Source organism: Anas platyrhynchos, chromosome 2 (genome assembly GCF_047663525.1).
Source record: "Anas platyrhynchos isolate ZD024472 breed Pekin duck chromosome 2, IASCAAS_PekinDuck_T2T, whole genome shotgun sequence".
Taxonomy (NCBI): Eukaryota; Metazoa; Chordata; class Aves; order Anseriformes; family Anatidae; genus Anas; species Anas platyrhynchos.
This window is the reverse complement of record NC_092588.1, coordinates 83,373,688-83,445,776: the sequence shown is the minus strand read 5'-3', so window position 1 is coordinate 83,445,776 and position 72,089 is coordinate 83,373,688. Positions and strand designations below refer to the sequence as shown.

Sequence of the window (72,089 nt, the reverse complement as noted above, 5' to 3'; positions counted from 1 at the left end):
CTCGGTGCTGGGGCCGGTCCTCTTTAATATCTTCACTGATGATCTGGATGAGGGGATCAAGTGCACCCTCAGTAAGTTTGCAGATGACACTAAGTTAGGTGCGTAATAAACCCAAGCAGAGCTACAGGCTGGGAGAGGATTGGTTGGGAAGCTGCCTGGCAGAGAAGGACCTGGGAGTGATGGTGGATAGTCAGCTGAAAAGGAGCCAGCAGTGTGCTCAGGTGGCCAAGAAGGCCAACAGCATCCTGGCTTGTATAAGAAGCAGTGTGGCTGGCAGGTCCAGGGAAATGATTGTCCCCCTGTACTCAGCTCTGGTGAGGCCGCACCTCGAGTGCTGTGTTCAGTTTTGGGCCCCTCGCTACAAGAAGGACATCGAGGTGCTTGAGCGGGTCCAGAGAAGGGCAACAAAGCTGGTGAGGGGTCTGGAGAACAAGTCCTACAAGGAGTGGCTGAGGGAGCTGGGCTTGTTCAGCCTGGAGAAAAGGAGGCTCAGGGGCGACCTTATTGTTCTTTATAAGTACATTAAAGGAGGCTGTAGGGAGGAGGGGGTTGGTCTATTCTCCCACGTGCCTGGTGACAGGATGAGGAGGAATGGGCTAAAATTGTGCCAGGGGAGGTTTAGGTTAGAACTTCTTTACTGCTAGAGTTGTGAGGCATTGGAATGGGCTGCCCAGGGAAGTGGTGGAGTCACCATCCCTAGAGGTCTTTAAAATACGTTTAGATGTAGAGCTTAGTGATATGGTTTAGTGGAGGACTTGTTAGTGTTAGGTCAGAGGTTGGACTCGATGATCTTGAGGTCTCTTCCAACCTAGACAATTCTGTGATTCTATGACCTTGCAAGTTTTCACTTGTATTTGTGCTGAACTTTGGCACCAATGTCCATATCATGGCAATATTGTGACTTTAATCCTTAATTTTCTGACTTTCTGTCACTTTAGCACTTGTCTTAAGTATCTTCAGAAATATTTCTCTAGATTTCTTTTAGAACAAAGGCAATGCTGTAATAATATGGTCTATCCTCCAAGAATTATTCAATGCATTTATCAGTTTCAGCCAAATTTATGGAAGATTAAAGGTCATGAAGATAATTAAAATCCAGCAAGTTTCATGAGATCAGCAATTATCAGTTTTGTTTGTCCAGCCATTAAGTCTATAAGCACACTGGCTAGCAGGAGCAACATGCACGCTGCAATCAGCCATAGCATATGCTGTCACTTGTCCATCTGGGACAGCTGTGAAGTAAGCTACAGGAGAGGAACTGAAAGATTTACAAGGGTGATGGAGATAAAGACATAAAAAAGTGATTGTAAGGTAACTTAAAAGATGAAGGACATGGTACTAATACGAGAACTGTTGTGCAGCAGAGCATAATTTTATGAAGTTGTTTTATATGAGTGTCTTTTATTTTTAAGTATAGATTTTACTTATATAAAATGGGCATCCTAAGGCAGAAAAGTAACAGATCTATTAAATTAACTAGGATAGGAGTTTTTATTGTTTTATTTTTATTATTATTTTCTCAAAAAGTAGTCTTAAAGGAGATAGCCACAGTAGTTTTGTCTTACCAGACAAAAGATAAAATAAAATCTCTATACCACTCACTGTCTGTGTCAATGAAATCTTTACTATAAAACCACCAGCTTCTGTCCATTAAATGTTTCTTCATAGCTGAAGCTGGAAACTATTTAGCCCTTTTATTCTTGTAAATTGTATGTAAGGAGATTCAGATAGTTATTACTTTGCAGCTGTTACCTGTAGACTAGATACAAACATATGCTAGGCTAGAAGCTGTTTGATGTGTTCACTTTGAAGATGTCTTCAGCTGTCTGAAGCTTATTATTCACAGTCTGTGACAGATCCCCACCACTGGTCTCAACTGCTCTCTGATTGCATGGCTGCAGCTTTATTAAACAACATTTGAAATTTCGATATCATATCAATATATATATGCAAACTCAGGTATTCCCTGTAAATAGATGACACAACAAAACTTTTGTTTTGAACCAATATACTTGCATTAATGTTCATGAATAAAATAATGATCTGGAGGAGGGGATCAAGTGCACCCTCAGTAAGTTTGCAGATGACACCAAGTTAGGTGCGTGTGTCGATCTGCTCGAGGGTAGGAAGGCTCTGCAGGAGGATCTGGATAGGCTGCACCGATGGGCTGAGGTCAGCTGCATGAAGTTCAACAAAGCCAAGTGCCGGCTCCTGCACCTGGGGCGCAATAACCCCAAGCAGAGCTACAGGCTGGGAGAGGATTGGTTGGGAAGCTGCCTGGCAGAGAAGGACCTGGGAGTGATGGTGGATAGTCAGCTGAAAAGGAGCCAGCAGTGTGCTCAGGTGGCCAAGAAGGCCAACAGCATCCTGGCTTGTATAAGAAGCAGTGTGACCAGCAGGGCTAGGGAGGTGATCATCCCCCTGTACTCGGCTCTGGTGAGGCCGCACCTCGAGTACTGTGTTCAGTTTTGGGCCCCTCGCTACAAGAAGGACATCGAGGTGCTTGAGCGGGTCCAGAGAAGGGCGACAAAGCTGGTGAAGGGCCTGGAGAACAAGTCCTACAAGGAGTGGCTGAGGGAGCTGGGCTTGTTCAGCCTGGAGAAAAGGAGGCTCAGGGGCGACCTTATTGTTCTTTATAAGTACATTAAAGGAGGCTGTAGGGAGGAGGGGGTTGGTCTATTCTCCCATGTGCCTGGTGACAGGATGAGGAGGAATGGGCTAAAATTGCGCCAGGGGAGGTTTAGGTTGGATATTAGGAAGAACTTCTTTACTGCTAGAGTTGTGAGGCATTGGAATGGGCTGCCCAGGGAAGTGGTGGAGTCACCATCCCTGGAGGTCTTTAGATGAGGTTTTTAGCTCTACATTTAGATGTAGAGCTTAGTGATATGGTTTAGTGGAGGACTGGTTAGTGTTAGGTCAGAGGTTGCCCTAGGTGATCTTGGAGTTGCACTAGGTGATTCTGTGATATAACACTTCTGCAGATCATTTGTACTATTATAAGTGTAATGAGCTAATGGTATAATAGGAAAAAATAAAATCTTTCATTACAGAGTTAATTAATTACACAGGTAATAAAATTAAGGGGAAAAAAAAAAGCTGAAAAGCCTTGGGAATCATATAATTTTTTATGTTTCTGTAAAACAGAAACAGCAAAAGTAGGCATATAATTGCTTACATCTTAGTTCTAATTTTGAATATGTTATTATTTTGTTATGAGCTTTAACTCATAAAATAAATTAGAACTTATTCTATGGATCTCAGATAGATATATCAGCCTGAAATTTGCATCTCTCCTTCCAAGTTTCATCAGACTTAATTCTTTACCTCCCAAATAAATGTGCTTGAAGCTTTTCCCTCTCTAGTGAAGTTCACAGTGCTTTCCCAGAGCCTTGCTAAGCTGTGTTAAATTCTAGATTTGGTGTTGAAATTTTTCTGTCCACAACAGCAAATTGTGAGAGTGGGTCTATATGAAGGATTGTGTCTGAGATCTCTCCTGGGACTTGACCAGCTTAGTTAAATATAGATGCAGGCCTTAAGCATAATTTAGCTTTATCTTAACCTTTCAGATATACTCATTTGCCTTCAAACCAATGCATTATTTCAAGCAATACAGTTGTGATTACGTCACTCACAGTGGAAAATAAGATTATTTGTGGTCAGAAGGTAGTCATTTAAACTAGAATCACTGAAAATATGATCTAGATTATCCTTAAGGTCCCTTCCAACCTAAGCCATTCTATGATATAAAAGATCTGAGGACAGCTGTTGTCATCCCATGGGAAAATGATTATTAACATGGAGTTTATGATTTGCAACATGTTGAAGTGATTAGTTTTCATTCTTTAAGTTTCCCTATTCTACAAATTGTTACAAGGTTGGCCAGGCAGCTTTTTGGAAGCTGAAAGGTGAGAAGCAGATGTATTTGAAACTTCTGGAAGATCCTTGAATCAAATCAAAATCAAATATTTTGGTAGCTGACCATTTCTGAAGATGTAGACATGGAAAAAGAAGTGTTAAAAATACATGGTTGAAAAGTTCATCATAGTAAATGTATTGAGAATTTGTGTGTCTAAAAGAAGAACGAAAACTTGTATTTGCTGTAGAAAATGTGTGCTATTAGTCTTGCAGTCTTTGAATAAAAAGCTCTTAAGTATATTTCACACCATGGACCAATGATTTCCAATTTATAGAGACAATGGAAATCTTTGCTTTTTATGATGTTGATTTTTGGATGGAGTCCATTTTCAGTACACTGCGAGATAGATAACATTTCTGCAAGTAAATAAGTTTTATATAGAATTACCATAGATATGGATGCATAGATACTAATGGATTGTGTGAAGAATTTACAGTAGCTTGCTTCTAAACACAAAGATACAAAATTAATTTGGTTAAAAATAAAAACAGGAAGTGGATCTTTTAAAAAGCTATCTTTTCAATAACTGTTTATTAACATGTCCAAACCAAAACAAAACCCTGAGTGAGGTTTGTAGCAGCCACAATCTTCTCGATGTGTAATTATGATAACAGTAACCCTTTTGTTTTGTTAATGTTAATGATCCAACACTTTGTCTTGGGATACCTGACTCACCTATTAGTCTTTAATTACAAGCAAAAGTGGCAATGTCTTAGGCATTGCTTTGGCATTAAAAAAAAATATTGTTTTGGTCATACAGTTGTATTTTTGTAATTTTGTGAAATGTATGGCAAAGGCGTGGTGTTTATATGTGATCACAAGAGAATTTTTTAAGTGTAGAGGGTAAAAGACTTACCTGTTTCTTATTAAATTCTCTCTTCATTGTTTAAGAAGGCCAATGCCCTCAACATTCCCATCTTTTGGTTGTGAAAAAAGGAATGTATCATTAATATGCAATGTTCACTTATAACTATTTGGTTAATTTTTATTTTATTTGTGTGTGTGTGCTGTTTTTTTTTTTTTTTTGAGTTTACAAAAATGCAAATAGATGAAAAATAATGGATTGACATACATTCAAGAAACATCCATAAGTCAATATTTAGACTACTTGTTTTTGCTTTAATTTTATACATGATTTTTCAAAGTTTAGCTAAATCTAGCAGAATCAACTGAAAAAATAAATAGGGTTGGCTAGAGACTACCAGTTTGCACAGGTGCAAACGGGTTGGATCACATGGTAATTTATTGAGAGCCAAGGGCACAACTCCAAATTGCAAAACCAGATGCTCAGCTCTTTTCTCTACATGATAGAAAATGAGGGAAGGAAAAAAAAAAAAAAAGAGACAGAGGAAAAAAAAAAAACATGAACCAAAGGAGGATTCTGTGTTTTATGATGTGGAGTTAAAAGCCAGCACAAAATATAAGGATGGTTGCAAATTCATAGCAGCAAGTGTTTCTTTAAAATATATATATATATATATAATCCCTAGTTTATCTGTACCATTTATCTACAACAGAGGCTCCTGAGTGTTATTTTAATATTATTTTTGTTTTCCTCCCTATGCTCTACAATTTCAGTAAGTAAGATCCCCTCCAGCAAAATTCCTTTCTGTTCTCATCCCTCCCTTTTCTTGATCTCTGGTGGCTCTTGAATCCATTATGGCACTCTGCATGAAACAAGCTCATGTCAATTCACACTCTCTTTCATCTTCTTTTTTAATTAAATTCACTTGTTTTGTTAGTGGCAGCATAAAAATATCTGTCACAGTTTATTAAAATCTTGCATTATGAATATGTATTTTAGATATAAACTTTCAATATTTTTCACAGATAAACTGCCTCCCAATAAAGTGTGGAAGTGTGTGGTAGAATGAGAAAAAGTGGAAAAAAAAAAAAAAAGAAAAAGAATTATTGATAATTTATTATTATTATTATTATTAGAGAAGAGATACGTAACTTTTCAACCTGTAATCTTTTATAACTTTAAAGCATAACTTTAAAAGTATTGTAGACTGTAGCTAGACATTCAGGAAAACAAAACAACAACAACAACAACAAAAAAAACACTCATAGTTAGAATTTTAACTGTGTGTAACCATATGTTCCAGAAGTGCTCTCTTTACCTTCACTGGTAGCTCAAGCCAACATATAATTGCAGAATCCAACCAGGTATAAATATAAATTTCTTCATTTCTCCCTTTGAGTCACTTTTGCTAAGGTTATGATCAAGCTGAGAAACCATTCAAGTACCCTCTCCATCATAGTGAATAAATACTAACTTCTATCTTTTTTCCAACTCTCTTTTCCTTATTTCCAAAATGACAATTAAAAACACAAAGTCAATAAACTACTGCCTTTGGACTAGATTGCCTATATTTTTAAATTCTAGATCATTTAAAAAAAAGGGGGGGGGGGGGGAAGGAGGAGGAGGGGATTTCTAAAAGAGGATCATCAGTGTAAAGAGAGCTTTAGTTCCTTAAGGAAATATCATGAAATTATTTTTTGTATGTACTGAAATACCATTGCATACAACTTCATCATGGGGCAATAGAGTGACAGACTGCTGATTATTTACCCCTCATACCCTATTTTTGTCACTAATTCAAACATATTCTATTGCAACTCATATCTGCAATAAAGGAGAGAAGAACACCTTCTTTCAGTAGAAGTTGAGGCAAAGGAAAAATGGATTGAGGTACATGCAGTAAGAAATACCGAATCCTTTACCATAACTGAACTCCAAGTGACATCTACAGAATAAGAAAGGGGAAAAAACAAACAAACAAACAAACAAACAAAAACAACAACAACGAAAACAGAGTCAATCAATGAGTCTGTAGGAAGGAAAAGAAAAAGGAGAAGTGAAGAAAACCTCAACATATTTGTTTTATTCATGTAGCCATGGCCACAGGTTTTAGTCATGATTAATGCATGTCATTGATGCATCAGTTTTAGCATTTGTTTTTATTTAAACCAACTAAGGAGGAAGTATTAAAAGCCTCTCAATTGAGGCTTTAATAATAATAATAATAATAATAATAATAATAATAATAATAATAATAATAATAATAATAATATGAAATAAAGACAGAAAGGGAAGTGAAAGCAAAATGGTCAATGATGGCATAAAAATAAGGCCAGCATTATGATGCCTTACAGAGGAGAGAGAGATTATAGGCAAGAGCTCCAATGCACTCAGGAAAGGGCTGCTAAAACACCTGCAGTATGGAGGTTTTGTAAATACTGTTGAGTAGGGAAAGAGAATATTAGCATTAGTGTTTTCTTCCAGTCTAAAGGAAATTGAGGAAAACAGTCTTGAAGTATGGCATAGACATGTTGCATTAAGGACAGTGCTTTTATTTTATTTTTTTTTCAGTGAAGGAATAATGGAAAAAATCAAAATACCACCAGCTGAAAAAAAAAGGACACAATGATATTCTCTCTCCAGAGGGCTGAAGGACTATAATCAAAACCACGTCACTAGAGAGGAAGAAAATGTAACAATTGTGAAACTCTTCAAAAACATTCAAATGTAAGTGTGTGAAAGATGCTGTTAAATAAATTTCCATACCCCTATCACTTGCCCCATGTCAAGTAATGTTGCATGATTTTTCAAAAGTGTTAAATAACTAAACCCTTGTGTAAGGCAATGTGACATTTTTCTTATGTGTATGTGAAGTGCAGAGTTGGGGAAAACTATTCTGATATTTGGAGCATTTAGGAATTCTAATGTTTGCTTGCAGAGGCAAAAGATCAAGAAGGCAGGTTGCAGATCTCTGTTTATCTGCTATCTTATGCATATGGTAGCTAAGTGCAAAATCTTGATTTAGTAGCACTTGGTATGACATACTATTCATAAGTGTTGAATAACGAGAGAGAAGTTGGGAATTTTAACCACTTTTAGACATTAATGTTATATTGTTACATATTATTAATATTATATTGTAATTATACTTTCCTAACAATACAGTAAGAAAGAGGTTATGACGTAGGACAGAGAAGTATTTCTGCCTCTCTCAGGACCCCATCAGTGATAAGCACTGAATGTCACACAGAATTTTGTATATTCACGTGAGCCTCTTGAAGAGGGAAGAGGGTACTCTTAAAAGGAATAGATGAGAAAATAAAATGGGTTTAAATAAATGATTTTCTCCATCTTCGTCAGTTTTTTTTTCTAAAGAGGTCAGTAATTTCTAGTTTAATTCAGGCAGTCTCACTCACATTAGGGAGGTAATATTTCCCCAGATAGGGGTAAATGTATTATTAAATATTAAATGTTAAAGAAAGAATAAATTGATACAGGCTCCTAAATGAGTTATTTTTAAAAGGTAAAATTATTAGCCCATAATAATTTTAGACCAGAGAATTCCTGCTCTTTCCTACTAAATTCATGTCCAAATATATTAAATATTTTCCAGATACATATGATCTTCAACACTTTGAGATGATCATACGCAAATTTTAAATGTTTTATTTCAACAACTTTTTAAAAAGTCATACAATACATTGGTACAATCTACAATACATTGGTACAATCTAAGCAATTGATAGTCTCCTCTAGCACTAGTAAATTTGTTCTGAAATTTCAATAAACACGTTTGTGTCCTTTGGGCATACTATATCCATGTTAAAAATACTGCATCATATGGGTCCTCTAGATGTAAGCTGTGTTTCATGTTGTTGCCCTGATTGAAATGACTGTCACTTTAAAAATATAGTCCAAGGAACATGACCAGAAGGAGTTAATAATAACGAGGAAATATTTTAAAACTTGCTTGATTATAAATATTTCTTTGAGACCTTCAAGGAATATTTATACTGAAAAGTACTGTCTTATGTTTCTGTAAGGACACATAGAAAATCTTTTGAAGACGCAAACAAGCATATAAAAGAATTCAATGCTTCAAGAAAAAACAGTATTTCAAGTAAAAAATAAAAATAAAATAAAGTAAAATAAAATAAAATAAAATAAAATAAAATAAAATAAAATAAAATAAAATAAAACAAAATAAAGTAAAATAAAATAAGGAAGAAAAAAAAGGGGCGGAGGGGGTAGAGCAGGAGAAATAAATTGCTGAAGAACCCAAGAGGGTTCTTAGAATACCAAGCAGGTTAGCACAAGGAGGGTTCAAATCAGAGAAGCAAATTAACTGAAATGGTTTTCAAAAACTAAAGATGGTTCCTGTCAGGTAAGCTTAACATACAGACAACAGCTTCATGCTTAAAATTAGGAGTACCCAACAGTGCTTAAAACATAAACAGCAGAAAAGGTTCAAAGAAAATTTTGTGTCTTGATTAATATATATTCTAGAGAACTATGTGTTAAAATAAGTTTCAGATGCAGCTTTGGGAAAAAGATGAAGTTTTTGACAGTTTGTGCAGATATGAAGTGGTATGAGGACACTGTTTCAATGGAACTTCATGAAGTAAGGAGATAACTAGAGTAATTTCCACTTTTAAAAGTTACAAACCTTTGAATGAAATGAGAGACTTCTTAAAATACATATAACTAACTCCTTTTGATGGAGATTATTAGGAGGGAGAGAAAGCTTCTTTTATGCACAGGGAATATATCATTAATTAAAAAGAAATTGAATTAAATAATTAAATAGCTGTTTTCTGTGGTTAATGGCACAGGTAAATAATGATAGCTAAATCATCCTAATTCCAAATCTGATTCTTGGAGTAGAGTTTGTATAGTGATGAGAGTAAATATGGTTCATTGTTCCTTGAGCTATTAAAAAAACAAACAAACAAACAAACAAAAAAAAAAAAAACAAGCTAGTGGAAAACTGGATTCTCTACTAAGACAGCAGAAGTGAAGATTTTTGTTAACAGACCAAAGAGAATGGCATATCTGAAAGATAGGTGGTACAACATTCAGTAATTGCTTTGCTATTACTTTATCCTAGATGGTTTGCCTTTTGATTTCTTAAGTGGTCAAGTTATTTTCTTTGCCCTTCCTTTCATTCATTCTTCCCTTATTCCTTGTTTCTCTTGTGCTTTCTTTTTCTATTTTTATTTTTATTTTTATTTTTATTTTTATTTTTATTTTTATTTATTTATTTTACTCCAGATCCCTGCATATTGTTCTTCTTTACACAATCTCTTCAGTTGTTTCCTTCGTCATCTTCTCTTCCCATGACCTACCTAGCTGCAGGCTACTTGACCTCACAGGATGTAGCACTTCATTATTTATTTATTTATTTATTACTAAGCACACAAGTGAAAGACTGATGTATTCATATAGGCCATTGTGCAGAAACAAAGTGTTAACCCTTGTTGTACCTCAAATGAAAAGTCTGCACTAAAGCCTGAAAGCAGTTTTAGCGTGGCATCACACTGGCTACTGCTAATTGAATATTGGCCCTGAGCTTTTCTTGAGAACAAATACTTCTAATTAGATTCTGGCTAACAGCTATTAGGCTTGAAACCAATACAAACCCTCTCTGAAAGCTAGGGAAAAAAATATAAATAAAAAGTCTGCTTTAGTCCTGTTGGTCCCTGCTATCCTGTGTTGTGAAATCCTGTGGCTTTTCTGAAGCTGCATGTGAGATAGTCCCTCCTGTAAAATATTCTTTCAGCACAAAGCAGGAGAAACAGAAAATAACCTATTCTTTGCATTAAGTGATGGAACTACTTTTGCTACTGATGCTCTGTGATTTAAGCAGTATTCCAAACACCCAAAGAAGGAAGAAGGATTTGAGGATTTATACAGCACTCTACCTGGCTTTGCCTTAGCCACTGCCACAGATTTGCTCTTTGCAGAGCAGTCATTCCTTCAAGAGTGAACCTCAACACCACACTAGGGAGTTCATGTCCTCACTGTGTACCTGATAGCTTACCTGCATCTGCTTCCAATGAACTTTATCCTATCACAGAAGCAAGGTTTAGCCCTGGCTCTTTCTTACTCCTCTGAGAACAGAAAATGTATGAGCCTTGTGTCCCTAAGCAAGAATAATTTTCAAATACTCCTCTTCAGCCCACAGACTTTGTAAGTATCTGGAGAGTTATGGGTCTATACCAGTTACTAAAATCAAATGCATAATTGCTATTCTTCGGAGAGAAGATTCAGAGAGTAGTAGTAATTTAAAATGGGCACAGAAACCAATTACATACATTGAGGAGATAAGAACCAGATCAAGTTTAACAGGAAATAGGCATTAAATGGTGGCCTTTTGATGCATAAAATAATTGAAGATTAAGATAAAAGTAAGGGTCACCTAACTGTAATCTGTAATTGGTCGTTTACTGTTTTCTTTTTTTTTTTTTCTTTTTTTTTTTCTTTTTTTAAATGAAGTCATTTCTTCAACTGACAGAATAATGACAAACACAAACTAACACGTTAATGTCACTGCAATGTCCCTGTGAAATTAACCCTTCCTGTTATTATGAATTCCTGATTTTCTGAGAGAAATACCTTCCTCCATCTTTCCAGTAAATTGCTTTAAAGACTTTCAACTGTCTTTATCTGTGTGGAGAGAGAAAATTAAAAATTCACAGTCATATTGCTAACTTTTTTAAGAATTTGGTTACCTTGTATTTTAACTATAATTTAGCATTTTCTCCAGATCTTGGTTTTGAAAAATCCTGAGTATAAAAAGGTTTGGATAAAGAACATAAGTTGCAGATCAATACATTTTCAACCTGAAGTATCCCAATTTGGCTGTTGGAAGTAGGATTTCCATAATGAAGTTTCAAGAGAAGGTTTTCAGAAAAGGCTTCTCATATACATCAGAGACAAAATCTACCAAACACTTTCTCCCTTCTTCCTTACTACACTACCTCCTCTCCTTAGCTTCTTCCTTCCTTTCTTTAATAATATTAACTAAATATATATATGTGTATATATATGTATACGCTACTGCGTAAAAAGAGACCTTGGATAGACCTAAATGAATCTCAAGTCTCATTTTACTTAAATCCGTTTGTTTGTATGTGGGTGTCATCATCTGCTTGTGGAAAGTGGATAACTTAAATTCATTCACATAACAAACTTACCAAGCTAGTTATAAGCAGTCTTATTTTCCACCCCTGAGAGATTTTTTTTGGACAACTGGCTTTTAGATTGTTTCAAGTGGTAGGATGGAACCAAGACAGGAATAAATGTTCATCACACCTTTCTAAAGAATGGGAAATTAGGAATCTCCACTTATATGTGTGGCGGTGGTATGCAACACATAAGAAATCTCTAGCTTTGCATCTCCAGCTGAATAACTTGCTAAAAATTGAGCATTCAGATGGTAAGATATTATATCCCTAATTTACTTGTTGTATTTCTTGTACAATTATGTCATTTGCAAGAATAAGAAGTGAGGTTTTCATATGGGAGTCATATAGGTTAATGCATGTAGTAAGACAGTCAATGTGCTCTATGTGACTTAGATAATACCAGAAGATTGTCAATAAGGTAATTGTTCATGCAGATAATGGATAGTTTTATCTCTCTGGAAGCTTCTGTTAACCATTACAGGTGACTTTAGCAATAAATATCATATAAGAGATTATGGCTGTGCAATATTGCAGGACGCATTTTAATTGAATCTCTGCAGGTTTTATTATGAAGAATGAATCTGAGAATCAAGGATAGATCAGTAAACTACTGTGGTGGAAAAGAGAGAGAGAAAAAAGAAGTACTATATAGAGTCCAGGGGAAGAAATGTTAATGAGGTGTTTTGATGTTTTGAAACTTTAGACTTTTAACCACAGTCATTCAATTTCTCTTTCTTCCTTTCCCTGGTGGTTTCTGGAGTTGCTCAACATAGGGATATCCATCTGGCTCTGCACTCTGTGGTACAACTGATGTTGCTTTTGCATACACACCTTCTTTATCTCAAAATCACCAGGGAGAAAGAAAGCTAGGGGTATTCTTTCTATGTCATTTAATACAACAGTCTTCTTCACAGAATTTATTTTGCAAGCAATTATTTTCACTATACATCATTAGGTTCCAATTAGCTTCAATGCCCACTTTGCAAAATGTTATCTTGCCTTTTGTAGTGGCAAGCCTAGATTTAATCCCAAGAAGTATGCTGTTGTAATAGGTCCTGATACAGAGTGAAGTACTTTAATGGTAAGATTCACAGATATCATTTCATATTGAAGACCTTTTCTTCTCTGTGCATTTGTGCAAGTGATGCAACAGCTCATGAGACAGCTGTAGATGTCATCATTGGAGCAGCACAATAGGCATCTGAGAACCATGAATAGAGGTAGTACTGCAATGTAATACTGGTAAGTGGAATATTTATTTTTGTTCAATCTGCTGCTGGACATACGCATACATTAAAAATCTGGTTGTACACATAATCATAACAGTTTTACATAGTCCTTGGAGAGCAGGAAAAATAGTAAAATTTTCCCTTCTCTCTTTTCAATTTCCTTTGTCATATCCCAGTCACAATAAGACCAAGGCTGAGAATCTGGGGTAGAGGAGGAGAGGAAGGCTGATCTGATCCTCAGATGTGTTCTCAGAGGACCTGTCCCCTTTACAAGTCAGAGTGGGAAATGGCATTGGCACAGCAGGGCACCATATGCTAATCTAGTGCACTAGATGGTGCAGATTACTCACTCCTCTAACATAAACTGAAACTCTTGCAGTTGCCTTCTAGTGTTACTTAGGCAGGGTAATGCTACATTTTTCTTTGTGGTTTAAAAATCCAGACTGCCTCCTATAACTTTGCTGTTTATCAATTAGAAATTCTGTTTCTTTTATCATGGGAATATTGAATCATTATTTTTTCCTCTACTTGTTTGCACATCTGGGTAATCACCATAGCAACTGATGCATGCCAGGTGTCTATTCAAAAGAATGCTATCCTCCCAGTCTCTTTAACTAATTTCACTAAATCAGTTGCCAAGCAGATATTAAGACTGAGTAACAGATGAAAAGGCATGCTTACCAATGTAAGTAATTTCTATATCATATACAATATATATAAAATATATAAATCACATAAGTGTGTTGGCTCCTGTTGACTGCGGCCACTTCATTTATTTATTTATTTAATTATTCTAAGGTAACATTAAGTTTGCAGTTAAGATTTCAGATATCAAGAAAGTACGGTAACAAAGTTTTAAAACCCATATTAACCCTGTACTTTTGTATATTAATTATGTACTTGTTATACACACTGAATATTAACCATATATTGTGTGATATTTAGTCCAAAGTTGGGATGTGCACATTAATTGTTCTTTATAATTCTATATATACAAACTAAATCTATGATGTCTAGGATGTCTAGTCATTCAGACCAGGTGGCTGACTGGAATAGTCTGTGGGCTCACTGGGCCACACATATTTTTGTGTCCTTTCTGAGGATATGGAAGGATGATGCGAATATGGATGATGTCATTTTTTTCATTGAAAATGTCAGCAATTGAGCATACTAAGAAATACATCAATTTTTGCATTTTTAGCTCTGTACTAAGCATCTCTGAAGAACGATTTTACAAAGTAATGAAATTCTGAGGTACTTGAGAAAGCTTTCATCATCAACTAATTACCAATATATTTCAATTCAGGTGAACGTTGCAGAAGAGGTTAAATGTTACAATTTTTTTTGTAGCTAATATTGCCAAACACTATATGTTAACTACAGCTCTCATACAAGCTCCTATGCATAAACAAACACAAGTGTATTTCCCGTTCCAGTTCAAGATATGGGAAAATAAGAAAGCATTTAAAATTTAGGGTTGACGATGATCCAGCATTGTCAGATTAACATAAACATAACATCTTTGTCCCTTTTTAAGACAGTTAATTTTTGTTTTGTTTTGTTTTGTGTTTTTTTTTTGTTTTTTTTTTTATACAACCTAGTATTCAAGAACGTCCCACCTACTACTGATAGTCTTTACTTAACATTTGCAATTATTTTTATAAGCATATATTGCACAAATATCAACTCTTTCTGGCTGTTTTTTGTCACAATATTTTAAAGAACAGCGTGTTTTAAGACTCTTTTAAATATATACCTAGATAATAGTAGACATGCAATTCCTAATCTGTTCCTAATCTGTTCCATGCAATTCCTAATCCATTCTGTTTTTAAAGTGGGTGTTGGCCCATCAACAGAAGATTACTGTATTTGATCCTGAAGTTTTTCTAGTAACATCTTGGGCAGACTTAGATATGAGATTATGTAGTAATCTATAATTACGTCAGGTCTGAATATACTAATTATATTTGTTTTTATTAAATTATCACTCAATTCTCTGTACTCTGTTTAATAAATGAAATTAAATCTCTCGCTCTTCTCCTCTATACTTTGATATCACTTTATCCTTCTACCTCTCTTCCTTTCTCTCTCTCTTCCTTTTTCTTTCCCCTTCATAGCCAGTGAACTAACTTGCACAATTACAATTTGAGTTCACATATAGAAAGGTGACTTTGTAAAAGAGCAGTGCAATTTGATAGAGGGTCATAAACGAATTCGAAATGCTTTTTTCTGATGATCTCCTGCTCCTTAAATAAAAATTAATGTAACATGTTACAGTAGATTTATAGAAGTGCAAACAGCAGCAGCAAACTGCTGCTATTACTCTCAGTATATATTCTAGAAAATTAAAATAGTGCTTTTAAAGTTATATAATATACTTCTGATTATTTTAAGTTTAAATAAATGATGCTTACTTTTTTATTTCCTCTATAGAAAAATTATACACACACACACACACACACACACACACACATATATATATATATATATATTTCTAAGGAATCATTTAATTCTATCATGTGCATCCAGTAATTTATCCTTCTTTCATAGCTTAAGAATACTTAGTATGGCCTGAATGTTCTCTCTGATGATTTGAATATTCCCATTCAAGAGGAAGAGGATTTTTTCCCAAACACAGTTTCTACAGTCTGTGCAACAGTCTCTTGTTTGTCTTGTCTTTGTATAACTGTAAGAAGTTTGTATGACACCATGAGCATGGAGGATCTCTCTACTACTAAAGAAATCATAGCCATTATTTTTTTTCAAAGGCATGGCTAGCAAACTACCTATCATAAATAAGGATATTTTACAGGAATATTAACTAATTTTGAAATCCTATTTCTTAATATAATAATTTACTCATTGGGGAAAAAAAGTTAATCAACACTTATTAGAACATAAAAGCATTCATACGGGTAAAAATCACGCATGTACTGATCTGTATCCTTATTTCCATTTCCATACAGACATACTTTCAACAACTTTAGTGATTATAGGAAAATTATTAACGTATTTTCCTATAATGCTTCTATGAGTTAAGGATATGCTCACAAGAGAAAAACTAAAGCCTGATGATCTTGAATAGTGATTCAAGATCATCAAGTTAATTTTTGGTGTGGCAAAGTGAACACAAGCATATTTTTCATGCTAACTATTATTTTCTTTCTCCTCATTTCTAAGAGTACCTCATGATCTTTGAAGTCACCAAGGTATCCATCTTTGAAAACTGGAATTGTGCACCTGACTATTTTTTGAACTTTTTTTATTGGTGTATCATTAAAAATTGCTTTAATTTAGTCTAAAGTTTAAAAGGCTTGGAAAATTATTTGTACTGCTTAAAGAGGTTATGATATGCTTCCATCCACTGCCCCCTCCTGAAAACCATCCATGTCAGCACCACACATTGGCAGCTTGAAAGCAAATAAAACCCTAGGTATCCCTAGCCTGCCAGGTAAGCTCTTACTGGGGATGAAAGGGGATGAATTCATCACAAGACTGTCATTTCCTTGAGGAGAAACAATCCACTGATATAAAGTGTTCACTATCACTCAGCCTCAGCAAGTCCCAATTCTTTCTCCCTTGACATCACTAGTGTCCCCCACATGGCTTCAACATGTGGAAACATGGCTTCCACAGTGGAAAGCAGAGAAAAACATTGAAGGTTTTAATTCTGGGAATTTTCTAAAATGTAGATTCTCGAAGATTCAGATTGCTCAGATGTACCTTCATTCATAGTATCGCTTCTCTCAATTGCACCATAAACATAGCTTTTACTTGGCCAGGATGCGTAATGAAAGAAGACTGCATTTTCATTCTATATTAATGCTAAAACTGGACAGTATTGTCCCTTTTGCACTACATAGGCCATGCATAAAATGACCTAATGCATTATAAATTTGCTAGATGTAATTTAAAATGTAAGGAAGTGTTCAATAAAATTTTAATGAAATTCTAAATATTAAGCAGACTCAGAATAGACCTTAGCATTCAACACAGTTGTTTTCTTTATATGCAGCAGAGGAAAGAATAAATTCTTTATTTTTAGCTTTCATTCTTTATCTCCTTGTATAAATGAGGAATCCCATACATGATCTGTTATGAGAGTATACAAAACTAATTATTACCTTTCTGAAGCAAAATATGAATATCCACCAAAGCCACTATTTTGTGAAACATATCATGTGGTGTCTAATAGCCTTGAGGGCCTTCGTAATTACTGAGGGATATTAGAACTGACAGACTTCAGATGTATGCTACAGAATAAAAAGGAAATATTGCTTGTTTGGTTAACAATTTCTCATTTATATTTACATGTTTGTCAAATCTGACAACTATTGTGTTAAAAGAAGGATCTGGTTTTGTTACCTTTCAAATGAAGATGGATGGTTCAAACTGGTCTGTTTTCTTTACTAACAGAAGGGTACCTGATACTCCTGTGGAGAGAGACATGTAAGTCTTTAAGCAGCATAGAGTTATTCCCTAAGAGGTTTGCAGTACATTTATTGAGATACATTTCTAACTAATAGTTCCGATAATGTCAAAGTGAAACAACCCAGCATATTAAGATTTTTATGGCAGTGAGCATAAAATAACTTTTCTATCCCATGTAATTTTCTGGATTTTCCTTGGGAAATCATTATGTCTATAATATAAAACATACCGACTTGATTTAATTGATTTCTTATGCAACTATTATAGCACTATTTCCAGTAACTACTTAACTAAAAATGTATATGATTTTTGATATTTAATTTCTGACATTTCTTGTTTCTTTTTTGCCAGATTAGTTTGCTAAATGAACTCAAACTTCATTGCACTCAATATCGCAGTGAAAACTGGAATAGTTCTTATTTATTCCATTTTTAAAAACATTTTATGATTTTGAATTTCAGCACCAATCAGATTTTCCCTTTCTTTCCTGTTTAGACAGATGTCCTAGGGACTGGTAGCCTTGTATTCTAAACCAGTTATTTCCTCAGTATTTCTCAATCTCCTAATATCAGTCAGAATCAGTTTCTAAAACATAACAGAAGTAAAAACAATGTAAAAGCAAATTCACAGCTTGAAGTGAGTTGAGCTATGACAACATACAGCCACTGAGCTTCCGTAGTGCACTTCCCCCAAGGTGGCCTGCAGTCATCTCTCTGACAGGTTGCGGAGACTGCAGTGAAGCAGAGACTACAGGGACACGTGTATGTATAGGGATGGCAAAAGTAATGCTTGTATGAATTAAGAACATAAAAGTCTATTCCACAGGTGCTGGTTAAAGATATATTCTGTGATACCTCCATGTCTGCTTTCTTTGTCCTTTATCAGCATTAGGTATTTCATTCAAAAATAACAAAATTTAACTAGTCATAGTAAAAGTATGACTGATCAATTATATATTTCTGTAGTGTTTTTCTATGAGGCATTTACATGTTTTGTCCAACTTTCAAATTTTTGTTGTCTCACTACATCCCATTTTCATCTTTTCTAACAACTTTTGTCATTTTTTCCTCTTTCTTTTATATATTTTGCTCATTATCATTATTTGAGCAAAAATACCAATCTGTAACATGCATACAAAATAAAATTTGTCAGGATTAACCAACTTTTGAGTGTATTAATTGCTGTCTTATCTCCATGGTCATCAGATGAATAGAAGAAAATATCAGATCAAAGATGCTGATGAGTTAAAGTATCCCATGGATTAGAATTCCCTGCCCCTGATCAATGCAATTAGATCAAATAGTTGGTACAGACTATGTTAATCAGTCTTTCTGAGACCTGAATTTGAGACAAGAGTATAACTAGACCTAAGCAAGCAGAGAAGGGATATATTTTCATGAGTAACTGCTAGAACTTGCATACACTTTTAAAAGATGCTGTGACTCATTACACGTTAAACAAACGATTGTTTCCTTTAATACAGCAACATTAACTGAGTGTCCTGTTGTATAATTTTCATAATGTAGTAGAATAATATTTTGTTGCCTAAAAAAGTGGTTAAAATGGCTTTTAGGACCTGGATAATCAGAGATATAAAACCAGACAGAAACATTTCTGCTACAGTACTGCTAACAATATACATGAACAGTGGCAGTAGATATCAGTCTCGGAAACCGTGGCAAAGGCAATTTTGAAATGAAAGTATAATTTTCCTTTTCAATATGTGAAGAAATGAGCTAAACATGTCCTGTCAAAATGTTGAGAATTATGCTATTTTCTACCTTCTCCTAAATTGCTGTGAGCTCAGATTGTACATTAATAAAACACTGAATTGCATTCTCCAGGCATTTCCCTACTTCTTGGGAAAAAACAAAAACTTTACAGCATGTCAGAGGAGTAAGCAGAGCTCCTTAATATTGTACCATCTCATCCTTCTCTCATAACTTTAGGCCCAAATCCTTCAGGGATTTGTACAGGTTTGGCTTTATGCACAGTGAGTTATTCTTCTGATTTGACAAGACACTGAAATGCCATTACATTATTATTATTTATTTTTTTTCCAGATTGGACTTGCCAATCTGTCGGCTACCTATAGTAATTTTTCTGATGAAGAATTCATGGGTGAAAATAAGTTTTCTTCACAATGGACAAGAATGATTTGGTGGAGGATTTAAAACTTCTGAATCCCCAAACCAGTCTAACTCTGCTATTATTCTTATTTCTTACTTTCTGTTATTAGTCTTATTTCTGTTCCCTCCCCAAGAAAGCTCTTGTTTTTCTTAGTCTTATACATATTCATGGGGATAAGTGGCATAGATTTTACTGTTTTCATGAGTTTTTGCTGCAGCTCACGAGCAAGGAAAGAGCTGCATCTTCACTCAAGCTGGAGAACAAGAATAAAAGATACAGTCATGGTTCCTCTTTGTCTCACTTCATGTTAGCTGTTACAGATGAACCAGAAGCAGACAGGGAGCTGTTAAAAGCTGCTCAGGTCACTAGTTTTTTTTAATTATTATTTATTTATTATTATTTTTTAATACCACTAAAATACAAGGAGCAAAATAATTCTCCTACTGGGGCAGAAGAGAACCTAAGTGAAGGTGTGATGCAGTTCCACTGCATTTGCCTGTATCTGGTTTATTTCTGTATTCTTTCAGGATCTCATCCTTTTGGCTCATGGGCGCACAGCACTTCACATATCACTGCAGGTTTCCATCACTTGGTAACCTCCCGGTACTTCCCCCCTGCCCTGGGCCTAATACAAGAAGACATAGCCCCAGAGAGGAGATTCAAGGTCTGTAAGCAGGGATGACTGCTTGATGGTGTGTGGCAGCACCAGCTCTCTTTTAATTTGAGAACCTCTTTTTATTTTTGTGTAATGCCAGGTGTTTTCACTGTCAAGCTCACTCAAGTATTTATTTATTTATATCTTAAAATCTATTTTATTCTACTGTTTGCTTCTCATTTGACAGGTGAGAACTGTTTAAGCTGAAAGTTTAGTTTGCACCTTTAATAAAGAAAATTCTCTTTTATTTTGTTTGAGACACTTTTCATATTCTTATAATAAAATCATATTTATATAACATTTCCAACCATTTTTTTCTTTGTTTCCTAAAAAACTACCTTACTAAATAATCCTTGCAAAGTCCAGTGCAAACAACATCTCAGCACCTCTGGAATAACAGTGTTGTGAGCATGTTGCTAGCACAGTTTGGCTAATGCATTGATTTATTTTACTCAGGAATCATCATGGAGAAAAGGTGCTTTTCTCAAAGCAAAATTGATGCTGGGACTTTAACCCCTCTAAATTTCCTGGTTCAGCAGAGGTAAAGACTGTTGACAGAGGAAAAATACATAATCACAATGTTTGCTTTTTAGGCTGAGCCACAGCTGCATTTCATTGCAGGGGAGTCATTGATGCTGGTGTGAATTGAAGTAATCCTTATACTATTGCGCTGGATATAATGAATGCTCATGTACACAGCAGGGTATGAAGACAGTACTATGGTAAAATTTTAACCACATCTGCAGAAGAAGCTTGACCTATATTCTGAAGAGTTCAGTTATAGTTAAGTAGGGGTGGTGAAGAATTTTCAAATATTAATATAATAATATAATGAACAGCATAATTGATTTGTTTCATCTCAGTTCCTTTATAGTTCTCTAAAGCAAGGGAGTAGTTTGAGTATAATTAACTTTGGGGCAAATTGATATATTCCTTTGCATCCATCTGGTCTTGCTTAGGTGGAATAGTGTTTATTCAGAAGGTCACAAAATTAGTAGTTGAAGGGTAGAACTGGTAGTTGTGGAGAACAGTCAGCTTAACTGTTAAGCACCAGTTTTGGCAAAGGGGAATTGAGCAGTTTGTTCTTGTTTATTTCTCATACAAACTTTGTGGACACAGGTCCTTAACCTTGATATGAGAGGTTGCTGAAGTAAGGAGTCTTGAGTTGGTGGAACATCCCTGTTTGGTGGCAGAATTTTGAGTGACACAGTGCCCTCAAACAGTCACAGAGTGAAACATTTTGAGAAAATTATGTCTCAGATTGATATTCAAGTTCTTGCCCCAAAATATGATAATGAGCCTAAGAAGTACCTGCTAAAGATATATAATAGTCAACTCTTCTCTCGAATCATGCTAAACATCACCCCAGAGGAAGGAACAGATAAGATTAGGATATAAAAGAGTAAAGAGTGTTAGGAGTTTGTGTAAAACAAATAAATAAATAAATGAGAAGAAAGAAGAAGATGAAATTAGAGTGAGGGAAAAAAAAAAAAAAAAAAAGCTGAGGAGAAAAGAAGAAACTGGAAACCTACGAGGGGCTGTACTCTCTCTCCTCCACCAAGACAGGGATGTCTTCTTGGTAAGCTCTGTGCCTTCTCTCTTTGATAAGGAATACTGGGGATAGCATTTTGCTTGAACTATTATTATATATTAGTGCTATTGAAGTAAGTATATTTATCAATGACAATTCTGACTCTGTTATATCTGTCATCTTATCAAATAAGTTCAACTTTGTGAGACTCTCAATGAAAGTCCTTGGCAAGTCTCTGAAACAGTCAGATGTTGGACTGCAAATACTTTCAGTATTCAACTTTGTGAGGCTGTCTCAGTAAAAGCCCTTAGCAGGGCTCTGAAACAGCCAAATACTGTACTCTGGTAAGTCCCCTGGGATGATGGGAGAGAATCACCTCTCTAAGATGGGGAGAATCACCTCCCTCAACCTGCTGGCCATGCTTCTTTTGATGTAGCCCAGGATACGTTTGTCTTTCTGTGCTGCAAACTCACATTGCTAGCTCATGCTGAGTAAGAGTAAGTGTTCCTCTGCTCAAGAGAGAGGATATAGTTGGTACACACCGTATACCACCCTGTGGTTTTACCTGTGACCACAGAGAGGATGTTAGGAAATAGGACTGGAAATCTACCTCAGCCCTAGAAGCATGGTTTCATGAGTTGTAAGGAAAAACAATGGAAAAATTGGGTTCTTCCAGGACAGTCATTGCTCCACTTTCCATTGGCAGTGTCTCAGAGTAATGAATACTATGACCACGACTACAGGGGCCCTGCCTCTAGTCAGTTGGAGGAAAAGAATAATTAAATTTATTGGACTGTGTGGATTTAATGGCTTGGCACACCAGACGCACAAGAGTAGAAGGCTCTAGTGGACATTGGCGCACAGTGTACTCTAATGCCATCTAACTATAGAGGAACAGAACCCAACTGTATTTGTAGAGTGGCAGGGGGATCCTAACAGCTTACTGTATGGAACACTGAAGTGAGCCAAGCTGGGAATGAGTGGCAAAGGCACTGAGAGTCAAAAGCTGAAGGTCAAAGAACAGCAGGTACCGATTGCTACCACAACAGTGCACCACCAGCAGCAATATCTCAGTATCAGATTCCCTAATTCCCATTCATGGTTCATCAGCTGGAGAGACAAGGAGTGATCAGCATGTCTTCCTGCTTCAGTGGTAACAGGACTCCCCAGAAGGTGACTGGATCCCAGACAAGCCTCCAGTTTGTGAGAAACAATCTGTAGCCAATAACAGACTCAGGCGAGGATCTCAGTGAAATAGCATTTTTATTCATGATTGCAATGGCGTGCGTCCTGCAAGCAGGAGTGCACAGCAAAAGTATATCATAACCTTATATTCCCTATTACCCAAAACTTTATTCCTCTCCTGTTTCCTCATTGTCTGAGTACTACAGGTTCACAAACTACTCAACACTTATTACTACGCCATATATGTACAATTTTATTTGACCAACTGTTAATTTCTCCTTTCCTTTTCTTTTTTTTTTTTTCCTTCTTCTCTCATGACTGGAGGGCCTGATATTTTTTTTTTTGTTTGTTTTTACTCATTTTGCACCACTTGTCTTGTTCTTCTCAGCTATCCTCCTTATTTTGTGACAGTAGGACCTTCCCTTTGTCTGCTTAACATACTCACCACTGCTATGCCCCTGTTATATCTACACAATCAGTTTTCAATATGCACGGTTAGTGGAATTTTCCACTGCAAAAACACAACTTTATTTCTCACACACTCACCCTTTAATAGTCCCACATGGCCAGTGCTAAAGTCTAATGGAGAGTGGAGGTTAACAGAGGACAATGGTGGCCTGAATGAAGTCACGCCACTGCTGAGTTCACACACTCTAGCCAGTGCGAGACATGTGGGAACTTCAATACAAACTGGAGTCACAGGCGGCCTAGTGGTATGCCACAAGTGAGATCAATAAAGCATTTTTTTCAATCCCTTTGGCAGCAGAGTGAGGTCAACAGTTTGCTTTCACTTGGTGGGGCATCCAATACACCTAGAATTAACTGTCCCATAAGGTATAAACACAGCCCTACTATTTGCCATGGATGGATCCAGACTGCATTGGAACAGAAGGAAGCTCCTGAACACCTGTAAGACATTGGTGGCAGCATTGTGTGGGCCAACACAGCAGGAGTTCTTGAGAAACGAAGGAAAACAGTCCAAATCCTTCTGAATGACAGTTTTGAAATAAAACAAAGGTCAAAGGACAGGCATAGAAGATCCAGTATTTAGGAATAAAATGGCAAGATGGTTGTCATCAAATCCCAATGGATATGATAAACAAAATAACAGCTATGTCTGCACCGACTAGCAAAAAGGAAACACAAGATTTTCACAAGTTTTGTGTGTGGTGAAGGCCATCCAGCTGGCTTTAGATTCTGATGAACAAGAAAAATGGCCAGTGCTCTCTATACTGACTCATGGATGGATGGTGGCAAATACCTTGTGGGGTTGCTACAGCAATGAAAGCAGGGCAACCGGCAGTGCACAAACTCTTCTGGGCTGCCACACTGTGGCAAGATATTGTCACCCAAGTAGAAAACCTGGATGTAAAAGCATGTCACAGGGCCTTCAAAGGCTCTCCATGGGGCCAGGGCCTTCAAAGGCTCCTCACTGGGCCAGGGTCTTCCAAGACCCATCAAAGGCTCCTAACAGATTGGCCTCAGCATGCAACAATCCAACACCACACCTCCTGCCTTGAAGAACAGTTATGACAGATGGAGCCTAAAACCATGGACTATACACACTAAGTAGACATTTTTGAGGGATGGCCCATAGACTAAGCGAATGGTATTTTCTCTCCTATTAAACTGTCTTTATCTCAACCCATGAGGTTTCTTTTACCTTTTTTTTCCCCATCCTTTTTCCCAAACCCACCCGGAGGGTAAGTGAGCAAACGGCTGTGTGGTACTTATTTGCCTTCCAGGTTACACCACAACAAAAGTAAAACATCAAAAGTAAGAATAAAATTTGGAAGGGATTTTCTGTAATGTAGAGAGACATTGAGTTAACCTAGACTAAGTCTAAGAGCAAGAAACTGCTTTTCATGGTTGCAGTAGAAAAGATATACATGTATTCACATTTTTCTTAATTCTGTTCTGACCTTGCTATTTTGAACTTTTTTTAAAAAAATAATTGGTTTTAGGTGGAAGCAAAAGCTCCCCCTTTCTGCCTCCACACCCCTTCCTCATCCCCCCACCCCCTACCCCCCCACCCCCCCCCATTTGTTGCTGTTGTTGTTGTTGAGGTGTTTGTGAAAGCTTTGGGGGTTTGAGAACTTATGATAAGGAAAATGTTGAGCCAACTGTAGCTCAATGTTGTGGCTGAGTAAGGGCCTGTTACAAATTATAAAGCCACAATTAAAAATACACAAAAGTAGCAAAATCTCTCTAGAAAGAAAACAAGCCTTTTCACAATTTTCTTTCTCTTAGCTATTCCATTTCCAATTTGTTTATATGAGGCTCAGTTTCCCCTAATAATTCCTCAAGGCATTGAGGGATTTGTAGAAATGTCTGTTTATTTGAACAGTCTCCACAATCATTGTGGTGGTGTGATTTTGTAATCAAGGAGCAACATAGGCAGATGAGTAAACCCCACTAAATTACCATCATATGATCAAATAGATTTTTGCAGAGTCACATATTTGCTTGTTGAAATTTAATCTGAAGTTCTATGTACCCTCTCAACCATGATCACGGTAATCTATCATGACCCCTAAAATGCACTTTTCAGTGGGATAGCAAATGCGTAAACTGAATCTTCAGTCTTCCTGAACAAATAATAATGCAGACCAGAAAATGCAGGAGTTACAAGAAAAAGTGGTATAAATGTGCAATATTTTCTACAGTTTTACTTCTCTTTCAGATCCTCAGTATTAGATCTAGAAGACAGCCACATCTGACAGTGTATGTGCACATAGTGTTTAAAATTGAAAACTTATGGATAACATTATGTGGGAATCACACACAATTTCCTTTGGAACTTGTTGCTTTCTGCATGAACATTTAATAAATAACCATCTTCTATGATTAACGGCTTGCAAAATATCTGACGCTGATTAACTGCGTTTCTAGGCATCCCCAGTAGACCTTACCAAATCCTTCATAAAGGTGTATGCTGCAATGTAATATTATCCAGAAAGAAGATGAGATAATTTGTCTCATTTAACCATTTTAGTTAATCCACATCACAGCAAAGTATATAACATGCATGCAGAATTTAGGGAATCAAGGTAGTAAGCACCACTGCAGTTTTCCTTTGAAGAAATAATGCTTATGAAGAATCTTACCGCTGGGTAATCTGAAACTGCAAGTTATGCGATTTAGGTTTGTGAGTTTTTTTCCTGTATTCTAGTTCAGTATGATGTAATACATTAGCAGTTTATGTTTGCAGCTCCTGAAATCCTACTATCTCAAAGTTTTCCTCCATACTTATGTATTGAGTTTACATGGCAATATTTTGGTAGTGGGGGGCTACAGAGGTGGCCTCTGTGAGAAGAATCCAGAAGCTGCCCCAACATAGATAAGGGTCAGTTTCAGCTGGCTCCAGAGGTGCCTGCTACTGGGCAGAGCCGAGCCAATAAGCAATGTCTGCATCTCTACGAAAGCATATTTAAGAAAAAGAAAAGGAAAAGGAAAGAAAAAAACTGCTGTGCAACAGCAGCTGGCAGAGAAAAGAGGGAGAACCATCCCTGCAGACCCCAAGGGCAGTGCAGAAGGAGGACAGGAGGTGCTCCAGGCAGGCAGCAGCAGTTCCCTGGTAGCCTGTGGAGAGGCCCCTGGTGGAGCAGGCTGTCCCCCTGCAGCCCATGGCTCCCACATAAAGCTGCTCACCATGCTGCAGCCCGTGGAGGAGCCCCCAGTGGAGGAGGTCGATGCGGCCTGGAAGAGGCCTGCAGGCCATGGAGAGCCCCCGCAGAAGAAGGCCCCAGGTCGGAGCAGCAGCACTTTAGATAACGGCTCCCCTGCTGGCCAGAGCCAAGCCAAGAAACGATGTCGCTTGCTCCTCTGGGAGAGCATATTGAAGAAAGGAGGACAAAAATAACAACAAGAAGCTGTTTCCCAGGGAGAAAGAGAGGAGAAGCAGCCCTGCAGCCCCCCAGGTGAGTGCAGCAGGAGGGCAGGGTCGCTGCAGGCAGGCAGCAGCAGTTCCCCTGCGGGCTGTGCAGGGAGAGGCCCCTGGTGGAGCAGGCTGTCCCCCTGCAGCCCATGGAGCAGATCTCCACGCTGCAGCCCCCCCGTGGGTGGAGGAGCCCCCGGTGGAGCAGGTGGATGTGGCCTGGAGGAGGCTGCGGCCCATGGAGAGCCCCCGCAGGGCAGGAGCAGGCCCCGGGCCGCAGCTGCAGCCCCCCCGTGGAGAGGAGCCCCCGCAGGAGCAGGGGGTCTGGGGGGAGCTGCCGCCCAGCCGTGGGGGACCCGTGCTGGAGCAGTTTGCTCGTGACATATGGACCCTGTGGTATGGAACTGTGTTGGTACAGTTCCTGAAGAGCTGCTGCCTGTGGGAAAACCACACAAGATCAGTTTGGGAAGCATAGCTTCCCATGGGAAGGACCCTTCATGGAGCAGGGGTAGAGAGTGATTGTGAAGGAGCTGTGGATATGAAGTGTTAGGGACTGATCGCAGCCCCCATTCCCCTTTGCTGCTCAGTGGGAGGACGTAGGAGAGGGCAGATGGAGGTAAGGTATTTTTATTTAGTTAGATAGTTTGTTTTGTTTCTCACTGCTCTGGCTTTTTAGTAATAGGTAATAAATTACATTAATCTCCCTATGCTGATTTTTTTTTTTGCCTGTGATAATAATTATAAACTAATCTCCCTGTCCTTATCTCAATCCTTGAGCCCTTTTCATCACATTTTCTACCTCTTTCACTTTGAGAAGGGAGAATAAGAGAGTAGTTGTGGTGGAGCTCAGCTGCCCAACTAAGGAAAACCCATGCAATTTAGAAAATAACATTTTCTATAGTAAGTAGCTTTTTCTTGCTGAAGGAATGATTACTTTGTAAGGCATGCAGATGTCCTGCCTTTTCTCAAGCTCACTCATAGCTAATACCATGATTGTAGTTTTCTAGTGTTTCTACCTGCATTTTTGGACATATTTTCTCTAGGATCTATTTTAAGGTGTTTTTTTTTTGTTTTGTTTTGTTTTGTTTTTGGTTTGGTTTGGTTTTTTTTTTGGTTCCTTCTCTGACAAGGAAATTAAAATGTTTGTTAAACATGCTAATAATTACCAAGCATATGCTTTTTCTTTTTTTTTTTCTTGCCTTCAAAGAACTTTCTCCATGTTGTAGAGCAAATAGTCATGTGTAAACAGAACAGTAGCTTAACAAATACAGCTATTTAGAAGTGTTTTGATGAACCCCATACAACTTTCCTTGACTGTATTTCAGATCAAATGTATAAATTAAGAATAGTACTTTAAAGAGTAATCCTCCTATAAGTCTGTGAAACTTAAAACATATTGAAATGCACACCAACTTCATTTCCTTTGCAGTGTCTAACCATCAGTTTACACATAACTTTAGCAGATGTTTCTACTTTTGACTGTAAGATAGCTTAAAGAACCAGGTTTTCCTCTCCTTACTTTTCATTCTCTGAGGAGCAAATTCATTCATGAGCAAAAGCTTTGCTATACTTTGGAAATCAATTTTGCATGTTTCACCCAATGTTTCCAGTACAATTATACAGCAGATTTTGTAGTCTCACTACTTTATTTATGAAAATACTTAAATAATTTAAAAAACGTAAGGTTTAAAATGGTATGACCAATAAGAGGACCCACTTTCTATGATGTTAATTGCAAGACAAGTCTTTGTCAAAGCTGTTACATGTTGTATCCTATTCTCTGTTATCCAGAGCAGAATAAAGCTGGGTCCTTGAACTATAACAGTATTTTTTAAATGATGTTGGAAGTAGGTCATATCGGTAAGATTAAGACCAGAACAAGTAATAAAGAATCTATCATTTATGACCCAAACCTCCTCAGAAAATAAGAAACAAAGAGAGAAAGGAGGAAGGGGGGAGGAAGGACAATCTGTACCTATTTTGACTTCAGTGAAGGCTCCCCTACTTATTGAAGTTAAGCAACAAAACCTTGTTACGATGGAGGTAGAAGAAATGGCATCAGGACCAAATATGGAGATCACAGCTGAACATGGTACTCTGATTTGGTTTTGTTAATTTAAAATGTGATAGGGGTAAAATGTCATTTCTCTCTTTTTTGGTAACAAACATAGTCTTTCAGATAACAAAATATTTGCAAAAAAAATTGCGTGAAAACTTGTAGATATCAGTGGACACAATATTTTATTAATATGTGGTTATTTGCTCAATAGGATTTCCAGAAGGTTTCAAAACTCAATTGACAATGAAATTAATAGGAGTTAAATATAAGATTGGTTTAGGTCTATTTTCTGATGATCTCAGTATTTATCTGTCTCAACATTTATATACTAACATCCATTTAAAATCTGTCTCCAGATGTTTTCCAACAAAGCACATTTTTTCACAGATATTGAAATGTAAAACAGATGAATTAGAACACAATTCTGATTGAAGTAAACAAATCTGTTTACATAAAATGGGCAAACAGGTACCAAAATTTTAAGCAAAAATCTTGCTTCTGCTCTGCCATAAATACCCACAGTGCTGATGTCTCAAGAGCAAATCTACCTGGCCAAAGGATAGGAAAAGTTATCTAACACTTTAAAAACTAGCTAAATGAATTAAATCCAATGTAGAGTTGAATCTAATTCTTATCAAACTAAAATAGTTCATGAAGTACACAAACAAGACACAGGTGGGAGAAGGCTGTGTGATGGCTGCAGAATGCCATGAAGACACACTCTACATACACTGCATCCCCTTGAGGAGCTGAGGCAAGATGTTGAGGAAACCCAGTGGCCCTGGAAAGTGCAGGCGGTTTGGCAGTAACCAGGACTGAGATGAGGGTCTTCGACTCCCCTGATACATCTCATTGCAAAGAAAGAATCACGTTCCTTCTGTTGTTTTTTGTTTGTTTGTTTGGTTGGTTTGGTTTGGTTTTGTTTCTTCCCCCAAGAAACTTGCTGAACTTGTATGTTTTTTGTTTCTGATGAAGAATTTCAAATGTATTACTAAATTTGGCTATCTGACAAATAGTCTGATAACTTACACAAAGGATTCTTTTTAACTTTATTCAGGACTCAGTGAAAGTCTATGAGAAATATAAGCTACTGCTTCTATTGCTACCATTACCTTTATCATTAGAATTCACTGTAATTATTAGAGTAACAAAGTCAGCAGCCATTGTTAGTGTTATATTTTTTGATAAACAGCAATATCCACAGTGTGATTCAAACCCACTGCAGATTATGCTAATTTTGTATTCAAACAGGGATTCTTCTCACAGTATATTAATAATATAAGCTTTGTACCTAAAATTTTGTACCTGTTCCAGGGAGAATAGCTAATCTGTAAAACACTTTGAACACCTGCTAATTCAAAATAGACCCAGCATGTACTTTTATTACAATTTAGCGTTTAGTTTTCAAATTTTAAATTAGTGTTCCTGCTGTGCTTGTTTGGCCAAATCCTTTTTGCTTCCCTGCTGTCTTTCTGTAGATTTTGTAAAATGTTTCATTTCTCCATTCCCTATAATCTCAATGATATTGTTCAAAATTCACAATATTCATATTTTTCTGTACTAAAATACCTGACAGTATTTACAATGTGCTTGAATCCTGTGTATTTAAATATATATTTAGATATTCATTTTTGCTTTTCATTTTTCTTGAAGTTGTTATGTCCATTTTTTGGCTGATGGATGACCAGCCAATCAAATTTCTCTGGAGTGGAGAGGTTATCCTGAATACATCCTTGCTTGAGATCACAGTAGTAAAGAAGGATTAAAGCACGATATGCACATCCTTCTGTACATGCTATTAAGAAAACCAAATGTAAGGATCTTTCAATGCTAAAGGCAGAAGGCTGATTAATTATTGATAATCTATTAATTAAAAAAAAAAAAAAAGTGTTTATTTTACATGCTCATCTCTTATCATGAGATAAAGGATCTTGAACTCTTCTCCATAACATTTAGAAGGTCAGATTCTCAGGTGATGTAAATGGCTTTTAAGAGTGTGTTTGAATTACTTGACAAATAACCTTGCCTGGAGCTGTACTATTGGAATTTTCACAGGTATGGCTAAGGTCCTATTTTTCATCTGGAAATTATTCCCAAACTATATCAGAGTGCATGATAGAGGATTAAAGGTGTGGATGAATATAATAATCTAGTTTCTAACTGCTCAGTAGCATTTTGATCAGCAGAATGGAAAGTAACATTTTATTTATTTGTTTATTTATTAATATATTCAGATCACCATTGATTGCATTGAGTATAACAGGATCTTTGGGTTGGCAGGAGCTCCTTGTTCATGCTCCTTGTTTGAAAAGCTTCCATTCCAAATCTGTTTTTGTTGGAACTTTTTAATTAACTGTGCTCTTTGAGGATATAAACACACTGTTACATGCTAACATGAATGATATTTTGACCTCTTTAAGTGTACCAGACATTGCCTTACTCCACAGAAATCCCATGGGAAAGTGTGTGTGGCTAAGTGTTTAGGCAAGAAATGCTGTAGCAGTGCTGGTGATGATAAAGGAAGACATTTTACACATGCAAGCACCCACATTAATGGAAAAGATATCTCTATGTACAGTAATGTATTATTTTTTTAAATAATAATAATAATAATAACATGGATACTGTAGAGTTAGAAATATTCTCCAATGCAGCAAGATGTTGACACCTAAGTCTGAAACTTCTAAGCAAATGAAGCAACAAATAGAAAAAAACATCCTGACACTTCTGAGAGAAAGCTTTTTAAAAGGCTATGTTAGCATTACGAGCAGAGATCCAAAGGGATAAATTTGTTGAGGAATAAATATAAATCTGTAAAGGGTGCAACCAAAAGGATACTAAATATGCTCACCTATCATGTTTGGTTCTCTAAGAAAGAGGAGGAACAAGGCCTGAAGAAAAGGACAAGATTTTGGTAATGATTTTCAGACAACTGGTGGAAATTGAGATCAGTATAAAAAAGACCCAGGAGGCAGACATAGTATGTGAAGTAAGAAGAATAATGATTCAGATAATTAGGAGAATTATTTTGTTCCTCTTTCTCTAAAGCAGCAGATGCCAGCTGCTGGAAGTTGAATATTAAACCTGGTGTCCCTGTGGAATGATTCAGTACAAAGAAACCTCAGTTGTAATATCATGAAACAATGTTCTTAAGAACATGAACATCCTTATGTTTCTTCTTCAATACTTTGCTAGGCTTTTACCACAGCTAGAGGCAGACTACAGGGTCCCAGTTGGGTCAGGCTTTGTTTCGTTTTCAGAAAAGCTAAGCCAGACTACATATGTGTTTTTTTTTTTGTTTGTTTGTTTGTTTGTTTTTTTCCCCTCTGAAATAAGTTTTGCTTCCGTGAGGAATTCTGTCACTAGCAGTTTTTCTTGCAAGCTAAAATGTTTTAAAAAATTCTATAATTTCTTCCAGAATGGAAATTCAGGGTTTTAATTACTATTGTTCACTTCATAATATGCACAGCTTAGCTGGCTGATGAAGGCAAATTTTAAAATCCAGTCAACAATAAGTGTCTTTTACTTCCAGTTCTTCAATAAGACCAGTTGCCTTGGACCTCTAGTAGAAAAGGGTCCTAGTAGAAAAATTACCATGCTGAGATAAAGGGAAATATTAATTTAATTAGGTGTTCAGGGATAGCTGAGACACAAGCAAATATTGTATGCTCTGAAAACAGAAGCTGAAGTATTGTCTTGGGTCTTTCTTAAGTAACTGTCTTTTTGAATTAATACATTATTTTCAAGATGAGAACTTAATCAAACAGAAGCCATGTATTTTATATATATTCATGTATCTGTATATGCACGGAGTGTATGTGTAATGTATCTTTCTTCCTAAGGGTAGTTATCTGTTTTGGACTAGATATACATTTTCATATATGCAGATGTTATTCCTGTATATACATAGTTGATTTACCATGCCCTCATTAGCAACAGAAGCCTCAATTTCAAAGTGTCATACTTAAACACTGGCCTGAGTCCTACCCCCAAATCTGGGAAGACTAGACCACATTGACTGCTCAGTGACCTCTTCTATCTCTTCACAACCAGTCAATCAAATAATGATGACCTGTTGTTGAGGGAGAAACAAAAAGAAAAGAGAGAAAGATAAATGTATGACATATTATCTGTTTTCCCAAATTATACTAATTCAATATCTTCTTTATTTTTTATTGTGGAGAAACTGTTGAGTAGCTGGATTCTGCCTTGTACAACAGTGCTGTAAGCAGCCCCAGCCTTCCCTAAGCTGTAAGCAGTAGGAGCAATAGACGGATCAGTCAGCCACCACCAGTCTCCCCATTCCTTCCCATAGTTGGAAGCAGGGCACTTTTCAGTGATTGCTTGTTTGTTTATGAAAGAATATCACACAATACTGGACCCCATGCAGCCTGCTATTTACAGATTTCACAAGTGGCATTTTGTTTACTTAGGACTTCAGTGTCCTAAATCTGCCAGCTGACACTTTTCCTTAAAATAAAGGTATTCCCCAAAGCCTCTTTCATTCAAATCCCTTTCTTTGCACCAGTTTGGGGTTTCCTTCCAGAGCTACTTTCTTTCCAGAGATTCTAGAGCCAGGTGACCTATTGATCTTTCTTAGGCCTTAGGTCACTTGGCTAATACATATTCATCTTTGATTTGCTGGTATGAGGAAATTAAACATATCACAGATTAAATCCTAAAAGTCTGTCATGTTGTGACAGAAAGCAATTGTCATTTTATTTTTCTCAATTTGTCTATCTGTCCTTCTATCTAAATTCATATATGCACCTCTCCTTATGATTTTAGTATGCTCTTCTTATCTGCTAAGTGCATACTGTGGTCCCCAGTGTTAGGGAGTTACTGAATCTCATAGCCTGACAGAGATGAGGCTGCTGCAGCTCTGTGCCCAGGTCCAAGCAGTAGCAAAGCCAAAGAAGGATTCCCAATAGGTACATGTGAAAACACAAACATTATACATCTGGCCCCACAGATCAACATCAGTGTGTCAATGGCTTTATACTGTTCCCCTCAACAGCTAGTTAAAATGAAGGTCCATTAGTGGGAAACACATGCACACATGTATATGTAATTTGGATCCCTCCAGCAGCTGTGCTCAGATACTCAACCTGCCCACTGGCACAGAACAGCCCCTTTTATCCCCTTATCCTTCTATTTCTCCCACCCCCTTCTAAAGCACCTTGATCATTGCCTTTCTTCACCTTTGTTTCTTCCCTTAAAGAGCCTATAACACCCTGTACAGTCCTAGAAGATTCTTTCCCTGCATCCCATAACATGTCCCACACTTGTGGACAGTGATCCTCCTCAGTAGGAAAGGTGATCTCCAGATGTGCTGCATTGGCCCATGGTGATGGGTGTCACACTTGGGGCTGAGATTCTCCTCGGACAGCTGTGGGAAAAGCCAGGACTTATTTCTTTGATAGGTTTATTGGAGTTCTCCTTCCTGATGCTGTGCCTCTGTGCACCTTCATGTGTGTGGATGAGCTTTTAATCACATAAGCCAACATCCACATCTTTTCTGCTTCTACTTTAAATCTTTTGCTTGAAAACTATTCAGACAACCAAAAGAGAGAGACATTCAAAGTAGTGTTATTCCTGGGTGTTAGTCTTATGTTAGCAAAGGCAGGTGAAGGAGGCTAGGAACAAAAGTGTTTAATATGCTATTATGTTGGGGAGAAAAAAAGAAAAAAAAAAAAGTATTTTGTTTGGATAAATAAGCATTATTTTTTACTGGAAAAAAAAGTAATGGCAGTGTTCATTAAACAGCAAAAAGTTCCAGGAGCAAAATTTGTCAGCATAATAAAAGCAAGGTTGGATTTGATGTACTTAAGAGTGTTAGTAGCTTTAGTGGAATTCACAAGAAGATGAAGTGTTCACCATTGGGCTTGGGAGTGTCAGTCTGGTGTTTTAAGGTCAGTTCTGAAGATGTAGCTGAGAAAGGTAAAATGATTAATTTTTGATTAAATGATTAATCATTCAGTAAAATGATTAATCCTCCAAGAATATTATGACAATCTACTGCTGTCATTCTATTAGTCATCACTTAGAGAAAAAAAAAAAAAAAAAAAAGCAAATCTCAGATGAAAATATTACAGAAAATTTATGATAGACTTTCAAACTTTGAAAAGATTCCTGAAAGTGCTTTAGAGAAATTCTGTGGCAATTCGATCCACCTGTTTATTGCTTGCTTTATTGTTACCTTGGTACTGTTATTATGGCATTTGTTGTTTCTTAATGTTAACTTTTGTAAAGGAAGTTTGAGGGTGCACTCATGTCAGAGCTTCTTGATTCAGTATTATGATGTTTCCCTACAACACACTGGTGGTGAGTGTGTCCTCTTGCCCTCTTACCTAATCCTGAAAGAGATTAGAAAAAAAGCCAGATTGCTTTGTGAACAAAGTCAGAAAAAAGAGTGTTGTAGGTACAGTGAACAGACTACATTCAGATGCATGAATATTTCAGAAGTGGCCATTAATTTCAGTAGTGGAATAAAAGGAAGCTAGAGCCAAGACTCCAGCCTTAAAAATCATGGCACTGTCTTTATACATTGCTAACTATGTCAGCTGTCTTCAAACTTCCTGTCCTTGTCAATCTCAATTGCATTTTGACTCTTCCTTGCTATAGTGTTGCAGAAGTCAGTGCTTACAATTCTTTTATCCACTGTGAGGAAAAGGGTTAAGGTAAGGGTTAAGAGCATGAAACAGCTTGGGAGAACACTATCTTCTCCTAGAACTTTTTTATCTTTGATGGCAATCTGAAATTGTGCTTCTCATTTGTTTTTTAATCTGCTGTGACTTCTCATTTCACACTATGTAGAGTTTCAGAGAGAGTATCTGTTTGTCATTTAAATACACCTGTTCACTTGTGTTTTGGTAATTTATTGCACTGTCAAAGTAGGAAGGATGCAGGCTGCTGTATATGAGTGTAGATTTTTGTTTGCTTGTTTGTTTTCTAGATGTAAAAGTATGAAGTAGTTGTACTGTGTGTATATTCTGGGCATTTGATTTTTTTGTGTGTTTAGTTGGGTTCTGACCTTTTTCAGACAGTGTATGTAATCTCTTGCTTCATCTAAAATATATATACACACACACATATATATATGCATCTATATCCATTTAACTCAGAAAATATCCTTTTAGCATGAAGGAAAAAAAAAAGTGAACCTGTTTATTCATTTCACATCTGTATCTTATAGAAGTAGATAGAGTTCTGTTATTTTGGAAATATACAAGAATGATAGTTTTAATATCTGAATTACCTTTTTTTCAGTTTGTTAATATTTTCATTATCAGAGACTCTTTAAGCTGAGAAATTTATAAAGACAAAATCATTTTGGAGTTTGATCTGGAAGACTGATTTTGATTTCTCTCTCAAAATCATTGCCTCTTGCTTGAAGTTATAAGTTACTGGATTATGAACATGTAAAATCAGAGGTAAAATTCAGAAGAAATATTGCTTATAGTCTTGTCCATGTGAGCAAAAAGGCAAAACCTTCTTTTTCACCCAAGCTTCTATTGCCCCTTGATTTCAAATTCTAATGTGATTATCTGTCAGAGAATCATAGACTATCTTGAATTGGAAGGGACCCACAGGAATCATAGAATCATAGACTCAAAGAATGGTTTGGATTAGAAGAGACATTAAAGATTATCTAATTTGGACCTCCTGCCATGGGCAGGGACACCTCCCACTAGATCAGGTTGCTCCAAGCTCCATCCACTGTGGCCTTGAACAATTCCTGCAATGGGGCATTCACAGCTTTTCTGGGCAACCTGTTCCAGTGCCTCACCATCCTCATGGTAAATATTTTCTTCCTTATATCTAATGCAAATCTGCCCTTTTTTACTTTAAAACCATTACTATCCTATCACTACAAATCATGAAAACGAGCCCCTTTCCTGTTTTCTTGTAGGCTCCCTTTAGGTACTGGAGGGATGCTATGAGGTCTCTCTGGAGCTTTCCCTTCACTGAACACCCCTAACTCCCTCAGCCTGTCCTCATAAGAGAGGTGCTCCAGCCCCCTGATCATCTTTGTGGCCTTCCTCTGGACTTGTTTTAATACATCCATGTCCTTCTTGTGCTGGGCTTCCCAGAGCTGAACACAGGACTCCAGGTGGGATCTCAGAAAGCAAAGCAGAGCGGGGAGAATCACCTCCCTTGACCTTGGTCCTGTCTTTTGATGCAGAGAATCACCTTGTTGGCCACACTGCTCTTGTGATACAGTTGGCTTTCTGGGCTGCAGGTGCACATTGCTGGCTCTTGTTGAGCTTCCTATCAACTCACACCCTTAGGTACCCTCAGGGGTACCCTCAATCCATTCTGCGCCCAGCCTGTATTTGTGCTTGGGGTTGGCCCCACCCAAGTACAGAATCATCTGGCTCCACACAGGACCATCCAAAAATCAAACCCTGTGTCTGAGAACACTGTCCAAATGCTTCTTGAACTCCAGCAGGCTTGGTGCCGTGACCACTGCCCTGGGGAGCCTGTCCCAGTGCCTGACCACCCTCTGGGTGCAGAGCCTTTCCCTAACCCCCAGCCTGACCCTCCCCTGTCCCAGCTCCATGCCGTTCCCTCAGGTCCCGTTGCTGTCCCCAGAGAGTGGAGCTCAGTGCCTGCTCCTCCACTCCCCTCATGAGGAAGCTTTAGGCTGCCATAAGGCTTCCCCTCATCCTCCTCTGCTCTGGTTTGAACAAACCAAGAGACCTCAGCTATTCCTCATATGTCTTGCCCTCTATACCTTTCAGCATCTTCATAGCCCTCCTTTGGATGCTCTCTCATAAAACTATTATGTCCTTATCTTGTGGCACCCAAAACTGTATACAGTACTCAAGTCAAGGCTGCACCAGTGCAGAACAGAGCAGGACAATCACTTCCCTTGACCAGTGAGCAATACCATGCTTGATGTACCTCAGGATATGGATGGCCCTTTTGGCTGCAATGGCACATTAACTTTTATCAAATCTTCTGTGGTGCCTGGTATCATATCTACCAGAAAAAGTGTACTTTTTTTTTCTTTCATACCTCAGGAGAAATATATATGGGACATTTTTATAGGTCAGCATATACACATATTTTTTTTCTAGAATAAAAACAGATGTCATCTGGATAGGACAGGCATCCTATATTTCATATTCTATCAATATATGAAATCTTCACAGTGCTCTATGAAACAGAACTTGGAAAGATAATATACATCTGACTTTGAATAAAAGCTAGTGGTCTATTGTATTGCCATTAATACTGAATGCAAACATACTTGAAATTAACAGAGCTCCACAGATTCTTGGCATCAACGTAAAATTGCCTTTGAGAAACAATATCAAAGAAGGTTTTTAATGTAATTGGTATAATGCTTATATCACCTCTACTAATGACTATGCAAATGTGTTCCACAACAATAACCCTAGCTTTAACAATAACTTTTCTGGCTCTCCTTTTTATATGATGGTAAATCTTTCCAAATATCCATATTATACCAAAATATATAAAAAAACTTGGATATCGTATCTTTTGCTAGTACAAATACAGATGGGCAACAATCCTTTGATTTTACTGGAGTTGCATCACTTTACAGAAACAGAGATTTCCATTCTTGGAATTTTGTAAAAAAGAGTATCAGCTTCATTATTGTAGTTAAACTTCTGACAACAAATAAGATGAAGTAAAATATATGTATTTCCACAGTTTAGAGTAAACACACTTGCCATCTAAAATATTGGATAACAGCTAACTTGAAACCAGATAACTTAACATCCATTCTCTGGAAAATTCTAATAGTTATTTTTGTTTAATCTGAAATAAAAAGAAATATGAAAATGTTATATTTTAATAGTTTTTGTTGAGAAGAAAGACAACAAAATTAATTACCTTATATATTTATATTATTGTTTATTTTTAATATTTTTTGTTGAGAAAAAATAAGGAAAGTAAGACAAGGAAATTAATTACCTTGTATATGTATATTTTGTGTAATGTAGAATTGTTTGGATAAGGTTAAACACCATTTTAGTTTGTATTGTTCTGATATACTTTTATTGTGTTTTGTTGTTGGTGGTATTGTTTTCCAATACATTGGAAATGTATCAATTTTGGCTGTTGGTGTATTAATATGTTAAAATCAGTAAAACTCCCTAATATGCAAGTTTTAAAAAGAGGCATTTTTTTTTCTTTTTTATTCTATCTTGCTGAAATGAATTTTTCTCTCATCATTTTCTATTTTTTTTTTTGTTGAAATTGGCAAAAAGCTTTAAAATACATACCAAACTGAATTTTTAAAACTACCATTCTGTGATTTTTTCATCCGGTTTTAATTTCATCTCCAAGAGAAATTGCCTCAACAGTCCAGAACTCCCAGTCTGTTTTGCCTAAGGTGTAATTACAGATGTTTGTTCTCTGTACACAAAAAGGTTTTCGAACTTTAGAACTCTGCTTAACTTTTTAAAATCTGTGTATTCTACCTGTGTATTCTACTTAGCTAGATCAAAGCTATTGATTCTAAAAAATATATCAGAACTGCAATTTTGAGAAAAACTAGTAAGTCTGACAGACTCTAATTTAAGATCGTCTTATAGCTTTGCAAAATCAATGTAATTTAATGCAGCCTATCCAAACTTATGCTAGATTTATATTATTTCTGATTTGAAACTTAAGAATAGCTATTTCTGCTATTTCTTACATAGCTTTCTTATTCCTGTAGTCAGAGCAAGCTTATATCATATATCATATGATAAGAACAATTAAGAACAATGTTTTGAAAGGCACATATCTTCATGACTGCTTTGGATAGAGAAGCCAAAATTGAAGGATTTAAAAATATATATATATATAAAATTGTTTGTTAGTGCAGTCAGGTTATGCTAGCCCAGCTGTACAACTGTATGTATATTTTCCTTTTTTTCTCATTATTTTCCAGCCCTGAATCTTTCAGACATTGCGAGTGCGAGTGCTGCTCTCGCATACTGCATAGCAAGCTTACACAACTGCTACCCATTTCAGTCCTGCACTGATCATTTGGAAACTTTTGCCAAGGGCAAATGTAATCAAAAATCATTAGAGGAGAAAAAAGGAAAAAAATTGTGTCTTGAACTTTGATGTTGTAACAGGCAGTCACGCAAAGCAATGTAAAAACTCTTTTTAAAGAGAAAAGAGTCCTGTTTCCAGGGCTCTATTTTTTTATTATTATTATTATTTGTTTTGTTTGTGTGTATGGTATGTTTTTTGTTTGTTTGTTTGTTTTTCTGTGAGGGTGGTATTACAAAATCAGTGGCAGTGTCACCCTCACCTTCACTCTTACCTTAAGCAGTGAAGTAATAAAATATTGGTTATGTTAACTAAAGAGTGAGTTTGGAAAACTGGAGGGGAAGGAAAGACTGGGAAAAAAAAATAGTCATGGTGTAAGAGGCTATGTGTTCAGAGAGGGCTAACTTTCTACAGTGAGAGACTCAAGCTATCGTCTGCTCTGAACCAGCTCTAGGAAGAATTTCTGTTCCTATGGATTATGTAGGAATTCTCAGTATCTAGCCACCTGACCTAAGCAGTAATATTAACTGAAATGATACTTCTGAATGGAGGAAAGGCAGTTATAGTTCACAGGTAGAAAAGGTGTGGAAGGCAGTGAAGGACCAGATGATCTTGGAGTTTTTTTCCAACCCTAATGATTCTATTATTCTAAGATGGAAAAGACATGCAACTTCAATGGCATACCTCTTTAGCATCTATGTGTGGACCTTCACCTCTGTGGCAAGGACATACCAAGAACTTTAAAGGATGGGGAGAACTTGTTTACACTTAGGAGATGCAATTTCAGCTTTCCTTCTTTGTTCTTTCAAGTTATGTATGCATCTTAGATATGAGGAGGTCAGGGAAGCTAAAAGACACAGGGCCTTAACACAGACATAACATGGTGATGTTGCTTAGACAAGGAAAGAGACATTGGAGGCCCAGAAATAATAGAAGGAGATTAATGTTAGGAATACTGTCAATATTAGTACCATTGGTTCATTCAGCTTTTGGCTGATGAGGTTTTGCACCTTCCTAGAAGAGAGGTGAAGCCAGCCCTGTGCCTCTTCCTGATGAAAGCCTGGAATGTGTGACTGGTGAGGTTAATACAATTCTTACAATTATATATATATTATATATATGTGTATGCATATATATATATATCACTTTTTTTTTTTCCTTTTTTTTCTTTTTTTTTTTTTTATTTTTATTCCTTTCAGGAAGAATTGCTCCTAGTTTAAGGCTTCTGAGATATAGTTCACTATTAAAACTAGATTAATCAATGAGTAGCTTGCTGGTTGTGCTTCTTGTGCAAGGAATGAATTAGAGCCCCTTTTCCTACAAGAGCTGACTGCTGTCATCTGATCCATGAGTGGTCCTATGCAGAGGACTGTCTGTGACCATGCTGCATGATGCAGGAACGTGTGACATCCTTCACAGTGCTAAGCAGAAGGCTATCACTGCCTCATCAGTGGATATAGACCCATAAGTGCAATACTCTTGCATTTCTGGTGTCCCAGCATGGGGCAGATCAGTCTGTTTTGAGATTTTTCCACATGCCTTCTAGAATCAGGAATATTTACTACTTCTGCCCTTTTCTTGATCTGATTTGAACATTGACTGGATGAATAAAGGAATTATATATATTATTTTAGATATTCTCCAAAATGCTAAGTATTTATTATTTTTTGTAGGAGCCTGCCTGTGAAGGGGGAATGGCCTCTTTCAGTCACAGAAAGATGAGAAGGTATGTCCTTCCTGACAAATGTTTGTGTAACTGGCTTTTAAAAGACTGTCAGCAGAAGCGTATCTAAAACCTTCCCTGGGAATCTTTTCCAATGTTTAACTGTCATTTTCCATAGAACCAGTGATCGGATGAGAGGGAAAGGCCTCAGGTTGTGCCAGGGGAGGTTTAGGTTGGAAATTATAAGAAATTTCTTCTCAGGAAGAGTAATCAGGCATTGGAATGGGTTGCCCAGAGAGGTGGTGGAGTCACCATCCCTGGGGGTGTTCAAGGAAAGGTTGGACATGGTGCTTAGGGACATGGTTTGGTGGGTGACATTGGAAGCAGGGTGATGGTTGGACCAGATGATCTTGGAGGTTTTTTCCAACCTTGATGATTGTATGATTCTATTATCAATCTAGTTAGATCAACAGCTTGATCCAATTATATGTTTTGTACTATCAACTGCTGCAGTGGAAATAAAGACAATTTTAGACCAGTAAAGGGCCTAGAAAAAACTTTCCATATATTTATTTTCTTATGAAGATAAAAGTATTTTATTTTGGGCACTGTCTTATGAACAGCTAAAGTGACTTATGTGATCTAAAACAGCAAAGTATCACAAATTTAAAAATAAATATGTAAAAAAGAATGATTTTTTTTTTTACTATAATTAATATAAAATTCCAACTTGTTGATACAATAATTTACCTGTCATAATATTAATCTATTAAATTTTAAGTCTACAGTCCTCCACTGTTTTTTCCCTATAAACTAGTTCTATGCCAGAACTCTCTGTGCTCTTTACAATAAGCATTTAGTCTGGCAATGCAATAGGTACACTAATTAATGTAATCAAAACTGTAAGCCATTACTGTGAGCTTGAAACAGACAATTTAATGGACTGAATTTTATGCAGTTTCTAATGAAAGTTGACCCCTTCGGTTAATCAGAATTCAGAGTAATACACCACTGTCTAAGTGTTCCATAAAATTCTTTACCTGATGCTGGCAAATAGACCGTGGTTAAAGGAGGAGTGGGGAGGAAATAAAATAAATAAAATGACCTCACAATAATAAAAAAGACCACATAAAACTTCATCATATGCATTTTTGCAGGTTACTTATGTGATACTATTCAATATGTTTTAGAGAAGAAATTTTCTAATAGATCATGGAAACCCACAATTGCAAAAATGTGAGGTATTTTAGTGCTTCAAGTCATTATCACCTGGCTTATTAGGTCCAATATAGTTATTCCACTTAGACCTCAAATAAACTGTGATTAGTTAAGCAAAGTACCCTAACAGTATTTCACATCCAAGGAGTAATTTCATGCCAAAGGTATAACTGGTGAGATATGAAGATGAAGTATTCAATCATGTTATTTATTTATTTATTTTTTATTATTATGATTATTTATTTTAGCTATATTCAGTCATTTTTTATTTTGACTGTCAAATGTATTGAAAGTTAAGAGAATGCATACTAGTCGTGCATTTTTAGAAGTTGCATAAATATTTCTACAAAGAAGTATTGAAACATTGAGGCAATCCTAAAAATATAGAAAGTTCACCACAAAAATCATAACCTGGAGAAAATAATGAAGAGACAGCTCCAGTGAGGTAAAAGGAAATGTTACCAAAGATCTGAATTTATACAAGACTGCATACAGGACTGATCGTAATTCATAATCTTAATATAGCTTCATTTAACTCTGGATGGTATCAGTTTAATATTATTTTTTATCTTTTCTCTCAACTGTAAGCTGTAAGGAATTTGTGGATGTTTGTTTTGAAGGTTTCTTTTTTTTTTTTTTTTAATTCCTTTTAACTGAAAGTATAATTCTTTGATTTTATTTTTTTTAAGAAAACGTAGGGGCAAAAATAACCTTTTTGACAATCATTTTCTATTCCCAGATGATAAAATAAAAAATAATAATAAAAAAAATAAATAATAAGGCAGTTCTTTACTTTCTGATCATGGCAAGAAAATCTGTGCCTTAGGAACACTATAATAATGCATAGGACGAATGTCTGATTTTATAAGTATCAACTGTGATTTTACTTGTGAACAATGTCATTGGTACCATGGTTCATATATGATCTGCTTCTGTATACCTCCTCACTTCAGATATGATTCTCATTTATGAAAAAGGTGTATATATGTATTTAATCAGAATTATGCATCATTTCAGGAATAAATGATCCATATTTCTAATTAATTTGATAAATGAAGATGATCCCTATATTTAGGAAATAAAAGTATGTGTGAAAAGAAATAGTCATGGACAGTCTGTGACTGAGTAGCCTGTAGCTATTTCTTAAATGTAACTAATTAATTTGGAGTACATAATTATTTATATCTTAAGAATACAAAGAACTGTATAGAAGAAGAAAATTCTCAGTGCAGGTTTTCTAACAGAATGCACAGTATTTACCCATGCAATGGCAGCACTGAAAGAGTCCTGAAATCTCTTTAGTATTGTTTCTTTTGGATTTTGAAGTTCAATTATTTTTCTTCTTTTTTTTTTTTTTGGAGAGGGAGGAAGTGGGGTGGGGGGAGGGGGGGCTGAGAGGGGAGGGTGAAATTCAAAGAAAAAAGTTGCTTGTGAGCTCTGGGGATTTACAATTTTGTCTATAAAGAGCCATTGCATTTCTATGAGTTGTTTTCTTAATAAATTAAAATGTTTCAAAAATATTTACCTTTACTGGAAATAAAAATGAATTCTGAAAACTGTTCATGGCTGAGCCATGAGCAAATGAGCAGTCAAAACCCAGCATAAGTGGAAATTACAAATTTCGTAGTCTCCTAATGGATGCAGAGGTTGAATAGGCTTAATCCCTTTGAAAACAATTGGATTTGCAAAGAGCATGGGATTGATAAAATTAAATTCTTAAATTCTTAGTGTTTGGATATGTCACAATCAAATGGTCCCTCTTAAATTTCAAATCATATTAATAACGTTTGTGATGAAGAAATCTCCGGAAATCCTGCTTTCTGGTGAATTTAATCTTTCAAGTGATTTCTCCAGGAGAAAATGAAATGCAAGAGGACACTTACCCTACTGCAAGTCAAACAACTTCATTCATTTAATTGAGTTAACTGAAATTAACTATGTGAGTAAAGCTAGATTTGACCTCTTTGTCTTTATGTAATTCTGAAATTATGATTAGCCAGGTAAGAAAGCTGTTGGGTATGAAAACAGTCTTTGTTAGTTTGTGTAAAAACTGCAGAGAGCTTCAATAGTATCATACAGTTCCTACAGGCTTATAATTGGCAGGCGATTTACAGTAATTGTCAGCTCCTTCCTCTGTCTTCTGTTTCACAGAGATACTTGTGAAACTGTCGGTATAGACAAAATACAAATATGTGAGTGTAGGAGGGATTATACTTTAGAATTGCGATTTTAGGTTAGCTTGCCTTAATGACTTTTCCTGAAGGAAAGCCTCCATTTTTATTTTTAATTATGTTTTAACAGGTATTTATTTGTGTAAGTAGCATGTTTAGCAGGTGAATGTGGTATAAAATCTTTAAATATTCTCTTGAATATACTCATAGAATAAGAGACCTGGCAAACTGCACTTCTCCAGGGGAAGAACTCTCCAAAAAATTGAAAGATTCCCTGGACTCCAGTCCTTCTGTTTCCCAGACATATCAATCCAGTATTTGTTTGCCTTTCCACTTTGAGGACCTGACTAAGATGACTCTGGAATGGTCTTCACAACAAAATTGAATGAAATTACTGAAAAAAAAAATGTATTATCAAGGAAAAGAAGGTAGCACAGGCAAACATGGTGCTACATATTTCCTTACCTAAACATAATTTCACTATCGCTGGCTGTATCTGTCTCTACCTTACTTGTGCTTATTCATGTACCTTTTTGTAGGTTCAGTATCAGCATTTCCATACCAGCACTCTGGGTATCCTTCCACTGAGTAGTCAAGGGCAGATAGAAACATCCCAAACCAGAAACATCACCACTGCTTCCCAAGGAACCTTAAGTCAGTCTTATTTAATTTAACATAGTATTATTCCTTAATAGTTTCCTTTCATGCAGCCTTTACCTTTCATAGAGGTAAAGCAGGATAAAATACTACGGAGTACAGGGGTAGATGGCTAAAATACTCACATCTGTTTTTGAAATACATATTTCTTGCATTTTTCACTGCAAACAATGAGAATACACATATATATATATTTCCCAAAATAGGTACTTGTATTACCTTTTTATCAGCACCTGGTGAGAAAAATCAATCAGTGCATGAACTGAGAATGAAAGCAATAGTACAGCAACAGAAATTGCATTTTAAGGAAATGGATATGTTATCTCAAATCTGCAAGGCAAAATTGTGTACAGCCTCATGCTCTCACTTTAAACAATGCAAACTGAACAGGAACAAAGTCATACTCTTACAAGAAAATAAATCAATACTAACCTAGTTTGCTACTTTGTGAATTTAAGTATAACAATTCATCTCCCCCAGCTCACTTTTCTTATATGTACATAGGGATGATGAACAGCTGGATCTGTTCAGATTAGTGCAGTAATATTAATGCAAATTATTCTTGGAAGGAAAGCCTTTTTCTTCCTGAACTTTCTTTACATTGTATATGTATATGTATATGTATATGTATATGTATATATGTATATAAACTTATAGGCCAGTGAATTAAAACAAGATGAAATTCGGTCATTATTTGAATGTAATAAAAATTCTGTAATTAACACCAGTTGGTCCAAACACCTAAGCGCTATGGACAAATTCTCAGACAGCACTCTGGAATGTATATTATCAGTCAATACAACAGTAAAACATACTAAGAGAAATATGTAGAAGCTATGAATCCAAAGTAGATGGAATTGTTCAAAGATATATACAATATATATTCAATATACAGACTGATCTGCTGTGTCAGCTCTAGAGAAGCTATACTGTTTCCTTGCACTGTCTTTATGGTCTAGAAAATAAATCTATCCCATTCCTTAGCTCTACCACACAAAATAGAACTTTCTCTATTTTTTTTTTTCTAGAATGTGAAGTTTGCTGTGGACCAAGTTCTGATCTCTAACAAAAATTTAAATCCTAACTGCAGCACGAAAATCAAAAAAGTTACAGCTGCAACTGGAAACTGTAAAATCTGGTCACCAGGTAAGTCTTCTATTCAGACCTTTTGTTATTGCTATGTCATGCTTTCCTCTAATTATGTTGACATAAAGTCTTATATTCACACCTCTCTTTTCTGGCTCAACCTACTGTTCCTTTATGGTTTTTGTTTGTTTGTTTTTATATTTTGTTTTGTTTGCATGTTTTCTTTGGATTTTCAGATACATTCACACTAAAGGACTGTGGGGATGTTTATAAAGGATCCCTTTTCTAAAACACTCATCTTAGAGTGTTATCTGAATTATCTAGCAGAATATTTACTGAAATAAAATAAACATATATAGTATGAGAGAAAGAACTATTGCACATTTTCTGTCAGCTATGTACGTCATGTTCTGCACATCTAAAATGATAATGCCTGTTGTTAAGTATATATACATGTATTATCAATCATTTTATCATCAAGCATTATCAATCTATTTTACAATAAAAAAATCCTGAGGATATATCTAAATTTATTATGCAACTGGCTTTTTTAACTCTTGATGTTAGGGGTAGGGGAATTCTCAGAAAGTGTGCTGTGAACTACCTCATTCACAATTAATGAAGACATATAAATAAAGCATACTGGTTCTGCTATGTCATTATTTAAAGGGGAAAAGAAATAATGGTGATCTCCAAGGATTAGATTATGTTTAATGTATTTTGTCTGTTGTTTAATTATTGTATATAATTAGTGTTTTTCTTCTGATTCTGCAGTCCCAAATATCTTCTGCTTAAAATATATATATTAAAATTTTCATTAAGTTGGAATAATTCCCAACTTGACTGCAAGGTTCTGAGAAAATCGCAAATGAATGAGTTTGCCAAATATCACACCTAGTGTTGAAGAGGTGAGATTAGTAATTTTTTAAAGAAAATAGCAGCTGAAAACTGCCCACAGTTTTGTATTCATTTGATGTACAGAATTTTCTCGCCTTTCATATTACTTTCAAAAGCCTTTGAACCTCTCAGACTTGCAAAACAACACTGAAAACTAATCTCTAAAAACACCAGAAAATGGTAACTAAAAAGAGTCTATAACAACCCTTTATAAAGTTTAGGGGGGTTGTTTTTGCTGCTGTTTTCTTTTCTCTTTGCTTCATGGGCTGACCTCATGACTTTTTCATGGTGTGTGTGCTTCTGCCATCAGATTTAATGGGCAGCAGGCGGGGAAAACATAATACTGAATTATGATCTAGTGTGTCACAGAGGCCTTTTTTCATGTCCTGGTCTGTGTTTTGTGTGAATTTAATAAAATGTGTTTATTTATTTATTAACAATTGTATTCCAAGCAACTTCAGTTCAGGCATATTTTAAATTTTCTCATCCTTCACTGAAGGAGCATACTTCTAATTCTTTGTAATTTGCATGGCAATTATACATTGATAAAGCATAGATTCTCCCATTAACTGAATCTATTTACCTTAATTTTAAAATAAACTGTCTTTAAAGCCATTAAGCTGTCTTTCAATGTTCTTTCACAAAATAGAGAGGTTTCTTTTCCTGATTGTTTTAGAAAGGTTCAAAAAGTGAGGGGGGGAAATAAGAATATAAGAAAAAAGAAAATAGACTAGTATCAATGACAAAATTTTATGCTTTTGGGAAACATTGTTCTCAGAATGTTAATATATAAATGTTCTTAAATGAGGACTTAAAAGTACTTAATGGTATTGTATATCAAACTGAAAAATTGCTTGCATTCAGAATAAAAGCAATGTAAGTTTGAGCATGGAGCTAGCTAATAGATCATTTTGCACAGGATTAAACCTCCTTAAACTTGCAGGAATACTTGACACTATTGTTAAGCAACTTCAGCCTAACTAATTTCTCAGTCTCTGTATGGCACTAGCTAATAACTATAAATGTACTTTTGAGACCATTATTTAGATTTAAAGGGAAAAAAAATAAATCCACAGTACTTCCTAAACCCTGAGGGAACTGATATGGGGAAACAACTCCAAGTTTGTAGTATCAATTTTCTTTTAAAAACCTGTTATTTACATATAAATGTATTTCTTACAAACAGACAAAAAAGTCCTACCAGTATGCATTGCTATTTTTGTTACTGGTGATTTATTATTTTGTGTTATCCTTAAATCATATATATTAGGGTTAAGAATGACCTGTTGGGTGATCTGGCCCATCTTTTTAGGATTACACTTAGAATTTTTTTTTTATATGTTCTCCCAGTATTTCTCTCTGTGGTATGCCTTGAATATTTTCAATGATAATAGCTATTTTGGCAGGTTATTCCATTTTCTAATTGGCCTCATTGTTATATACTGTTTTTTATTTTTTGGCCTCCATCATTTTCTTAATTTCAGGGCATTAATTCTCCTTTTAGTTAGAATGGGAAATTAAACTAAAAAATTAAACTAAACCTTTTTTTTTTTTTTGTTATTCCTGGAAGGTACTTATAGGTATTAGGCATTATAGGCATTATTTCCTGGATATCAGGAGAACGTTCTTCACTGAGAGGGTTGTCGTGCACTCAGGCTCCCCTGGGACATAGTCACAGCACCAAGCCTGTCAGAGTTTAAGTGTTTGGATTGTGCTCTTAGTCATATGCTCTGAATTTTTGGGTAGGCCTGTGTGATGCCAGGAGTTGGACTCGATGATCCTTGTGGGTCCCTTCCAACTCAGGATATTCTATGATTCAATTATTCTATATTTATTTTATCTCCAATAGCTTGTTTTCTGTATAGGCTGTACAAATGCTGTCATCCTAACCTCCCTCCATAGATCATGTTTTCTAAAACTTTCAACACTTTCATTGTCTTTCTTTCTACTATAATGATATCTTTTTTTTTTCTTTTATAACATAGAAACCAGAATTATACAGTGCTCCAAATGCACCCTCAGCAATGTGTTATATTTATACAAAGAAAAATTAGATTTGCAGTTACTGAAGTGCATTAGAGTAAGATTTTAATTCGTTTAAAAAGTATTAGAAACTGACCAATTCTAGATGTGCCGTAGGCCTATATACATTGTCACATTATTTCTAATATGATAGGAATTATACTGATGGAGTAGGTATACTATTTTCAACAGTATTTCACTATCTAACTCTTGTTGAAGGTTGCTGCTCCATAAAGGTTTGATTGTAGAACACTCTGTAAAATAAATAAATAGATAAACAAACAAACAAAAACAAACAATAAAATAAACATTTTTTCACATTGCAGTTCCCTTATTATAGCTTATCTTTTCTCTTTCTCAACTAATACTCAAAACTGACTATTCATTATGGCATGCAAGGCCATTGCAGAAGAAGAAGCCACTCACCTTTATGTTAACAAAACTGTACCGTTATACATCTATCTATCTAAAACAACCAAATAGCAAGCAACAGTGTTTTCATTGTCATTTATACTTGCTGATATCGATTCATATGTTGCTGCTTTCTTATATACATGCTGCAGTACACATGTGTATGTAAATGTACTTTTTTTTCTTTTCTATACTTTTTAAAAGGCCATTTACATATTGGTCAATGATTGTCATGAAGGTACTTGATCCTAATTTGAATTGTATTTTTCTTCATTGCTCTTATATGACTATGCTCCACTGAAATGAACCTTGTTTGAGCCCTAAGGAAGCTCACTATATAGATCTAATGGTGTTGCAGCAAAGCTGATAGCAATGTTAGCATTGTCCATGATCTTATGGAGGGTTACTGAATGGAAATTTGAAATATGGTCTTTGATGTCTGTCTAGAATTTCTTGGTAAGAAACATAAATATGTTAATATTTTTATAGCAGTTAAGTGTTTTTGCTACCTGAAAGCACCACTTTATGGGACTGAAAATTCTCCTTTTTTGTTAAGGCAGTTGAGAAATGAATAATTTTGAATTTGAAATTACTTGTATGAAATCAGTTTCTTTCCAAAATGAATGAGTTCAGGAAAAGTCTTATTGAAATAACATTTTGACAGTATCACTTTCCTGTTACTTAGACCTTTCATGTCTTTCAGTATCTTTGCAGTCTAATGGCTTACTGCTTGTCTGATACATTTTGCTTTTGACCAGAGACATGCTGGGTCTTTGTCATATTTTTTCCCATGCACATCTTATTTTCACCTTCTCTGCCAAGCACTTCCGCTCTCACTTGTCTTTTTCATTGTCTTTCACTCATCCAGTGACTCCTTCTGTCTTTATTATCACCATTTGTATCCTAATCCTTCCACATACAGAAGGATTGGGATGCTTCCATTCATTACTTTTTCTCTTCCTAATAAATGGATGCTTAGTAATCTCTAAGACTGTTACTGCCTAATAATCCACAGACTGTTTTGGTAGGCTTTTTCACAGTTAACTGAGCTATCCAGCTAAGGATTCAAATTTTCTCCTTTCCTGTATTTTCTATAGTCATGTATACTAATACAAGGAGGATGCCCACTGTTACAAGACAAACATGGAAAAACTTTGTAGTACTTTGCATTTGATCTTCATCAGATGTAAGCAATAGCAAGTTCTGAATATATTTTTCTGTTGTTCCTACTCTTCTCAGCAATTCAAAATTGCTGAATAAAAACATCATTTATAATAAATATAACCTAAAACCTTATATAAGAGTTAATAACCTTATAAGAGTCAAATTATCAGAACCTTAGTAAAACACCTTTTCAAAGAAACAATAAAAAATATCTTAAGTTTGTGATTTCATTTACAAAATATTACACACTCTTTTGTAGTCAAAAAGTTTGAAATCATGAACAGAATTTGGTGACAAAATCATTGTAATAAAGTATTAATGCAAACACAAGGTAGAAAAAACAATAGAAAATAAATTAAACCAAAAACCCCAGGTCATCCACTTGAACAGAACATATAACTTACAGTTTTCAAATCTGATTATATGTATAAAAAAAAAATACAAAATCCCCCCTACACCCCCCCCAAAAAAAAAAATAATAACATTCTCTATGTTGCAAATGTTAACTCCTGTTTTAAAATCAGGTAAAACGTCTAGTAAGCACCACACATACAAAAATTCAGGGTGTCAGTCCCTTTTCTACTGAATTGATTTTATATTGTCAGCAACTCTGTTAAGTAATATGTTGCAGTGGTTTTACTCAGGTGGGCAGCCGAGCTCCACCACAACCACTCTCTCATTCCCCCCTCCTCAAAGGGAAAGTGGGAGAAAATATGATGAAAAGGACTTAAGGGAGATAAGGACAGGGAGATCAGTCTACAATTATCATCACAGGCAAAAGAGACTCACTGTAGGGAGATTAGAAGAAAATATTGCCTGTCAATAACAGACTAGAGCAGTGAGAAACAAAGAAAACAAAATAAATACATCTTCCTTCTATCCACCCTCTACCACCTTGTCCCTTCAAGTGGGGGAACAGGGAAAGGGGGCTGCAGTCAGTCCCTAATGCTTCACATCCACCTCTCCCTCACGGACACTCTCCGCCCCTGCTCCAGATAGGGTCCCTCCCATGGGATGCTGTCCTTCCCAAACTGATCCTGCGTGGTTTTCCCACAGGCAGCAGCTCTTCAAGAACTACTCCAGCACGGGTCTCCCACGGCTGGATGGCAGCTCCCCCAGACCCCCTGCTCCTGCGTGGGCTCCTCTCCACAGGCTGCAGGGGAACTGCTGCTGCCTGCCTGGAGCACTTCCTGTCCTCCTTCTGCACTGCCCTTGGGGTCTGCAGGAATGGTTCTCACTCCTCTCTCGCAGCTGCTGTTGTACAGCATGTTTGTTTTTGTTTGTTTGTTTTGTTTTTGTTTTTCCCTTTCTTAAATCTGCTCTCCTAGAGGTGCTAACAACATTGCTTCGGTTCTGTCCAGCAGCAGGCTCCTTTGGAGCCCGCTGAAACTGACCCTTATCTAACTAGTGCAGCTGCTACACTCTTCGTAGAGAGGCCACCCCATGCAGCCCCCTGCTACCAAAACTTTGCCATGTAAACCTACTACATATGTGGCCCCTAACTCTGATTTGGAAATCATCTAAATGTGAGAATAAACCTTGAAATATCTACTTTCAGCATTGCTCTCATATCTCCTGTTGACTGCAGCTTGGATGGTGTTTTTGCACATTCTCTGGATTTCTAGATATACATAAAAATATCAGATAACTTTAGACAGCATAATAAATCAGTTGTTCATGCCCATTCAACTCTTTAGTATACAATTTCACAAACAAATATATCTTGGTGATAGTGATGTTTTTTTTCTCCTTAAAAATAACTCCTCCTGCTATCTGTGTGGGAAAAAAAAAAAAAATAAAATTCAGGCAACCTTTGCAAAGCTCACTATTCCACAAAATCTCTGTAGTAGAGGCTAAAAGCTCATATGGCCTATATGTAATTAGTTCTGAGCTACTTTTAAAAGTCCTAGACTGGAGGCAGTTGTGACATAGTGGAGGAAGTAGAGACTGCAGTTAGAGTACTGCATCCAGGTCTGAGGCCCCCAGTGTAAGAAGGATGAGGACCTGTTAGAGTCGGTCCAGAGGAGGGGCACGAAGATGATCAGAGGGCTGGAGCACCACTCCTATAAAGAAAGGCTAAAACAGATGGGGATGTTCAGTTTGAGGAAGAGAAGGCTCAGGGATGACCTCACTGTAGCCTCTCTTAAAGGGGGTTTTGAGGGGATAGAGACGCTTTACTCAGACAGATAGTGATAGCGGGAATAACTTTAAACTAAAAGAGGGGAGATTTAGTTTAGGTGTTAGCAGGTAATTCTTTACTCAAGGAGTGGTATGGCACTGGCACAGGCTGCCCAGAGAAGCTGTGGATGCATCATCCCCAGAAGTGATCAAGGCTAGTCTGGATGAGGCTTTGAGTAACCTGGACTGGTGGGAAGTGTCCCTGCCCATGGCAGGGGGTTGGAATTAGATGATCTTTAAGGTCCCTTCCAACCTAAGGCATTCTATGACTCTGTGACTGAAAAGGCAGATAGTAGCATATGCATGTCTGTATCTGGGAGATCTGTTTTTAGTATCTAGTATTTAGTACTCTAGTATCTAGAGTACTTCTAATGCTATTTGACAGCGCTTTTAAGGATTCAACTCCCCCTGATTAATACTTACATAGATAGTAAAATAATTTTTCTGTTGCTAATTATTGTGTGCTGACAGTAAGGGGAAGGAATAAATAAACATACTCTGCTTTAATTGGTAATTTTTTGCTAGGCTTTCTCAAAGCCCGAGATGCAAAACTCAAGAAGTATATGTGCTGTAGTAGGCCCTGTAATTCTTATAACTGCAATTTGCTGATCCAAAGATTGAACATGAAAATGATTGATTATGTGTCAAAGTGGGGATTTGCTTTGCCTAGAAATCAACTTGCCTGACTCCAGTAATTAATTGCATGGGCCACTCAGTATGAACTGGCGGCAGAATCCTGTCATTTTTATTTGGCCACATTTTGCATAAAGTATAAATGTCAGACATAGGCCTGAGAGTAAGTATTTAAGACACCAATAAATTAAGAAGTTTTGAAATATTTTGAATAAATTCTCTAATGTTCTGTATGGTCATCTTCATATAGGCAAGCTACATGCAAAAAATAATCTCTGCACAAGTTTATTTTTTTAGCCAGTTGGCAATGTATTTATAAAGGAAAACTAGTACAAGACAATATAGAATCAGGCTTTTTCATATGCCTTGAAAGTTATGATGATGTGATCATTTTGAAGCAGTGTAATTGATGTGGCCAGACTATGCATCTGAGAAGCGTAAACTTTCAGCTCTGTCTCCAAGAGGAATACTATTTTATTTAAAGATTTTTTTCTTCCAACTGAACAAGGACTCTGTCATGAAACTGAAATTTCTGTATTCCTCTCCCATTTTTCCTGTAGTGTAGATGTAACCAAATAATAATCAAAAAGATTTTTGTAAAAAGTCATTGAACCTGTGCAATCAAAGGAGTTATTTCAATTTTTTTTCTCTCTTTACTCTCCCCACTCCCACTTCTCTGTCTTGCTTTTTGTGTCTGAATTTTGAGCCTGAAACACTAAAACTTAGATAAACAAAGCTCTCTTTCTCTATTCTGTTATTTATAGAAAATCCCAAAGAGGATTTTCAGTAATTTCCAGTAAGTATACAATATAATGCTTTGTCTGAAGCCCATATAACATTTAGAAGCTAGATCTCCCTGATGTATACAATTTTTATTCCTTATCAGCTTTTTTCATTCTGTCAGAACACAGGACTGTAAGAGACCTCCAGGGTCATCAAATTCAGTATTGTGCTATCACAGGCAACAACATTATTCCAACCCTTTTATGACTCAATGAGCTCAATCTTAAAATTAACTATCTGGGATTTGGAGCAATTGGAGCTGTATCTATTTGACAATGAACTGCTAAATGTTGCAGATTTGTGATTTTGACCTGAAATTCTAGCCTGGCCAACAAAAAAAAAAAGATCGTGATGTATCTCTGTATCTCTGTGTATGTAACTACAGTACAGTTTACATGTTTAGGGATGTTGCAAAATAAAATCTCTGCATGAATAATATAGAACTACAGGTAGCTCAGAACTGATGATACTGTAACTGTGGCAACACAAAGCTTAAAATTACTAGTAAGAAAAGAATAAATGTTACTGTTCCCTCCCCCTATTTTAAAATGATCTGATTGATTGGATATGCCAGTTGCTGTAGCTTTCAGTTGATTTTATATAGGTGCAGTAAGAGTAAAAGGTTTATTGCTCATGATATATCTGAATAACAATCAGAATATGGCATACATTTTATTAGATATTAATGGTATTCAGGAAGTTTGGCATTTATTTTACAGGCTCATGTTGAGTAATACTTAATGCACAAAATGCCCTCAAAGCCAACGGGAATTTTTTGTGGTGTCTGAAGCTACATAGCAGAATCAACAGTGTCAAATCATATCCATTAATCAAAGCACTCAGGTGAACATTAGTAGCTGTTCCATTTGTGCCAGTCATCTTTTTCACCTTGTTACCATAAAACTTGGCTTCCCTGCCAATAACTGCTTATTATCTGAGTCAAGCACCATTTAGGTCAAACCACAGTAGTTGCAAGGTGATTCTTCCTCTCTAGTGTTTACTAGTGGTGTATTTTTCCCCTTCTTTTCTTTTCAAATTGAGAAACTCACAACCCCAAATGAGGTGTCAATAACTCATTTGTTGGTGTTGTTCTCAACAACACATGAAAGTAAGAGTGGAAGTGAAAATAGCACTACTCTAGGTGAGGAGCTATCAGAGATATGTCTGATAGCAGCCTGTGTTGTCCGCAGAATGGACTTGGATTTGCTTAGGCTTCCATGTTCCCCAAAGTAGATTTAAAAAAAGAGTTTAGCCAAAAGCCAGTTTTTAGCACAATGTAAACAAGGCAAGTCAACTTTTTAAGGAGAGAATTCACTCACTGAGTCAGACAGAATGCTTCTTCTAGTCCCTTCAGTCTCCTTCGAGACCTAGCTAGACCTAGCTGCCCTGCTACTCAGTGTCACACTGTGACAATCTTTTCTATTTCTTCCTCTTCCAGTCTATCTTTCAAGTCTGTCTCCCAAGGGAGGGATCACTTCCCCCCCACCCCCCCCCCACACACACCTTGTAGAGGGTTTTATCTGACCCATTTCTAGTAGAAATCTGTCTTTGCAAAAGAAACACACACAAACTGTTTCTAAGAAAATACAGATCTATTCCAATAGCCAATAAAGGGAGTAAATTTTGAGACCTACCCTTCTGATAACATAGGTGTTTAGCCTTCTGGCCTGTAACTGTGCATAGGTCATCTGCTTTGCCAGTTAGACAAGTAAGCATTTGAACTTTTATCAGAATCATACAGAAAAGAAAGGCAATGCCCCTGTCTCCTTTAATGAGGCAATATAGCAGGAAGTCACACAAGTAGGACAGAGCTGAGTTAAATTTTCTTTCTGTTTCTGAGGCAATTTTAAATTTATTTTTCCTACACGATGAATGCCCTGTCAGATTGCAAAGTTTTTGGAGGATGAGTACTATCACTTAAAATTATTCTATTTTTTAAGGTGTGATTCATTAGGCCAGAAGGTACTTGGGAAGGATCAGACATCACAGTTCATCATCATCAGACATCATCAGTTCACTCACCAAATGCACAAGGTGAGGGAGCCCTCTGAATGCATGGTAACAAAATTATGAAACACTGCAGTTGTCACTGATGCCTCCTGCTCTGGGGGGGGGGAGGGGAGGGAGGGAAGTTTTACATGTGATTATCACTTCTTTGAAAAATACTCTGGCTGCTTAATTCTTAATTAAAAAAAATCTTCAGTAAGAATTCCCAACTTTGTGTATGACAATACACATAAACAGTTCTGGTCATGGTTTCAAACAGAGGGAATTCCTGGGAACTTTTTGATAGCTTTTCCACTAGGAGGTTGCTCTGTTGCTTTAACAGGAGAATCTCCAAAGAGAGCTTGGTGATGCTTAGGTTCCTGTGCTCTTTCATGGATCTTGCCTAGAAATGAATTATCACAACGTTTTATATCAGCCAGGGCTGTGCTTGTGCTGTTGGTTTTGTTTTTGTCTCTTTCATGTAACACATCTATAGTAATGAATTTTATATCTCCAAAACTACTGCATGAATGTTATGATGCTGACTGAAGTTATAGATACAAGAAAACTTTGTCTTATATATAAAAAAGCCTGTTGTGATAAAAAAAAAAAAAAAAAAAAAAAAAAAAAAACACAAAAAACTAAACTAGTTAAGAAGGGTTAAATGAAGATGCATAAATGGGGACTTACAGATCCTGTAATTAAAGTAAACCAACAGCTATTAATCTTGCAGTCTTGCAGGAGAAAGTGTTGCAGCATAAATCTTTGATAAATTAGTGTACAAGGGTGCTTCTGCTATTAATGCTGCTTCTTTTTGGCATTGTCAGTGTTCCTTTTGTCTTAATCTCTGTATTATAACCACTCCAACAAAAAAAGCAAAATGGGAAAAATTGTACCTCTTATCTCGTGAACCTACCACCAGGCAGTAGATATATATTTCACAAGAAATATGTATTTCACTGTATTTCATATAGTGCATAGCTATATATTGTGGCCAAGAAGGCCAACAGCATCCTGGCTTGCATAAGAAGCAGTGTGGCCAGCAGGGCTAGGGAGGTGATCGTCCCCCTGTACTCGGCTCTGGTGAGGCCGCACCTCGAGTACTGTGTTCAGTTTTGGGCCCCTCGCCACAAGAAGGACATCGAGGTGCTTGAGCGGGTCCAGAGAAGGGCGAAGAAGCTGGTGAGGGGCCTGGAGAGCAAGTCCTACGAGGAGCAGCTGAGGGAGCTGGGCTTGTTCAGCCTGGAGAAAAGGAGGCTCAGGGGCGACCCTATCGCTCTCTACAGGTACCCTAAAGGAGGCTGTAGCGAGGTGGGGGTTGGTCTGTTCTCCCATGTGCCTGGTGACCGGACGAGGGGGAATGGGCTAAAGTTGCACCAGGGGAATTTTAGGCTGGATCTTAGGAAGAACTTCTTTACCGAAAGGGTTGTTAGACACTGGAACAGGCTGCCCAGGGAGGTGGTGGAGTCACCATCCCTGGAAGTCTTTAAAAGATGTTTAGATGTAGAGCTTAGGGATATGGTTTAGTGGGGACAGTTAGTGTTAGGTTAGAGGTTGGACTCGATGATCTTGAGGTCTCTTCCAACCTAGAAATTCTGTGATTCTGTGATTGCATGAAATTCAGATGAAATTACGGAACCAACTTTACTTCTGCAAGAGATAAAACTGGAAGCTCTGTGAACAATTCCTATATGACACAGCTCTCCTATTAGGTTCTATGCCACTAATAGAACTTCACATCAAGATGAGTATCTGTCACAAACAACCTCCTATTTCTCTGTGAGATTTAGATTAAGATGTAAGAAATGAATGCTTTCTTGGACAAGAAACTTTTAAATGCCATCTGCAATATACCAATAAAGCACATGCAATGGAAAAAAATCATTATCTTAGATCAATCCTCACAAAAGAAAAAAAAAAAAGTGATAATAGCTCTTAGAACCAGTCATATCATAAAATATTAAGGCATAAAATAATATTAACAAATAATAATTTCTGAGATTGGCATTATTCTGAATGTTAACCTTTTGTTATCTCCACTGTTTCTTTTCCTTCATTTCTTCTTGCTGCCAAGAATCTCTGATAAAAATAGTTCATCCTTTTTGAAGACCGATATTGTAATTAGCCATTATATTTGTGTTACTATATTATTTTTCACTGTGCAAATTAAAAGAAAAAAAGGAGAAATAAAGAGAAGTAAAACAAAAACGTGAAACTCCTGACTCTGAATGAACATACACTGTTTGTTCATTGGTTGTTCACTGGTTGAGAAGGGAAAGGGAAAAGAAGAACCATAGTTCCAGATGTCCATACACTGTAGGATTTGTGAACTACAGATATGTACTGAGTCCAAGAGCAACAAGTCCTACACCCAACAAAAGAGGCCAAGCTTAAAAGAATTGTATATTGAATATACATATATATACATATATATATAATGCATATATATAATGTATATTGAAAAGAATTTTTCAATATACAAGGCATGCTGCTTTTTTTTTTTTTTTCAAATATGCAATGGCTGCTGCTTTTTCTTTCTTAACTTTCAGATTTTTGCTTCAGTCAGTAGTTCCTAGATTCAGTTACAGTTACTGAATGAGAGCAGTTCTCTGCTCAAATTTTTCTTTGCTTTATTTGCAATAAGAGGAAGGAAGAGGAAAAGAAAAAAAAAAAACACCATGGGAATGTGTGGCTGGTGTGCTGTCATCTTGAGGAACTACTGTTTAGTGTTGATCAATTTGTTTAAGACTTCTCAGAAAATTAGGGGGAGTAAAGAAGGCACATGTGTTCTCAGTTCCATAGTGAGACCAGAAAACTGAACAATAAATAAATTACTAGTTTTCATCAACTCAAAATCAAATATTTTCCCAGAGTTTTCACTGAAGTAAAGTAGTTGGTTTGAATTTTTGTTTGAAGAAATACAGATTTTTCCTTTAATTAAATTAATTCAATTTTCGGGTCATTTTTAAGTCATAGAAAATGTAGAAACAAAACCCATGTTTCAATAAAAAATGAAAAGAAGCCCTCCCCTCCCTCCCCCCCCTGCGTCTAAGCAATGGTTGGGACAGTCCCTTGGAGCACAGGAGACAGTTAAAAATCAAACCTTATTGTTATTTAGAGGAGAGATTTGAACCAAAGTCTCTCTGTCACTTAAAAGAATTCCTCATCCAACAGCTGTTGTTTTGTCCACCCACCACTATGTTTTCTTTCACAAAAAAGCTGTCCATCTGTGGCCAGTTGTCTGATGACAGGACCGTCTGTGCTTTGCCAAGCAGAAACCAAATGTTACAGCCATTATGGCCAATTATATTTACTTCTTTTATGAATGTGTCATATTCTTATCTATCCTTTCTAAGTTATACTTCTAGATAAATGAGTCATGGAGAGATATTACAAATTATCCATGTAGTAACATGGATAATCTGTTAGGAAAAAAAAAAAAAGTTTCCAAGTTGGTCCTGTGCCCTGGGAGCGAAACCCACAGAAGCAGGGGAGATGTGCTCAGAGCATCAGCCTCAGTGCATCCATGCATTGCACATGTTCAGCATACAGCCCTCCTGTACCTGGGGACAGCATGAACCTGTGTTCCTCTGGGCTTCTTGAACACTGCTGAACATATGACCTCCTGTTTCTCCACACAAACAAGTGCAAACAAAGTGCCATACTGGAACATCCCAAATATAGTCCTATTGGAAATGATATAGCTAATATTTTCTGATCATGTAGTACCTTAAAAATTTTATATAGGTTTCTTACAAACAAGGATGGGTCTGATGGAAGATATGCACTCCTTCCTGTAAAACCTCATTCACTCTTTCCTTCTTCTGGAAATGAATGAGGGCTAACATCCACAGTGGAGTCTTTCAGTACATAATGTCTTTTGAGAATTGTTTTTTTCCAAGATATTTTATGCTATTTTAATTCTTAAGGTTCCAACTTCAGTATTACTTTTTTTTTTTTTTCCTCCAAGTAAAGAACATATAGTAAGGGACAGTTCAGAGATGCCTGTTTATATTTTATGTTGATTACAAATTTCATCCTTCAAAAACTCGACAGTAAGGAATGAAGGCTAAGCTTTGTATGTCTCTGTCAGCCTCTCAGGAAGCAGCCTTTAACAATCTTTAAAAAGAGCCTTGGCAAGTTTCTAGTTTAATTCTTTAGAAAATTTACAACCATTTAATATGTACCTGAGTTTAATTTGTACCTGAGTTTAATTTGTACCTGAACAATGTCTGCTGGTTATTGAAATATGAGTTTGAAGATATTTGGGGCTTTCTTTTTATCTACTCCTTTGGTTCCAAATCCCAAGAAATACCAAAATAAGCAGGAATGATAAATAAAGTAATTGCTTAGAGTACCAAAAAGACAGGAGATAGTGTTTAAAAAAAAAAAAAAATAAAGTATGAGATTAATGTATCAAACAATTCATCATAGCAGCTTGTGTCTATTCTGTCTAGTATCGTGCACAGAATGAAGTTTGACTTAACTAGTATTGTCAGTGTTTTGGTAAATTTGGTATTCTTAAATGCACTTTACTGCAGATTTGAAGCATTTTAATAATCCCCACAAAAGGAAAAATAGCTGTATTTATGCATACTGATCAAACTCCTCCAAATTATCCCCCACCTCTATGGTGAGCTGTCACCTCTTAACTTGCCTAGTAATAGTCATTTTATAGTGTATATTAGCAGGGATAGAATTTTATCTAGCAAAAAATAATTAAGCAAGTGCAATGGTTAAAAAGCAAACCCAATATAACTATTGTTATCAGATACGCAAAATTGTGGAAGTATTGCAAACAACTGAAAAATGCATTCATTGTATGGAACACTGAATATGAAACAAATGTGGTGCCACTGATCATTTGCAATTTGATTTAACCAAGATATCTTGATTCACTGCTTATTAGTATGCTAAGTACAAAAAGAACTATCTGGGTGTATTTGTTTATTTGTCAGAGAGGCTTAAACATGCACAGAGCAAAATGGATAGGCTTCAAGAGCACCTGGTTGTTTGCTTTACAGAATAATTAAGAACCCATAGGCTCCCAAATGAATGCAAAGATTTAGCACTATTTCTCTTTCTTAAGAAAGAAAATGTGGGTGAATTTTGTTGTTGTTTTAAGTAAATGGATATAATCTAGAATAAAACTAAGGTTTTACAAAGATTGGATTTTTTTTTTAAATAAAAACCTATCACCGTAATAGAATGGGACAGAATTAATTTAATAAATAAAAACCTGTTCCTGATTTTTGTGATTTTATATTTTTTAAATCTTGATTGCTTATTTTAACAGCTGAGTATTCACATGCACTTCTCCAGATTAAAATTCAAATATCCTGGCTTTGGTTTTTGTCTTTGTTTTGTGAAAGTTTATTTATGCCGCTTTAGTCATCACTGTCTGCATCTAAACAGCGGACTTTCAGTTTTGTAGCATAAATCTCTACCACTAAAGCTATAGGGTTATAATTATCACAGATGGCAACAGAAATAAGTTGTTATCACAGTGGGCCAGGTGCTCACAGAAAGATACATTGCACAATACACCAGTCAGTTATGTATTTATGAGTAGCCACATTTCACAGAGAACATAGATGACTACTTAAATGAAGGAGTTCCTTTCTTGAAGGCACTGTGACTTAAGTTACAGATCTACCATGTTACTGATTTCAATAACCTGCATTTAAAGGGAGGGAGTTGCAGCTTATAAAGGAAGTGAAATATACAGTGGAACAATAATTACCTGGGAAAGGTGGTCATTAATTTTGGTCCCTTAATACTGCAAGCTTTTAAATTGGCTGTTGGCTTTTTTTAGTTGATAGGCTTCTTCCCTCCCTCTTCCCTTTACCTTGCCGAATTACAACAAAGAAGATACACAAATGACTGAGATGTGTTTGCAGGTTTGCAGTGACCCAGCTTTACAAAACACCCTCCCCCCCCCCCCCCCCCCCCCCCAGGAGGACTACTTCCATCTCCTTCTGAAAAAGAGGTTTGGTAAGAAAATTAGAATAGACATATCTTATACAAATGTGAAATAATTTTAATATTTCCTTTCTATCATTCCTGAACTCTTGGAGACGGAGGGATAAAAATGGTTTAGGAGAAGAAATTGCACAAAAGGTATTTCCCAAGCAACATGACTACATAAACAAAATTCAGATGCTTTCTATCAGTTCTATGTTCTTCTCAATATTAGTTTTGTAAAGATAAGCGTGTTAAGTAGTACATTTTAAATCTAGAAATTAATTCCATGTGGGAAGAAATACTAAATGCAAATATGCATGCAGAAGAGGTTTTGTTTGCTTATTAATACCAAAATTACAGCTGATAATATCTCTTGTATGAGGATTGATATGGAAATGTAGTATAGTTTGGTAAGTTATTGGGCTTAACTTAATGTATTTCTCCAGGAATAAATATTTTTTTTCTTTTTTTTTTTTTTTTTTTCCCCTTAAGTGTAGGAAATTACAAGAACAACCTGGTAAAGAAACAATGCATAAAATGGTGTTGTTTTGGTGCTGATCTCCCTTTCCTGTTCCTGCATGTTGCCTGATGTCTAGCAATACTTGGGATGGCTTATAGTGTCTGCTTCTTGGCAAAATGATATAGCAGAAGTCTTTAGGGGCTGTGGAAGCATAACGCAACCCTGAAGCCTTGCTTTTGTGTGTTTTGTTTGTTTCCTTCTCCTCACACAAAGGCAAAGAGAGCATTTAGATGTATCATTAAAAGCTCCTCACAGGCATTTTGGGAGTCTGCAAGGACAGTCAGTGCTGCTCTGGCAATTATTAGGCAACAGTGCATGTCAGGATCTGAATTCCTGTATTTTCATTGTACCCATAATAATTTTATTGAAGTTTAAGGCAGATATATATGTGTCACCTGAAGTCAGATTTCTAGGTTACTGTAAACCATATACCTGTGTTTAACAGGAAATAAGCAGGTCCTGTCAAATAGGCACACTGCCTATGCAAAATACAATGTTCTATTATTCCCTGAAGCATCCTCATTATTTCTGTGATGAGCCTATGCTTGAATTTACTTTTGTCAATTTTCAGTTGGGATTTTTGCTATATTTCTCATGATTAATTATATTCTTTCTCTCAGCACAAGACTTTCAGATACTCTGATTTCATTCAATTCTTCTTAACAGATTACAGGACTAATACTTCACTCTGTTGCAGAAACTTTAAACTAGATTAATAATCCTGTATGCATCTGAGAACCAGCTTTGTCAATCCAAAATTTAAAAGACCTCAAGCCTTGTCATATACCACCATAAGTGGTCATAGATTTGATTAAGGTTATGGAGATATATGGTTTTATTGGATAGGAGAATCATGTTTTCTGCCTTTTTAATTTTCAGCCTTTTTATCGTGGAGTATCTACTTCCCTGCAGCCCATGGAGAAACTACATGAGCACAGATGTCAATACTACAGCCCTTAGAAGACTACAAGCAGGAGGATGTGCCCTGAAGGAAGCTGCTGCCTGTTGGAAGGATCCAACCCCTACTACCCATCCTTCTGTGCCACTTAGGAGGATAATAGGTAGAGGAGTTGAGGGAATATGAAGTTGAGCCTGAGAAAAAGCGGGGGGGGGAGGGAGAAATGTGGGAAGGTGTCTTATTTTCTACCTGTTTCTCACCATCCACAGTTCTATTTTTAACTAACAACAAATTAAGTTAATCTTACCAAAGCTGAGCCTGTTTTGAACACTTGAAAATTAGCAAAATACAATATATTAACATCATCATAACTCAATATATCATGTTGCAAATGGTTACCTGTAATGAGAAATTTTAGCTTAAATGAAATCTTAAATGAAAAAATAACTACACAGTATAGTTGAGATACTTACTGTTCATCTAGGAAGAAAGTATGCCGAGTTTAAAAAAAAAAAATGCAATGACGATAGAATAACTAGGTTGCCATTGAAATTAGTGATTAGTAGGCGAGAAAAAAAGCCCCAAGGAGATATGGAAGGCCATTGAAAGAACCTTCTTTCAAATTAAGTTGAGACATTTCAAGAAATTGCCTGGCCTCCAGGAGTCAATACCTGAGAGATTTGTTTATCTCTCAGGTTTATCTCTGCAAGGCAATGTAGGGGCAGGAAAATTATTCTTTCAGTTAGCTTCACTTCAAGGACAACTGCTCTCATGAAACTGATGAATATTTGTGTCTAAATCACTAAATACAAAAGAACAGTCAACAACCATAACAATAGCAACAACAAAAACAACAAAAACAACAAAAAGAGCCAAGGGAAACAGAACAGGTATCATGTTGTAAGGGGCAAAAACCTGAAAAACATGGTACCACGTGCTTAGGTAGGATGTGATGCTTCACCTTCAGCACAATCAAAGCAATTGAGAAATACACAGAAAATGAAAGCCACATAGACAGTCCTGCAAGAGATGAAAGTGCATAATATTGTTCTAATATTTTCTTGGTATTCTTATCAATATCATTATAAAACTAGAGATGTAAACTATCTGTATCCAGAGACTTCTTTAATCACATCTTCCAACATTCTTACCATTGCTAACATGATACTTACATCTATTTTCCTTCAGTTCCTCCGCTCCACTGCCAGTAAAATGAGTTTTGGAATTTACTTTTATTCTCATTTCCAATTAAAAGAGTTATATGTATTTTCATCTTCACAAGCATTGTTGGCCACATTGCTGCTCTAAAAGCTTCTTTTCTTCAAAGAAACAAATAAAATGACCCTTACTTAGGTTGAAATGATGGAATACCATCTCAACAATTTGAAACAAAACCTCAGTAAATGACAATTGAGGAAGAAAGATGCATTTGTGGTTGTGTTTAAAAGAAGTAGAGTCCAAAAGCATAGTGCTAAATCTGTCTCTGAGGACTTCTTTATAATGAGATAAAGAATCAGAGCAATGATTACAGTAATTCTGATCAAAATAATTTCCAGGAAGTTTACATAACCTACTTTACAAGTAGCAATTAGAATTTAGAATGGTACCACCTGCTATTTAGTCCCATCATAATTGGTCCCACCCAAAATTCTTGCAAAGAACAGACGGCCATGCTGTTAGCAGCTATCCTGTTCTTATTCGGGGTTACGTGTGAAACAGGAGCCTTTTATTGTCCTGCCTTTGCTGCACAAATAAATACAATTTTTTGAAGTCTGAAAGTCCCAAAATGTATCACAGCAAGAGTCTATCAATATCCATTACTTTATCAGTATGTGTGCCTGATATGGATGGTATGCCATGTTTCACTTTCATTTTCTTTCTCTCCATCTCTCTGTACCTGAAGTTAGCCAGTTATGCTTCAGTACAGCAAAATAATATAGCATAAATTGTCAGGGTTTGGTATGGCTTGAGTCACTGTTATTGGTCTACAGATGATTTTTTTTGAGTTGGATATTCCTGGAGATAGCCAGTTATAATTTCAGATATCAGTCTGCTACTGGAAAAGGACAACAAATGACATCTTTATGCTATCACAGTTTGGAATTTTTACTGTAAGGGAAAACAATGATGAAGCTGCAATTACATGAAAGTCCCAGCATCTTTATATTTTCTTAGGGGGTATATTTCATGCTTCTTCAAAATGACTTCTGGATGCTGCAGAAAAAAATGTGCTCCTGAATAACAAAATTGCTGAGATTTATAGAAATACACCAAATTGAAGGTATGCAAAAGATCAGTGTTGCTTACAATTTACTTTTTTTGCTACAAAATGATATAGCCATTCAATGATAAAAGCTAGTGCTATAATAGAAGACATAATATTATAGCATCAACCTTCAACTTGAATGCTTATGTTTTCTTTTCATTTTCTTTTTCAAATCTAACTCTTAACAATTTATTTTTTATATATATATTCTGAATGGCAAGCAGCTTAGTATATGGAATGGTTCCAATATTTCAGGATAGTGAAATTCTTCTTCTAGGAAAAAACTAATACTGAATATTGAATATATTTCTTGCAGAGAAAGTCTCTCTCTCAGTCTTTCTTCTTTCCTAGTTTTAAACTCTTTCTCCACATGATCTCCCTCCTGTTGCTGTAGTGTGTCAAATCTTGGTATACATTTTTTCTCCAACCCAGATGAAACCACTGAAGCTACGTGAGAATTCACTCTCGTCTAAACCAAAAACAAACAGACAAACAAACAAAACAAATAGAAATAACAAAAAAAAAAAAAAAAAAAAAAAAAAAAACAACAGAGATAGCATCCATTAGTCTGTGCTTTCCATTAAGATTTCTGAAAGTGAATCTTAAGGAATAGTCCCTGGAAACATACAGGAAAATGTGGAAGGAACAAAGAAAACAAACAAACAAACAAACAATAGGCTTACAGGGATCTGAAGTCTTTGTTTTTGCTATTATCTTTGTGAAGCTTAACCAGCCTTTATCTGGTCACCTAGAAGGTGATGTAAACTGGCAGCACAAATGGTAGATGATGCACTCTTAAATTATCAGTAATAAATAAATTGACAAATAAATGAACTATCTGCTTCTCATCTTTGTTCATCTTGTGTTACTAGAAATCTGTGTACTGGCTTTGTTCTAGGACCAAGACTAATAAATGTGTTTCTCTAACTCACCAGATTGATATTTGTGAGCTTCTCTACTATGTGGGTTGTGGGTTTTTTTCAGGTTAGGTTGGTTTGTTATTGATTATTATCAAACCTATTCCTAACCATTCCAATGTTAGGATCTGTCAGTAAACTATTTTGTTATCCATTCTTGTATTTTTTATTGAATAAACAAGGATATGTTCTGAGAGATATGTTCTGCATGTGTGTGTTGTCTAGTTTAATTAGGAATTCTGAATTAAATCCAAATGCCAATGGCTAAATAATACCTTTTATTTGTCGTAGGCCATTATTCCAGGTATAAAATAATTGCAGAAAAAAAAAATAAAAAAAAAAATTGCAGGAGTTCCATCACAAAGTTGTGTAGTTGTGTTTAGTTGTTTTTTGTTTGTTTGTTTGTTTGTTTTTACCTATTCAAAACAAAATATTAATTCATTTTGTAGTCTTTCTAGTGCCCTTCACTGCGTAGGAGAACATAAAGAATGGATACCTGACACTTCTCAGGACAACTTAATTCCAACCTAAGATCCTTGAATCATGTTCTCCTTTTTGAAGGTGTTAATCTGCTAAAAATAAAAAAATAAACATATTTTTTATTATTATTCAAAAACCAGACTAACCTGTGAAGATCACATGAATAACTATAATATTTGTGATGTTATATTCTGTCCTAGGTCATACTGCTGAACTGCTTAGAATACTAACACATAAGATAACTGAGTAGTAATTGTGTGGCTCAAAAGGCCTAATCATAAATGCTCTTATCTTGTTGTCCAAACACACTTAATTAGTCATATAAAAAAAGGGCAACTGAAATTTTTATTGTTGGCAGAAAAAGCTGACACAAGTCCATTATATTGTGATTATCTAGCTCACAAAATATGTAAAATATTTTTCAGAGTTTAAAGGACGTTGCACTCAAGCATCATGGAATTGCTTTTCTTTTTATCATGTTAAATTCTGACATAATATTAATATCAACCTTCTACCCCTGAGATTAATATTTTTTTTTTTTTTTTTTTTTTTCCTGAATGGTTCTCAGTTACTAATTCAGTTACTAATTTGGTCAAGGTTAAAATCCAACTTGGCTCCTTTGGCACAAATGAAGAATAAATTAAGGCAGAAACCTGAAAATTACTGTTATTTCTAAAAGAACTGTTGATGAGGAAAAACAAACAAACAAACAAACAAACATAATTTTATTTTAAGTGAGTTTAATCATGGTTAAATAATTCTGGACCACGAGAATATTTGTTTAATTGAATAGAGACATAGAATGTAGCAGAAGTAATTTGTCAGGCTAAGGAAATTTAGGTGTGATTCAATTTTCTTCACACACAAAAATCTACCCTCCATGCTCTGCAGAGAATGTTAAGCACATTATTTATCCTCTTGGCATCATTGTTAGCAGTATTATCTTGTGAATTAAATCAATAAAATGTGCTGTTTAGCTCATTTCACAGGGAGAAGTTGGGTGTTGCAAGAATGATGATCTTATTTGTACTTACTTTTGCCTTACATGGATACCACACCGCATGAAGACAAAATTTGGTTCCATGTTTTAGATTATTATTGAACTTTAAAGGAAATATGACCTTTAAAAGTACAGAAGTACCAGTACAGAAGAGTTACTATCATTGAAATAAGTTTAGAAATTAATTTGAAACTCAACATTTTTTAAAAGAATAAAACTGAATTGTCTTTCTAACTTGGTCTGAAAAGGTGATCAAACATTTACAAATTTTAAATGGGTTCTCACTTCCTAAACTTTCTCTAAAATGCTCATAGATAATGCTAAAAGTTATTATTTTGGCATACCACGTCAAGAGAATAAAAAACAAATGCCATTAAACTTAAATTCTTCAGATCTAGAAGTAACTTTTTTGGTTATGGCTGAATTGTTTGTATAAAACAGGATGAAGAATGTGGAACTACAAGAACAACTTCAGACTTTGCTGCTGTCACTCTGATACCTCATGAGAGCAACACAGTCACCCAAAACAAAATCCAGTGCTGTTTTTTGTTCTCTGACAAAGTTCAGTGGTAACTGTATTTCTCTTTCTTCATGGTTTCTTTGCCTTTCTATTTCAGAAAATACAGCATGAGGTCGCATGAGGTCCTAACCAATTTAGGAGCAGTTCTTTTTTGTCTTGCAAAAATCCTTTGTCTTGTTTGTGCAGAAATTTGTAAGGGAAGAAAAGGAAGCAAATGGTAGTCATTATGTTTATATACATCTATCTATCTAGCTGGTAACAAAAGTTGGCTTCTCTTCCCTTTTGCGGAAGGCTTCGATCTAAGACTCTCCTTAGTTAGCTCTGTCCCAGCTTCATTAGTTCATCACAGCAAATACTGGACCAAAAATTACTTTTTGAGCATTAAAAAAAGAGCAGTAATATAAGATATTTTTCCAATCAAAAATTCATGATTATCTAATTTCTCACCTCTAGGGTATATCACACATTCCAAACACAAAAAGCTGCCATGAATCTTCTTATTTCTTCATCCTCTTTACTCCACTTCAGTTTAAGAGTAGGGATACTGATCCAATAGCAGGATAATATCATCTATATATTTTCTGACTTTACAGTCCTCTCAGCAGTTCTGCAAAATACACAATATAGAATGATTTTTATTCCAGAGGAATAAAAAATGCAAAGATATTCCTTTTTTGACCAATGAAAACTTTTAAATCAGTACAACTACTCTAAATCTATGTGAACATAGTAAATAGTATAATCAGACCTGTTGTCTGGACATATTTTGTGCTTTTTTATAACGACTAGTAAAAGGGCACTGGTTGCACTGTATACATTATATGAGATGGATAATCAGAGGTGAAAATTGTTGAACATGTAATGAATGCTAGACTGATCTATTTTGTATTATTTTGCTACTAATTTTATTGCTAAAATAAAATATTCTATTATTCTAATATTTCTAGTGACTAATAAGCAACAGGAAAAAAAAATAAATCTGAAAAATATTCATATCATAAAAAATACTTTAAAAATTGTACTTACTTTGTCTTAGTTGTTTAAAAGCCTATAGAGACAAGAAGTTCTGTCTAAAAGAACAGGAGGTGTCCTCCCTAAACCTAGAAAGGAAGTAATATAACATGACGCCAAAGTGTTTTTAAAAGAATTTGAATGTTAAAGTAATAGCTGACTACTATTGGACACAGCAAGATAAAGCCTTCAGAGCAGAGGTCAAAGAATGGTGAGAGAAGGTGAATTATAGCCAGAAGAAGGGAATAGTTGAAATACTAAGAGAAGTACATGATAGACATGTCAGTACCTTTTTTATGCCTCAGTTATTTCCTGAATGACTACTTCTTTCTGAAAACACAAATTAAATGGAAGGGCTAGATTTTGGAGATGTCTTAAAGGAAAAAATGGCAGGACTTAGTAACAGGCTGAATGTGAGAGATACAGGACAGATAGTCTAGTATAATAATAAGCTACCTGTTAGGAGGATGAGAGGTATTAGAGGCTTATGAAATGATGGGGAAGGATGCCGAGGTAAGGACACATGAAATGGTTATTATTTGCTTCCTTCCCTCTAAAAGGTCTATATCTCTGTCCTGGGGACACAAAAAATCCAGTGGTTTTCAGAACTGAAATTCAAGATGTGTAAAAGCATTAAACAAATACAAAATTTATGGTGAGATAGGATGTCCAAAACTTACATATAGACACATAGGCAGGAAATGGTTTACATAAGAATAGGAAGGATTAAATAGGATGGAGTTAAATCCAGCTGGTGATGAGTCAGGAGTGGCTTTTCCCAGGGGTCAGTGTTGGGGCCCATCCTCTTTAATATCTTTATCGATGATTTGGATAAGGGAATTGAGTGCACCCTCAGTAACTTTGAAGATGACACCAAGCTGGGGGGAAGCATTGATCTGCCAGGAACAGTAGGAAGGCCCTGCAGAGGGACCTGAACAGGATGGGTTGATGGGCAGAGACTAATGGGGTGAGGTTTAACAAGGCTAAATGCCAGGCCCTGCACTTTGGTCACAACAACTCCACGCAACGCATGGGCTTGGAGCACAGTGGCTTGAAAGCTGTGCAGAGAAAAAGGATCTGAGGGTGTTTGCTGATGCCTGCCTGAACATGAGCAAGCAATGTGCCCAGGTGGTCAAGAAGGACAATGGCATCCTGGCTTGTATCAGGAATGGTGTAGCCAGCAGGACCAGGGAGGTTATTGTATCCCCATACTCAACTCTGGTGAGGCCACACCTCGAGTACCGTGTTTGGGACCCTCACTACAAGAAAGACATCGACGCCCTGGAACATTTCCAGAGAAGGGCTACAAAGCTGGTGAAGGGCCTGGAACACAAGTCTTTGGAGGAGTGACTGAGGGAACTGAGGTTGTTTAGTCTGGAGAAAAGGAAGCTCAGGGGAAACCTTATTCTCTCTACAACTACCTGAAAGGAAGATGTAGGGAGCTGGGGGTCAGCTTCTTCTAGCAGATAACTAGTGGTAGGAGTAGAGGGAATGGCCTCAAGTTGCACCAGGTGAGGTTCCAGTTGGAAATTAGGAGACATTTTTTCTCAGAAAGAGTAGTCAGATATTGGAATGGGTTGCCCAGGGAGGTAGTGGAGTCCCTGGGGGTGTTCAAGGAAA

General features: G+C 36.2%; 1 long non-coding RNA gene across 2 annotated transcripts; it reads left to right on the top strand.

Annotated features, from left to right (window-relative positions):
* The first annotated feature begins 26,237 nt into the window (after positions 1 to 26,237).
* On the top strand, positions 26,238 to 67,089 carry LOC140001944 (uncharacterized). 2 transcript variants are annotated; one of them, XR_011807759.1, is made up of 5 exons: positions 26,238 to 26,989; positions 41,698 to 41,750; positions 46,762 to 46,879; positions 56,848 to 56,941; positions 64,257 to 67,089. It is a non-coding gene; the product is annotated as an uncharacterized lncRNA (long non-coding RNA). The 2 variants fall into 2 exon arrangements; XR_011807760.1 differs by lacking the exon at positions 56,848 to 56,941 and having other exon boundaries at positions 26,292 to 26,989.
* The last annotated feature ends 5,000 nt before the right edge of the window (positions 67,090 to 72,089 follow it).